This window comes from Rhineura floridana, chromosome 4, assembly GCF_030035675.1.
Source record: "Rhineura floridana isolate rRhiFlo1 chromosome 4, rRhiFlo1.hap2, whole genome shotgun sequence".
NCBI classification, from domain to species: Eukaryota; Metazoa; Chordata; class Lepidosauria; order Squamata; family Rhineuridae; genus Rhineura; species Rhineura floridana.
The window spans coordinates 47,532,082-47,604,170 of NC_084483.1; positions in this window are offsets into that span (position 1 = coordinate 47,532,082).

The following is a 72,089-nucleotide window of genomic DNA, read 5'->3' on the forward strand; positions in this document are numbered from 1 at the left end:
GGATACAGGTCCTGCGACATTGGGAGAAAGTTGACAGAGCAAGGGGCTGCTTCCCGCCTGTTCTTTAAGAAGGGGCTAAACGGGCGCGCAACCTTTTGCTCCTCCTTAACTCCCCCTCAGGTACTGCCCGCCTTCCCCCCCTTCTCTCCTGTCTTTTCAACTGTCTGCGTGTGCGTGGTGAGGGGGGAGGCATCACCTCCTCCTCTTCTGAAGTGTCCGATTCCCCTATGGGTGATAAAGGAGGAGCTGAGGGTAAACCATCTCTCCGCCTTTCTGCTGTGATCAGCCCTCCCTCTTGCTCTGAGCTGCGGAGAAGGGAGGGCCTGGGAATGTCTGGGGGGGATTCTAAAACTTCAAGGCTCTCAGGCTCCCCGTTGCTAGGCGACCCTATCTCTGGCATGTCCTCTGTTTCGGCTTCGCTCCACAGAGGGTAAGTTCCTCCCTCCTCCCTCTGCCAGCCATTTGAATCCTCTTCTGACAACCCCCCAGGAGCCCAGCTCATCCCGACACCATCCCCCTTCTCAAGCTGTGCCCCCCTCCCCCTGTCTGGCTTGGGGCGGTGAGGAAAACATTGATGGAAAAGTTTTACTAACTCTGGAGCATGCACATCATCTGCATTTTCCCATGATCTGTCAGCCACTCCATAGCCCTTCCAGTGAATCAAATACTGCAGCTTGTGGCGTCTGATCCTGGAATCCAAGATTTCCTCAACTTCAAACTCAAGCTGCTCATTTATCAGGAGTGGGGACCCAGGAGGCTCCTCCGGCCGCAGCTCACTGGGAGGGGCAGCTTTCGTCAAGAGGGATCGATGAAACACAGGATGTATTTTAAACGTGTCAGGTAGCTTCAGCCGGTACGCCACGGGATTAATTTGAGTTTCTATTTCAAAAGGACCCACCCTTTTGTCTTGTAATTTTCTACATTTGCCCGGCATCTGGAGGAAACGGGTGGACAGCCATACCTGGTCTCCTGGTTGAAGGGGGGGGGCTCCTTCCTGTGCAGGTCAGCAACTCGCTTGTACTCTGTTTTGGCTTTGTTTAACTGCTGTTTCAGTGTTTGGTGCGCCGCTTGCAATTCTTTTAGGAAGTCCTCAGCTGCCGGTACCAGCATTCCTTCTGAGCTGCTTGGAAAGACTTTAGGATGGAATCCATAATTCGCGAAGAATGGGGTTTGTTGAGTGCTGGAGTGTAGAGAATTGTTGTAGGCGAACTCTGCAAAATGCAAATATGATACCCAGTCAGTCTGTTGATAGGACACATAACTTCTTAAATATCTTTCCAAAACGGCGTTCAAGCGTTCCGTTTGCCCATCTGTCTGGGGGTGATGGGCGGAGGAGAGTTTTAATTCCTTCTGCAACTGTTTCCACATTGCTCTCCAAAATTTGGCTGTGAACTGAGTTCCTCGGTCTGAGAGTACACTGTTTGGCAACCCATGCAGTCGGTAGACTTCTTTGATGAATAACTTGGCCATTTCCTTAGCCTCTAAGGCCCCTGCACAAGGGAGGAAATGTGCCATTTTGGTGAGTAGATCTACCACAACTAAAACGGCTGTCATTCCTTGGGATTTGGGTAGATCAGTTATAAAATCCATGGAGAGATCCTTCCAGGGTTCATGTGGGACAGGTAGCAGTTGTAACAGTCCTGCTGGTTTTCCTGTTTGTGTTTTTGTCCGCAGACAGACAGAACAGGACTTTACATAGCTTTCAATATCCCTATGCATTTTAGGCCACCAGAAGTCCTTGGCCACGTTCTGAATGGTCTTGTAAATCCCAAAGTGTCCCGCTGTGATGGAATCATGGCACTGGCGTAGGATTCTGAGCCTTAATTCTCCTTCTGGCACATATCTGGCTGTTTTGAACCATAATAGTCCATTCCTCCAGTGAAAGGTTACTTCTGAGTCTTGACTTTGTCCCGTCTCCTGCCCATATTTTAGTACGTCTGCATCTTCTTGTTGTGCCTTTTTGAGTTCCTCTTCCCACGAAGACTGGCATGATCCCAACATTAATTTCTCTGGCGGGATCACGTACTGAGGCTGGTCCTCGGATTCACTTTCTTTGTACTGTGGCTGTCTGGATAAGGCATCAGCTCTCTGGTTTCTGGCTTGGGCTTGGTAAGTGATCTTGAAGTTAAACCTGGTGAAGAACTGGGACCATCTTATTTGTCTCTGGTTCAGCTTTCTGGCAGTTTGGAGGCTTTCCAGGTTCTTGTGGTCGGAGCGCACTTCGATCTGATGAGGGGCCCCCTCTAGGTATTGTCTCCAGTTTTCAAAAGAGTCCTTGATGGCCAGCAGCTCCTTCTGCCAAACTGTGTAATTCTTCTCTGCAGGCTTTAACTTCCGAGAGAAGTACACACAGGGGTGCAGCTCCTTTCCTTCTTGGTCTAATTGCAGAAGGACACCCCCCCCGATAGCAAAATCTGAAGCATCTGCTTCCACGATGAAAGGGCGGGTCGGGTCAGCAAAGTGCAGAATGGGCTCGGAAGCGAACCTTCTCTTCAGCTCCTCAAAGGCCTGGGTGGCATTCTCTGTCCATTGAAACTTCTTCTTTCCCCTTAAACAGTCAGTCAGAGGAGCTGTCCATTTGGAAAACCCTGGAATGAACTTTCTGTAATAATTGGCAAACCCCAAAAACCGTTGTACATCCTTTTTGGTGACAGGTTGGCCCCAGTCCAATATACAGCTTACTTTCCCTGGGTCCATCTCCACGCCTTCCGCTGAGATTCGATATCCAAGGAAGTCTAGAGACTTGAGGTCAAATCCACATTTCTCTAATTTAGCATACAGGTGATTTTCTCTCAGTCTCTGCAACACCGTCTTCACATGCTGGTCGTGGTCTTCCTGGTTCTTTGAGAACACCAGGATATCATCTAAGTAACAGATTACATATGTGTCCAACAAGTCTCTAAACACGTCGTTCATGAATTTTTGAAAAATTCCTGGACTTCCACAAAGCCCGAACGGCATGACCAGGTATTCATACTGTCCGTAAGCAGTCAAGAACCCTGTTTTCCATTCATCTCCCTGCTTCATCCTGATCAGATTGTACGCTCCTCTCAAATCCAACTTCGTGAAGATTTTTGCAGAGCGCAGTCGGTCCAACAACTCTGAGATCAGGGGCAGCGGGTAGCTGTTGGGGATGGTGATCTGGTTCAATGCGTGATAGTCGTTACAGGGTCTGAGTCCCCCCCCTTCTTTTTCACAAACAATAGTGGCGCTCCAGCAGGGGATTGTGAGGGGCGTATGAATCCTCGTCTCAGGTTTTTATCCAGGAATTCCTTCAGGGCCTCCCTCTCAATCTCTGTGAGAGAGTAGATTCTCCCTGATGGAATGCTGGCTCCTGGCACTAGATCAATCGCACAGTCGTAAGGGCGGTGGGGGGGTAAAGTCTCTGCCTCCTTTTCATCAAACACATCTTTGAATTCTTCATACTTTGGCGGCAGGGTCACTTGCTCGATCTCTTGCACTGCCCCCGCTAAGGTGTTCTTGATTCCTTCAGGTTGACAGTTCTTCTGGCAATACTGTGAGGTGAACCACACCACCGCCTCCTTCCAACTTATTTTGGGTTCATGCTTTGCTAGCCAGGGCATTCCCAGAATCACCTCAAAGTTCGAGAGATCTGACACGTATAGCGAAATGAACTCTTTGTGCCCAGGGATTTGAAGTTTCACTTCCTCCGTGGCTTGTGTCACCCCTCCTGACTTCAGGGGTCTCCCATCGATAGTCTCCACAGCTAGGGGAGCGTTCAGTTTCCACCGGGAAATTCCATGACGCTTGACTAACTTTACATCAATAAAATTTGTGGAGGCTCCACTGTCAATTAAGGCAGTGGAATTAAACACCACTTCTCTGGAAGTTGTAATCCGAATAGGCAAGACCAACACCCCCTTTGAGGGAGGTTGGATCGTTGGGGGGCCTTTATACAACGCTGCCCCCAGTCCACCGGCCTGCACATGGAGTGGGTGTTCTAGTTTCCCGACGGCTCAGCTTTCCCCCCTTTTAGTCCACAGTCTCTGGCCACGTGGCCCGGCTTTGAACAATAAAAGCATAAACGTTCTCGGCGGTGTCTTTCCTTTTCTTCTTCCGACAGTCTTGGCTTAGCCCCTCCCTGTCCCTCAGCTGCATTACCTGCCATTCCTGCAGAGGGAAGGGTCTTGCTGCGAGATGCCGAGGCTGAGTATCTCGGGACCTCCTGCTTCCTTTCCAGGCGACTTCCTTCCATCCGGTGATCTATCTGTAGGCATAGCCGGATGAGCCCTGGTAGGTCAGCGTGGGGGGAGGTCCTGGCCAACTCATCCAGGATTTCAGCATTTAATCCACTCCGGTACATAAACATCAGGGCGACGTCATTGTAACCAGTTTCCTGGGACAGAATTTTAAAAGTGTTAGTGTACTCGGAAACAGTCCCTTTAGCTTGCTTCAGAGCGCCTAGTTGCCGCGCTACTGTTTCAGCTGTTTGCGGGTCTTGGAACATCTCGGTCATCTCCTGTATAAATCCTCTGTACCTTCTTAAGACAGTATCTTTTCTCATGAGATACGGAGTCACCCATTTTGCAGCTTCTCCCTCCAGGAGGCTAATCACGAAGGCCACTTTAGCCCCATCGTCTGGAAACTCCATGTGCCTGACATCCAGATATAACTCACATTGAGCCACGAAATTTGCCAACTGATCACTTTGTCCCGCGTATTTTGGGGGCAATCCAATGAGAACCTTTACTGCGGCAGCTGGAGGGGCTGTTTGCATCTGGTCTATCGTGGCCTTCAAGGTTTGATTATCCGTCTTCAGCGCCTTGACTGCTGCTAGCAGGGCTTGGACATCCGTCTGCAATTCAGCTACCTTAGTCCTCAAGAGTTTCACTTCTTCCGTCTCAGAAGTGGGGTTCGTCCCCCCCGCTGCTCCCTTTGACATCTTGTCCCAGTCAAGTGAAGAGAGCGTTGAGGGTGATTTAGGTGGCTCTGTCAAGCTGTCAGGCCCAGGATGCGACTCAGGAACCAGACCAGAGGTTGTAGTTAATTCGTGTTTTATTAGAGTAATGTCCAACAAAGACTGCGCTTTCTCATGAAGCAATACAGGGATACAGGTCCTGCGACATTGGGAGAAAGTTGACAGAGCAAGGGGCTGCTTCCCGCCTGTTCTTTAAGAAGGGGCTAAACGGGCGCGCAACCTTTCGCTCCTCCTTAACTCCCCCTCAGGTACTGCCCGCCTTCCCCCCCTTCTCTCCTGTCTTTTCAACCATCTGCGTGTGCGTGGTGAGGGGGGAGGCATCACCTCCTCCTCTTCTGAAGTGTCCGATTCCCCTATGGGTGATAAAGGAGGAGCTGAGGGTAAACCATCTCTCCGCCTTTCTGCTGTGATCAGCCCTCCCTCTTGCTCTGAGCTGCGGAGAAGGGAGGGCCTGGGAATGTCTGGGGGGGATTCTAAAACTTCAAGGCTCTCAGGCTCCCCGTTGCTAGGCGACCCTATCTCTGGCATGTCCTCTGTTTCGGCTTCGCTCCACAGAGGGTAAGTTCCTCCCTCCTCCCTCTGCCAGCCATTTGAATCCTCTTCTGACAACCCCCCAGGAGCCCAGCTCATCCTCCCGACACTAATACAGCCACTAACATTGGCTCTTGTGTAATATTTCTACAAAAGTGTGAAATCTGTCTTTTCAGATGATATAGGGTTGGGTGTTGGCCTTTGACATAGTGCACAAGCAAGGGGGGTAGTGAACGTTATTAACATAGAAAAATGCATTTGTATTTCCACAGAATGCTTTCCCCTCATTTATAATGTACTTCCCCAAATTTTGTCATTCATATTGCAAAGATTTGCTATGACCTCTACACAATTAATGGGATAAAATGAATTCTTAACAAAGACATACATACATATGTGTCAAGACCAGAATGCAGAAGGGAGATCAGTGGGAGATCATAGCAGACATTAATTCTTACACATTGGAAGAAAAGACTGTAGCAGGAGGTATTTGGCACTGAGAGATTCAAACATCCAGGCCCTAAAAGGCAATGTTTTTTAAAGGGAGAAAGCTGTGAAAGGCCAGCTGGTATATCTAGTGAATAAGACTCCCTGTTTCATTTTAGGGTACGATTTAATACTGTTTACTGATAGCCAACGTCAACATGGCATTCAGGCCTGTTTTGCACTTCAGTTTTGTCATGAGGCAATGCATGCATTGACCTCCAAAAATGGATAGGTTCCTCTCTTCCTCCTGTGGCAGCAAGCTAGACTTGAGAATGCTGAGCACACTCACCTAGTTGCTGTACCTGTACTCCTTATAAAGAGGAAGCTATGACCACCATGCTTTCAGTAATTTCAACACACAACTGTCTGGAAATCGATCTGTGTTTTTTGTTTTGTTTTGCTTAGTTTTGTTTTTAGGGTGTGTGTGGTCTTCTCTAAAGTGTGTCATTCAGACAGATCTCCTGAACATGGTAACTGTTCTACTCTTACTGATACAGTTCAGGCATTACTTCTACAAAAGATAAAAGAGAAAATGAAAAATGAGCTATACCAGTGATTCCAACCAGCTAACAATATTTATAGCGAAATATACTACCACCATTTCCTCCTCCCTCCACAAAATCGCACACCTACTATCTCTAGGTTTTGTCTTATTTTGTTTTGTTTGTACACTACAAGTCAGCCTGGGAAAACACCAACTACGAGCCTTTGACGCGCTGGTAGATCAAAATTTGCTCGTGTTACTAGATTAACAGCGCAATCCAAACCCAAGATCTGCTGGGATGGACAAGTTTGGCATATGTGGATCTTTGGCTGTCCCAGCTGAGCCAAAGTTGAGCCAGGGCTCAGCTGGAGTAGCTCCCTCATCTCAGCTCAGCTGGGGATGCACCAGTGTAACTCCCTCAAATTGGTTCAGCTGGGGCTCAGCCAGAGGAACTTACACTACCAAAAAGAGTGGTGTAAGTCAAGTTCTGTTTTAAAGGCTTCTTTTCCCTTTGCCAAGCTTGGGCTGTCTCAGTAGGCAGTAGCCCAGCTCCTGAACAGAGTTTGGAACAGGATCAACTCATATCGGTGTTACGTTTTGCTGGCTCCCTATACTTAGGATGGCTCTGTATGTTTTTCAGATCATTTTCAGTCTCTTCCTGAAACTGCAGTTCAGTAGCTTGTCCAAGGAAAGATAAGCAAGATTTGTCTTCTGAGAAACAACTGTAGAAATCATTGGAATTTAAACAAAGAAGTATTAATTTGTCAAAGTACAAAGATACATAGCTAAGGTAATAAAAACAAGTTAAAATGAATTCTATTTACTACATTCTTACTCTTAGATGTGCTTTGCTAAACAAGCACAATTAAGTAGTTTCTAAACAATGTAACTCATTTTTTAAAAAAATCTAAACAACCATCAGCACCATGGCCAGTCCTCATTTTGAACTTTCCAGCATTTCAGCTAAAGTACAGCTGTGTAAAAACATTGAAAATGTCTTTTGTGGCCATTTGTTGGGTAGATGGGGGTGAGATAAAATCATCTGAAAAATCATGGGATGTGTGAATAAAGTTATCTGAAATTTTTGGGAGAGGGTTTCAGTTTATTTCAGTAGCTTGTCAAATTTATGGAAATATCTACTATATCAAATGTTGGAAGTCCCCTAAAATATTTTGACTTACAGCCAGTTCTAGACTTTTTGTTCTGATGTGCTCAAAATTCTAACTTCCCATGCAAACTGACTACAGCCAGTCAGAAAGAGTATCTTGGACTTTCTCCACTTTCCAACTGAGGTTATAATTAATATGCAAAGGCTACAACATTGGAAGAGGGATCTGATTGTGGGCACAGCTGGGGATGGAAATATTATTTACTTGTTTTACTTAAATCTTATTTCATAATCTATTCTGGAAATGAGGGTATTTATATTTCTGATGTGAAGACTTGATTATAGAGAAAATCTGCACACTATGATTGTGAATTTAGGTTTGCCCACAGGTAAGAGGCAGTTGGCTTGGTGCACACCAGTTATTTTTCATTCATGACTTTTCTTTGTCTCTGGAGGATGCTATATAACAACAACAGTTGTATAATATAGAGCATCTCTTGATCAAATATGTTGTGCTGTGTGTAGTTGTGTTGCTTAATTTCATTTAAAAGCAGCACCACAGCAGCAGAGAGTAACAGCAGATGTTGAAATGCGAGTGTGCCAGCGTGTGCGTGCGTTGGCCTAAGAAAGCAGGCTTTTACCCTGCAACAGCATCACTGAGACTGGAGACTTAGTAAAATAAGAAAAGCTATTTTATTTAGCGAAATGCATAGTAGATAGAAAACGCATACCTAGTTCTAACTAACTAGCTAAGTTGGAGGCATAACTCCGAGGTGTAGGAGTCAGCCCCATGCTCGGAGAGAGAGCAAAGACAAAGGGATGTCTCCTCTCTCCTGGACAGCCGGAGGACAAAGGAATGGAAAGGGCAGAAGGAGGAGGGGCAGGTAAGCATCACAGTCTAGCGACAGAAGGAAGTCAGAACAGAGCATCACAGGTAAAAGGTAAACAAAGCCTATCCATCTGGAGGACCCTAGCCCTATCTTCCCTTTGGAGCTTAAACAAAAGAACAAAACAGGAGTTGCTCTTGCCCCACTTCCAACAAAATAGATTGTGCTGTTTACAATACATCACAAGGTGTTTGAGATTTTTTCCTCCATAGGGTTGGAAGTCCTTGTGTACGTCTACTCCACCTGCATTTACTCCATAACTCTTGGATACTCTGTCAGGTCTGCTACTGCCACTAGCAAAATGCCACTTTGACTTATGCCATATGTCATTCCCCTCCTTCTGGATGTTTCCCTGACAGTTTTCTTTCATTTGGCCCATGCATCCTTCTAATGTCATGCTGGTCAACATTTATAAAACAGCAGGGACTAAGTAGGAGTAAGCAGGAAAAGGAATATCAGGTCATCACAAAGGGTCCACTGTCATATTCCTAGAAGAAATCCGAGAGTAGCCAAGTCGAAAATATATCCATCTTCATTATATGTTTAGAAGAATAACATTAGCCCCCACTCTCTCTTTTGGTGTGCAGTCAGTGCTTGATCACTATCTATACGATACTCACATTTTGAATCACACAAGAAGCAATGTGTTGTATTGAGTGCTGTGTGAGCAGTGCTCCACTTGCACCACAGGACTTCACCTTTCTCTCCTCTCCCAGTATTCACAAAGTCTGCTCCAGAGGATTCTCCAACCCTTTGGAGTAGATTTTGAGAGTGTACAGGGGGCTGCTGGGAAGAGAAGAGGAGAGAGAATTTCAATTGTACAAGAAAAAGTCTGTTGTGTGAACAAAAGTGTTGGATATAACCCAATGTAAATATGCTTGATTGCTGGCATTCAAATGTGTGACGCTGACAATGGAATCTCAGGTGGAATACAAAGCCTACATTCGAGGCAAAATATTCCCCATGGCCTCACAGTACCTTGCTTGTTATACCTAAACTGGCAACCCTCTACAGGTGTTTTTGTATTCTTCCACAATTTGGTGCAACCCTAAACCCTAGCGGAATGCACCTTTGGATAGACATGTTTGGGTCAGGAAACTGACATTTAAAATGCTACACAGAAACAATAGAACAACAACACTTACATAAAATGTATGCAAAGATTGTTAAGACCTTAAGAAAAATAAAGATAGGTAATAATAAACTTTTTATATAAAAAGTGAATTAAAATTTAAATTATATACAAAAAACCCTACCCTGTTGCTTTAGAAGCATCCTTGATGTATATTAGGGTTGCCACATTCATGGCCTGATACAGAAGACCTCTTGGTTGCCAGGCCCAGCCTCCAAGAGGTCTTCTGATTCTTTAAAAGTTGTGCAGGTGGAAGGGAGAATGTCATCTTGTGGTTTTTCCCATTACAGTGTTGCAAGAAAACCTGCACTTGGCTCAATTTTCCCTTCTCTTAAAGATACAGAATCATTCTCAGGCCCTGAGCCTGGCAACTCTAGTGTTCATTGTGTGATCTAACCAACATATTTGGAAGTTCATTCCTCAAATATTTATTTTCAGTTGTTCACTCCAATAACATGCTCCAATCTGATGGGTTCACATACACCTCTTTTGTTCACAGTTGAATTTCATCACAGGTTTGGGAATCTTAAGCCTTCATAAACAACCTTCACGCTAAGAAGCAGATGCAACACTGAGAAATATCCACAAATGCTCATGTGTTCAATCATAGATATTTGCATCAGGTTATCTGACTGAATAAATATAAAATAAGGGTTGGATCCAGTCATGGAATGGCAAGCCTGGATCCAACTCATAATTCTGATCATGTTTAATTTTCTAGCTTTAAAAGATCAGTTATGAAATAAACATACCAGCTACAATCCAATCCTGTGAATTGTAGCTTTTTGCTTTTTGTACTCAACAGCAGGACTATGCCTGAATGTTTACTATGTTATTACCTCCTGGGTTAATAGAAAGATAAGTATATAACAAACATTTCATCTACAGTAGGGGAAACATAGTTGAAGTATGAAAATGTAGCATGGCTGGTCTTTAAGACAGAATGAAAAGTCATACCATCTTATTTGATAGATTATGTAAAATCTATAGTGGGGGAGAGAAAATCTAACAAAGAGGACTCTGAACTTCTACTGGTACGCTGCTAAAATTTCAAAGGCAGAGTCTTGCCTGATGTTGAACTTAAACCTTTTCCATGTCATAAATTTGCAATGTTTGTAATATTTAGTGACCAGAATAAGCAACCCTTCATCCATTTCCATAGACAGCACTCCTGTAATTGCACATTTACCTGACCATCTGAGTTTTGGATTCTCAAACATGCATCATGATGAGATCCATGTTTACTTGGAGGTAAGTACCACTGGATCCCATGGAACTTACTTCCAGGTAAGAGTGCACAGGGTTGCAACCTTAATCTTATAGCGAATGAGATTCTTTCAGTCTTCTCTCATAGATCATGGTAATAGTTAATTTTTAATCATCCTGACAACTCCCTTTTCTACCATAATTAACTATCCCGTATTTATGTCCCATATAACAATACAATTAAGTACAATACTGCATTTGGAACCATGTTGGTGACTAACAGAGCAATCCTAACTATAGGAAGCCAGCATAATTTAGGCTGACATAATTTACACGGATGTAAATTAGCCCTATTCCAAACTCCATTCAGGAGCCTCTGGGAGGAGCTACAGCCAGCTGAGCCAGCAAGTAAGTGTGGGCCCAGGATTTGAGGATTGGGCCCTAGGTCACATAACCATGCTGATCAGAGTTTTGGAAAAGGTGTAAGTCTCTCCTTGCCCCATCACACCCCTCCCCTGGAATGCCTTTTTGCTGGTACGTACTTGGTATAAGTACTACCTGCTTCATTTCTGCTGAGCCCCAGCAGAGCCCTGTCTGAGTCAAGGTAAAAGGCTTATGCAGCATATCTCTGGTTCAGCCAGAGTGAGGGTCTTATGCTAGCTTAGCCCCGCTCAGCCAAGAAAGCCAAGATTTATCAAATCCAAACTCTCATCCTAGTGGACCATGGGTTTGGATTAGGGTTGCCAGGCTCAGGGCCTGAGAATGATTCTGTATCTTTAAGAGAAGGGAAAATTCAGCCAAGTGCAGGTTTTCTTGCAACATTGTAATGGGAAAAATGCAAGGTGGGATTCTCCCTTCCCCCTGCACAACTTTTAAAGATACTGAAGACCTCTTGGACGCTGGGCCTGGCAACCAAGAGGCCTTCTCTATCTTTAAAAATTGTATAGGGGAAAGGGAGAATTTCACCTTGTGGTTTTTCCCATTACAGTGTTGCAAGAAAACCTGCACTTGGCTGAATTTTCTCTTCTCTTAAATGTACAGAATCATTCTCAGGCCCTGAGCCTGGCAACCCTAGTTTGGATTGTTCTGTAATACTGTAAATGTAGTGCTACATGTTTACTCAGAAATGTCCACCTGTGTTCAGCAAAACTTACTCCCAGGTATTAATAAGATTATAGCCTAAAAGAAAGAAACTAAAATTCCTGACCTATCTTGCTGAATACATCCCATAATAGAATAGCAAAGAAGAAGAAGTTGTTGTTTCAGGCAAGAAGCACTTTGTGCAGGAGGAACCTCTACAAAAGTAAAAAATAATCTATTACATTATTTTATGTATGCCCCTTTTAAATCGGTGGAGCTAGTTTTTGTTGCACATTATTAATAATGTATTATCATAAAAAGAAATTGCACATAACAAAAGTGCTGCTAGTAAAGTGTTCTGTCTTTGATTAGACTGGGACAATGGATTGCTTGGTTTGGATCTTTTTTGTGCTTTATTTGCAATTAGTAAATATGGTGAGCATTCCACACATAGGCTAGTCTTATGGATTTCTGAAGGTGTGAAAATAATGATGTGATTAGGACTACAGAATAACTGTGAAACAGTATCATTTCAAAGGGTAACGTTCTTTCACTGATGTATTACTCTGGTTTACAAAGGGCAGCAATCTACAGGAGAATTGTTAAGTGACAGTTGACAGGATAATTAAATTCTCCACAGGTATATATATATTTTCTGCCATGCCTTTGTCATAGGCCACCACAATTTTCTATAGACAGCCATCAAATAAATACGGTGTTTCTGGTCCAACAGACTATGTGTAGAACAGTTAGGACTTTCTTTCCCTCACACACTGGACTCCCTTTTCAAATGCCAAAATTCAGTTGCTAAACTGGGTGGGTGGGGAAAAGAGGGGGATCAAATCCAGCCCATTACTGAATTAGTGGAGTTTCAGCTATGTAAAAAAAGAAAAGGCTAACATCACAATCCAAACTCAAGATCTGTGGGGATGAGCAAATTTGAAGCAGATGCATCTTGTTCTTGAGCTCAGCCAGGGATACACCGCTGTAATCCCCTCATCCTGTCTCAGCTGGAGCTATGCTAGCTCAACCAATGGAACTTAAGATAGTGAAACTTACACTGGGATAAGTTCCTAAAAAGGGACATTCCGGGTGTGTTGCAGGGGTGTGATGAGGCAAGGGCAGACTTATACTTGTTTCAAACCTCTTTCAGCTCAGTCATGTGACCTGGCAACATGCCTGCAAGAAAGGTGGTGCAACTTAAACTCTATTTTAAAGGCTTGTTTTCTCCCTTACTGTTGGAAGTGGGGCAAGAGCAACTCCTGTTTGGGTTCTTTTGTTTGTGTTCCAGAAGGAAGATAGAATTAGGGTCCTCCAGCTGGCTAGGCTTGCTTAACTTCTTTCTGTTGTGAACTGATATGCTCAGGGAGGCTGACCTGCCCCTCCTTCCTTTGTCTTCTACCTCCGAGGAGAGATCTTTGTCTTTGCCTCTCTCTCCTGCAGTGGCGTCACTAGGGTTGGTGTCACCCGGTGCGGTAAATCATGGTGTCACCCCCATGGACATCCTCCCGTACCAGACCATAGAGAATCTTTAGTAATGTTTTTTGTACTAATGTTACTCGTAAATTGTAATTCCCGTATATCACTGAATGTAATAGCACACACACACAGAGCCAGCTGTGGGATCGTCACACAAACAACCTAGAACAATTTTTCCCTTTCACAAGGACATGCAAAAGATTGAACCCAGGACCTTCTGCATGCAAAGCACATGCTCAGCCTACCACTGAGATATAGGGTAGAAAAGCACTCACTGTTCTGCTGGCCTGGGGATAATTCTGAGGGCCAGTGGGAACCACAGATGTGATAGGAGGCAGGGAGAAGTGAGTGGGCAAAGAGTGCAGGTGCAATGCCAAGGTGCCATCTCAAAACTGATGCCAGTCCTAGTGGGTAAGCCCCATTCAACAGGGTGGGATTTACTTCTGAGTAAACATGCACAGGATTGCAAGGTGGGGGGAGCAGCAAATCCCCCCTCCCTCAACCTCAGCTTAGCCCTTCCCTACTTTAAAGTTGACAATGAGGACACTGAACTTGTCAAGGATTATCAATACCTTGGCACAGTCATTAACCAAAATGGAGACAATAGTCAAGAAATTATTACATTTATACCCCACCTTTCCTCCAAGGAGCTCAAGATGCACAATAACCCTATGAGGTATGGTAAGCTGAGATGTGATGACTGGCCCCAACTTCATGCTAAATGTAGATTTGAACCCAGGTCTCCCATGTTCTTGTTCAACACTCCCAGTGTCCTTTTCTGTGACACTATACATTTGTGCTTGCATCAACTGTGAGAAAGGAAATTGAAGTAAAGGAAAGTGTTCAGATTTAAACCAGATCTTAGAGCCTGAGTCAGATCTATGAAGAATGCAAAATATGCACTGACTAAATAATAATAAATAATATCAAAGGATAGTCCTGTTTCCAATGTGATGCTGATCAGGTTTACATTTTGGCATTAGCCACAGACTTGGACTTACAAAATCTGAACAGAGTGGTTTACAACAGATGCTACTGGAGATCGCTGATTTAGAGGGTCATCATAAGGCGTAATAGACTTGTTAAGTACACTAGTTTTTCTTCTTTGTGAATAATATTATGTATACTTTGGCCCTAGGAGTTTGTCCCGAAAGTGATGCTGAGCTTACACATATTTTTTTTAAAAGGCCCTATCTGCACTATATGTATTAAGGTTATACCATTTTAAACAATCATGGCTTTCCCAAAGAATCCTGGGAAGTGTAGTTTGTTAAGGATGCTCAGAGTTGTTAGGAGGCCTCTATTCTCCTCATAGAGCTACAGTTTTTAGAGAGGTTTAATAGTCAATTCCTTTTCCCAGGGAACTTTGGGAATCATAGCTCTCTGAAGTGTATAGTTGTTGTTGTTATGTGCCTTCAAGTCGATTACGACTTATGGTGACCCTATGAATCAGCGACCTCCAAGAGCATCTGTCATGAACCACCCTGTTCATCTTGTAAGTTCAGGTCTGTGGCTTTCTTTATGGAATCAATCCTCTCTTGTTTGGCCTTCCTCTTTTTCTATTCCCTTCTGTTTTTCCCAGCATTATTATCTTTTCTAATGAATCGTGTCTTCTCATGATGTGTTCAAAGAATGATGACCTCAGTTTCAACATTTTAGTTTCTAGTGATAGTTCTGGTTTGAAGTGTATAGGGGTCTCCTAACAACTCTCAGCCCCCTTAACAAATTACAGCCCGCAGGATTCTTTGGGGAAAATTATGACTGTTTAAAGTGACATAATACTGCTTTAAATATATAACGCAGAGGGGGTCTTCAGGTTCATTCCCTGGCATTGCAAGTCAAAAGGATCCACTAGCAGATGATTAAAGACCTGCAGCCAATCAGAGTAAACTAGATGGACAAGTAGCCTGACCTGGTACAAGATACCTTTCTATGCCTATCTTGGCTGTTTTATACTTATAAAGAGATACGCAGTTGCCTTCTAGTTTAAAGAAATCCAGAAGTACTTGAGATGCATTGAAGGTTTAAGTATCATTTTTTTTTATTTTTTTCAATTAATTTTTATTCTAATTTTCAAAACCAAAATAATACAAAAAGAAAACAACACAAATCAATAACTAATACAATACAAAAAAAATACATATATATAAAAATATTGACTTCCGATTTGTCATAGTTCAGCTATAAATCTATAATATATAACAAACCTATCTCTTAATAGATTATAAAATCACCTTCCTCCAGCGGTTATCTTAGTTGGTTTCAAATCTCATTAACATCATATCATTTTAATATTCCACAAAAAGTCAAAGAGAAGTTTCCAATCCTTGAGATATATATCAATCAATTTTTTTTCTAAATAAACATGCCAATTAATCCAGCTCATCAAATCTACTAAATCCAGTAATTTCAAAACACTATAATTCAACTATAAATCTATAATATGTAACAGACCTATCTCTTAATAGATTATAAAATCACCTTCCTCCAACAGTTATCTTAGTTGGTTTCAAATCTCATTAACATTCTATCATTTTAATCTTCCACAAAAAGTCAAAGAGAAGTTTCCAATCCTTGAGATATATGTCAATCATTTTTTTTTCTAAATAAACATGCCAATTAATCCAACTCATCAAATCTACTAAGTCCAGTGATTTTAAATCGCTCTTCTGTCATTATCCATATTGGGTCCATCTTCCATCTTCCATCTTTACGCACCCAAAAATCTTGCTGTCATAGTCATATAATAAAAGTCTGATAGGAATTTCCTCCATCACAGATATTTTCTTGCCATCAAATCCAAACGTATCACTGACGTATTGTTGCAAAGCCGCATCTCTGTTCCTCTTTTCCACGTGATACACTAGTACATCTCTTGAAGGTTTTTCCATTGACACAAGACAGGGATTAATTCTGTTAACTTTCTCCATTTCAAGTTCCATCAGATCCTTCCAGTCCAAGAATTTTTTTGAACCGATAATATCTTTATCTCCAATCTCTTCAATTCCTTCAGGGACAGCGCTGAATTCCAAACTGTAATATTTGTCTCCAGGATCCATCACAGCCAGGAAATCCAAATCTTTTTTCATGTCCATAATTAAGCCAATCTCCATAGTTTGAACCTTGCCTTTAATTTCTCTTTCATCTTTTTTTTGTTTTCCAGATCTATCTTTATTCTCCTTTCTCATAGAATCCTGAGTTTCTTTCAGCTCCTGTCTCATTTCGTAAAATTCAATTCTCCACGCTTGTCTATTATTTCTCAGTTCTTGTTTTATTGAGTTAATCCCATTCATTATTTTCTGAAACATGTCTAGAGATAAAGTCCCTTCTTGTACATCCATGGTCTTCTTAATTGTCATTCTTAAAGCCAAAGGAACAAAACTCCTTCAATTTTCAATGTCCCAAACAAAGAGCAGCTTATTTCTTTAACCAGTTACAAAGGAGTTAATTTTTCCAACAAACTTACGTCACACGCTAGACAGCCCTTATCTCTTATCTGCCTGAAAGTGTAAGAACAGCTTTAGTTCACAGCGTCGAAATAGCTAGTAGCAGAGAGAATGAGCAGATTCGTCAAAAAAAAAGTAGATCAGAAAAAATAATCTCAGCCATAGATCAAAAAGATTTCTTATCTCCTCCCATCAGAAGTCTCTCGCCCGTTGTAATCTTTAGAATGCCATTTTCCATGTCAGCTTTTTGCAATAAAAAAAAGATAAGCTATTTATATTTTCTTCCCCCTTAGTTCCGTGAATAAAAAAAGGAAAGTCTTACCTCACCTAGGTTATCTCAATTGCTGTTACTTTGACAAATCTCTTTAGCTGAATAGATAAGAAAATGATGAATGTAGACAGGAGGATGTTTGCCTGTTAATCCGTATAAAAAAAAACGGGTCACTTATCCAGCTGAGCTAGCATAAAAATCCTCGCTCTGTCTGAGCTGCTGGAAGACAGACAATTCTGATGAATTCCAGACTCCAACAATCAAAACAAAGCTATGTAGGAAATCTCACGTTTCTTCTTTAACCGGAAGAAATTGTTCCCAGTCAGAAAAGAGCCTTCTGACTGAATTTAAACTGGAAAAGTTTCATCCAAGACGGGAGCCCGTCTCAGAGGCTGCACAGGCGTAGGGATCCTCCTGGGAAGTCAATCGAAGGTTTAAGTATCAGTAGAGATATGGAAGCCTGAATTCCGTGATGTTTGGGTCCAGTCTGACTCATGGAACTCTGTACTAACTCTTCTGCTGCATTATTTGATCATTCTTTCCATGCATATGTGTTCTTGGAAATGCCAAAGCAAGGTATACAGAAAGGGGTGCACGTGTAGGACACCTATACACAGGAGTTAATGTATTTCCACAACATCTAATGCTTAGAATTCAAGAATGCTTTGCTAATTCATTCTGAATCATTAAAAAAACCTGGAGAGTGAAGAAGTCTTATGTTCTTAAGTCCTTGTGTTGCCAGTGCCCAGAGCCCCGCGTTCCCACTCCTCCTCACCCATCTCTCCCTCAGCTCAGCAGCGGCGGCGGCAGCAGCGTCTCTGCCTGGGGGGCCCCATCACGGCTGCTCCCGCCCAGCAGCGCCCACAGCATGAGGGGTGAAGCGGGGCATCCTTTCCGGAGCAGGTGAACCGGCTCCGGGGCTAAGGAAGAGCCGGCCTGGCCTGGCCTGGCCTCCACTGCCACCGCCTCTTCGCAGCTCCTGCTGAGGCTGCCAGGCCGCTCGGGCGCTGTCTCCTAGCAACCGCGCCTGGCCCCGCCTGCTCCCAAGACGGCGCCCAAGTGGCCTGGCAGCCTCAGCAGGAGGCACGAAGAGGCGGTGGCAGTGGAGGCCAGGCCAGGCCAGCTGCTCCTTAGCCCCAGTCTCCCCCCGGGCCCCTGGAGCTGGAGCGCCGAGCTAAGCGGCTGCGTTGGGGAGGAATCGGCTGCTCGGCTGACCCACTTCCCGGTGCCTGGGGGGGACAGCTCTGGGTGTCACCCCTCTCATGGTGTCACCCGGGTGTGGGCCGCACCACCCGCACCCCCGTAGTTATGCCCCTGCTCTCCTGAGCCATGAGGGCAGTACTCAAGTCTGGGCACTGTGCCTCCAACTTAGTTAGTTAGAACTAGGTATGCCTATCCTATCTACTATGTATTTCTATCAATAAAGTAGCTTTTCCTTTTTTACTAAGTCTTAAGTCTCAGTGATCTAAATGCAGGGTAAAAGCCTGCTTCTAAGGTAAATACACACACTGGTGCAAACGCAGCTCAGACCGCTCAGTATCTCTGCATATATGTATTTTCATAACACTTACAGACTCAGGTCAGCTCAGCCAGCAGTAGCCCCACTCTTGAACAGGTTTTGGAATAGGAATAACTTCGGCTGGCTTAATTTAAGGCAGTGTAAGTCCCACCCACTTCCTATACTTAGCATTGCTCTGTAAGTGCATGAAGCCCCAGCTGCTGGATAAGGGCAGGGAACTGGTTGTGCGGTACTTATTTGCATTCATGTGTGAACTGTGGCATCAGAGTATTTTTGACCTTTCTTTATATGTCATAGTTGTTTAACCTTCTTTCCATCTTTATGGAACTCACCAAAATTATGAAGAAATTCTAAAGCTCACTACAGATGAGAAAGAAAACCAGAAGCCTCTTTTGCAGGGGAAGGCAGCTTTTGGGAAATTTGAGGACAGGGGTTTGGTTGGTTGGTTTTGAGCAGCACTATGCAGTGTGCATTATAGATGTGCAGCACAGGGATTGGATGGAAGGAGGAGAAGGGAAGGATTCTAGCCATCAGTGGTTGTTAATGCACTGGCTTTTCTAATATTGGGTTCACATCACACATGGGAAAAGCCATAAGCCCAAAAGCTGGAGAGGAGGCATAGGAGGCCATATGTAACATTGAGATAGTTGGCTGACAAATAAGTCACTTTGTGAACACACCCTGAAAGAAGATGACAGAATCACAATATTGGTGGAAAGGTTATAGTTATTTAAATAGAACAATTAGAAGATCTGCAAAATAATGAGCCAATTAGATACGCCCAGGTAGGTGGATTTAAATCAAAGTGTATGCAGAAAGCATCCCTAAACACTCCAGGAGATGTAAGTAGTCACATGGTTAACTTTCCAGCCAAGGATTGGTAGAAAAATTCTTCCTCCTTGTTAAGTGAGTCTTGGGTATGTGAACCCAACATGCACACCCGGTCCCCACTGTCCAGCATTCACCAAGGTGTGCATGCCAGGCCCTAAAGGCACCTTCAAGAACCCCCAAGCCTCAGGCTATAGATGATGATGACTCAAGAGTGCCCCCTAACCCAATGGCTGTCAAATAGGGTCTTGCTCCCACACTGAATGCCAAACAGATCAAAGTAGTCCAAATCAACAAGGATTCCCTACGGTGTGGACAAAAAAAAGGGAGTCTGAAGTGCCAGTCAGTGGCTCCCCCCAAAATTCCTGTTCAGCTTAGAAAAGGCAACTAGCCAAAGCCCACACTGTAAAGGATGGGAGGAACAGCGCTGCAGTGCGAAAGGAGGAAGATGAGGGGCGAAGCAGCCCTAAATACTGGTCCAGATTGCTCCCTCCAGTTGGTCACTCCTGTCCACATGGTCTGCTGACCCCCTCCCTCTTGGAGAAAACAAGATAGAGGGAGCGAGGCAAGTTTGCTCTCAGAGGAAGCTGGAACATCATTATCTGTTGTGAAACAGCAAATTGCTTTCAGGATTTTACAGTCAGTTGGCTATAGTGTGACTGCTGTTGGGGAAATCCTGTAATATTTCCATTACTATAATAGCTATAATGTCACTGCCATGCATAGGTAAATAGAGGGAAACTGCTTGGTCTTGAGGATGTTTGGCTTTGGACTTCACTAGGACTATCAATATTATCACATTGTATGGAACAGTCAACCAACTCTGTTGAGCCCAGGTCTGCATATAGGCTTTCAGCAGGTGCATAAATCATTTTAGGCCACCAATTGGTCATATCTTTGCTAGTTCATTGACCGTGGGTCTGGGGAGAAATCCATCCCTACTGCCAAAATGCATTTACACACAAACACACACCAAACACAAGCTGAAGGAAAGGGACATAAGATATTTTATTTGGTCTCACAAGCTTTGGATCTGCATACTTTTCAGTACTTTCTTTGCAACATCTATGGCAATTTCAAGACTTTATTTAAAGAAGTAAAATGTTAACACAAGACAAACAGAGGCTAAAGAGTGAAGAAAAGAAGTGCTTGAGGTTTGTTTTTTAAATCTAGATAAAAAAAATCAAGGCAAAGATCAAAAAGAACAAGTAGGATATTGTCATCTCCTATTTCTGCATAACACCAATGTGTAAGTAGATGCCCAGCTACATAGGAGGATTAAATAAGCTACAGAAGCATTTTGGTTGTCATTTCGGGTTTTCTGAGTTTGCTCCAGCATTTTATTTCCCAACACTCAGAAGGTGGGAGTTAGGTTGGAAGTCAACATAATTTATCTTGCTCAGGTTTGTACTGGAGAATTCTGTGTTGTGAAGCATGCAGCCCTTTCTAGTCACAGTTCGCATTGTCATCAGGATAATAATTTAATTTCCTTAAAGAGCAGTCCCTTGGACCCATCTCTTTCAATCTGGCTCCCCCACTGAACATTGTATCTGACAGATAGAGAGCTGAGATATCAGCTACAATATCCTCATCCTAGCTACTGGCTCAAAACACTTCCTTTGCAAACCTCTTGTATTCCCCAGAAGAAACATTATATGGTAACTCTAACTGGCACATCAGAAGGATCACATGAGAGAGCATTTATGCAGTTACATTTTAAAAAATATTTTCAAAAGGGCTTGGGTCAAAGGCAGATGAAACGTGGCAAAAGATGCAGAGGTTTTGCCTTCATTTTTGAGTGCTGTGAACAGCGCTTCTGTTCCTGTGTGTTTATTCAGATGTATAGCCCACTGACTTCAATAAGTCTAGCTCTGAAGTGTGTGTACATAAGTCTGCCATATTGATATGCACAAACTAGGATTCTTCTCACCTTAACGTGGTGAGGGGGGTTGAGAGTGTTGAAGCAGCTGAGAGCAATGCTGTCAGGAGGCTATACCGAGGCTAGACTCCTAGCAGGGGAACGCAAGGCAGAATGGTCAAAGCTGAGACATCAGACTAAGATGCATCCAAACTCAGAGGAAGGCAATTGTACATCACCTCTGAATACTTCTTACCATGAAAACCCTACTAGGGTCACCATAAGTCATGATCAACTTGAAGGCACATAACACACACAAGGATTCTTCTAGATTTGCTTCTGTTTCAGTGACTGAAATGAGGAAAATGGGGGAGGGGACCTCAGTGGTAGAGCATCTGCTTTGTATGCAGAAGTCCCCAGGTTCAACCCCGAGCATCTCCAGTTAGGAAGGGAATGTCCCCCATCTGGAAACCTGGAAAGCCACTGCCCCTCAGGGTAGACAGTACTCAGCTACATGGTCTGACTGTGTATACGTCAGCTTTCTAGAGAAAATACTGGAATGACTTTTGGGACAATTCTGCATTTCAGGTTTGAATATGAGTTTGAAACCCTCCTAAAGTGATAAGAAAATGTACACTAAAACACAACACTGTGTCTCCCTTGAGCACTAAGACACGGTAATGACAGCAAGCAGGGCTTAGTTTTCATTCTTCCTGTATACCACCTTTGAGGACTGCTGTGTTCTATGGGTATCTGTTGCTCCTACACATGCATAGGCCTGGCTTTTGCTCATCCAGGGCCTGAAAGAGGATTTGCTTCCTTTGGTCATCAGCATGTTCTGCCTGTCATGCTTGTCTCTTTCATTTCATGTCTTGCTATAGGTCCCTCCCATACCTGCATCCTGTGGTTTAGCGGAAGGAACTGACTGAGATGTAAGGCCCAGGAAAAAACTGGAAAAATTTGATTTAAAAAGCATTTTTTCCTCTTTTTTCCTCTAAGCCTTTTTTGTTTTCAAAAAATTGGAAAACTGACAATTTTGGGATTATGAAATATTTTATTTTAGAACAACGCATAAAATGTTTAAGACAAGGTGTTCACACATTTCCTCCCCTAAAATGATTTTAAAAATCAAGTAACAGAAAGACATTTATCTAAGACTATGTACAGTATCAGTTCATTATAATTTTGGTACACTAAGGACAAGCAAGTCCTGAGCTGTGTGCTTAGAGTCCAACTCTCAAATGTTCATTTCTGCCTCTAGGCACTGCCACGGACACAAGAGAAGAAAGGAGGAGTCAGTGCCTTCTTTGCTAGTGGGCTTCCTTTTGTTGGGAAAGTTGGTAGATCTGTGTCTGTCCCCTTGACTAGGCCCAAAGAACTGGGAGGGGAGAAAGTACAGAGCAGCATAAAAAAGCAGAAACTAACAGTTAATAGAGAAAATGAGACTGATTAAATTTCACGTAGTATTCATTGAGTCTTGGCTTCCCTGCCTTCTCTTTTTCTCTGCCCTTTCTATGGAAATGAATAGTTTATGTTTGCTTGATACTGTGGAGGACTGGAGGAGACATAATAATTTTCAGAATACATAATAATTTTCTTTGTTTTACTTTTCAAAATATGTTTTTGGATGCTTTATTGCTTGTATGTTTACCACCATAGGTTCTTTTAAGAGAAAGGGGGAGATATAAATTTAAGAAATGAATAAGTAAATAAATAAATAAATATGATGTTAATGGTTTCTTCTGTTTTTATCGTTTTTTGCCTGTTCCTCATAAACTTGCAGAACCAAAGAGATGCTAAGTTCCTTACAGTTCAGTAGCCTGTAGCTCAATTTGTAGCATTTTTTAAAAAAGTAAAAAGTAAATTCAATTTGTAATTATTGTCTGAATAAACTGTACTTTTAATATACCAACGTGACAACTTTGTAGAAAAACCAAGTTATATATAGTACATTTTACATTCCTAAAGTAACAAAATGACTTTTAATCTGTAAAGAGTGCTAAAAAAAAAAAGTGACATGTTTTTCCATTTTCCTGAAATTTTTTTATTGTTTTTTCTCTCTCATGTCAGGTAAAAGTAGAGGTCTTAGGAAGTACGTTGATACTGATGCCTCCTGATGGAGGTTAGTCAACATGGATGGCCCTGGTCAGCCAGCTTGCTTGATCTAAGCTAGCCCTTCTGGCCCCATTGGCCATTTCATGACATGACTATGGGTGGGTGGCAGGGGGTGGGATGATACCCAGATGTGGACTCCTGTCTTCCTTACTTCCACACTGGTTCATACATGGGCAGAAGCACATCATGACAGGCAACCAGAGGTGCTTTGCCAGATGGGGGAGTCCTCTCACAGAACACTCTCGGCCAGCAAAAGAAAGTACAGGGGCCCTACATGATGCTGACAACTATATGGAGGGCCTAAGTCTTCCACTGGTCCATATCCAGCAAACCCTGCCCCACACCAGGAAAGACTGCTGCCAGGCATCACCTGCTCCAGGTGGTAGCCAACCACCTTCAGTGGTGGAGTTGACAAGGTTGATCTTCCTAGCTGCACTACCCATGGAGGAACCATTGCCATGAGCGAGAATCCTTTCCACCCTACTCCTTATTATTGTAAATGTCTCCTTCCCCACCAGGAATGCTTGTTCCCTCTATCCCTCTGCTAGTGGTGCTGCCAATGGCCTTGGCCCACTTGGCAGTGAACACAGGGCAGAGCTTTCTCCATAGTGGCACCGCAATTATGGAACACCCTCTCATTGGAAGTACAATTGGCCCCTTCAGTATGATTTTTTAAGGTGCCCTTTGAAGATACATTTATTTACTCAGGCCTTTGGATGAAGTTGAAGTATAATGGCTGCATATGTTGTTCTCCACAGTTGGAAATGTAACATTAAAATAAATTAAACTACAATGTTTAAGATTTATTGTATTTTTATTGTATGGTTTTATATTATGCTGTACACCACTCTGTGATCTTTGGATGATGGGAAGTCTAGAAATAAGCTAATAACAATAACAACACCCTCACTCCCCTTCCATCAACCACACTTGTTAATCCCCCCTTTTTGAAGGAAAGTGTTTTTGTTTTCTACTAACTTCTGAGTCTGTGGTTCCTTCTTCAGGGCAGTGGCTTGCGTGTAGTTGGGATCTCATTCCTCTGGCTTGGTGGATGTGACATAGGCTTCCTGTGCAGGTTAGGCGACCCTTCCTCATGTAGGGGTGGGACCCATATTGGTGAGCACTCCCACTGCCCCCGCTGCCTGCCAGGCATGTGCTGGTGTGTGATACCCTGGTGAGAAGGGGCACATCAAAGGAGGCATGTTCCATATCTTCCATGGATGCACACCTGAGTAAGGGATAAAAGAAAGCACCAGCTCTGGTTGGCTGTAAATAAGACTTTATTTCACATATGTTGCTTCACATGTTTGCTTTCCCCCTTGTCACCTCATGTGCAGAGACCAGAGGCTGCCTTAGACATATGTTCCCCTCTTCTGCTGTTTACACATTGTATGTCCAAAGCTTGATTGTTCATGGAGTGGGGGGAGAGACAAGGCACAGAATCACAAGTTAGTTCTACATTACAGCAACTGTTCCCCTTTCCCTTGATGTGTGGGATGTTTTGTCCTGAACTCCCAATGACAAAGTTGAAGTGGGTGTTACCTATCACAAGTATCACTTGTGCAGGGTGTAGGAGACACTTTTTCCCAGTGCTCGGGAGGGGGCAAAGAGCAATATCATTCAGACCAGATACATCTTGGCTGGCAGAACAACTGAACTGGCAGAGTATTCTGCTAGCATATTTGGGCAGTTCTGCTGATGTATTTTTCATGCCAACAGCATAGCTCAATTCCACTGGTATAGTGGAGCTCAAGCACACATCTTTTAACATGTAGATATTTTGCTTGGGGCTCATCAGCTTTACCATGGTAGACAGGTGCTCTCATTATCCAAACAGACTCAGCAGAGATTTTTCAAAGATTATCTGGCAAAAGATTAAACAAATCTACTTTTCCATATGCAAATACAGTTAAAATATAAGCAGCAGACAGGAGGTTTTTTTTAATATTTATGAATTTTGGGCATTGAAATCTAATATGATTGTCCTTGTAGTCCATATTAAAAAGTATTTAGATGAACATTCTTAGGAAACTATTTGTGTCTCTTTGATCTAATGATTAATCCTTGTGATGTATAATTCTGGTTTAGTTTTTAAAAATCAGTATTTGTATATGGCTATAGACAAGCTATTGAAGAGTTCTATTGAATAAATTACCTTCATATCACCTATACCATAGAAGTATGAAAAAAATTAGAAAAAGGTGCTTAATGCCTGTGTTACATAATGCATTGGTGAATGTTGCTGAATATTTATTTATTTAAAATATTGTCCCCAAGACTATAAGATTCCCAGTGCAAGTTTCTAGAAGGGGAACAAAAAGCCCAACAGAGTATCATCCATACCCTCACTGCTCTTCAGAGTGCCAACCCAAAGGGACAAACCCCTTTGATGGTGATGCTCTGATGAGGGCCCACCCACAGCAAGCCCTTAAAAAAATCCAGCATAGTGAAAATCACACGTGTTTAATGACAGAACATTAATATTCCTAGTGTGTTCGTGTGTCAATCTACAGCTTCAAATAGGAATTGGTAAAGAGATAAAAATGTAATGATTAATTTTGCTGTAAGTGTTTCTAGAACGTAATGCCAATTGTACAGTGCATCTTGTGGTAAAACCCCACAGTTAATCTGATTTTTTTTCTTATTGCTGTTGGTATATTTCTGTTTTGCACATTGTCTATATTTGGAAGCTTGCCTAAGAAGTGGGTTAGTTTAGAGGTAGAAGTCTGTAGATATTAAGTTCATTGTGTTATTTCAATAGCTGTCTGGCAGTCGTAAGGATGAAGTCATGAAAACAGCTGGATAGAATTACCCAGAAGACTCCTTCAAGATAGCATTCTGAATGCTCATATAAAATAAATACTGGTCTTCACTGTGTTGGGCCAGGTACTAGGTATAAGGAAAAGCAATCATTTTAGTGAGAGGGAGACAGCCACAGACATGGACACAAACATCCAAAAGCAACTGATTGCCTTGAACATGACTCCAGTGTTAAAAGGTTTTTGCTGGCTCCCAGTTTGTTTCTGAGCTCAATTCAAAGAGCTGGATTTGACTCTTTCAAAGCCCTAAATGGCCTCAGGCTAGGATCTCTGCAGACTGCCTGAACCAGCCTGCCAACTGAAATGTTTAGCAGGGGCTCTTTTCCATCCATCCTCATCTACTGAAGACAGGCAGGTGATTACTGGAGAGAGAGAGAGAGAGAGAGAGAGAGAGAGAGAGAAGTTTTTCTAGTCTAATACTTAAACATTGAATGTTCATCAGGTCCCCTCATTTCTATATTTTAGGCACCTTGCAAAATCCATCTTGTTTTTTGACCCTTTAATTCTTCTGGCTTTGTTTTCCTCTTATATTCAGGACATACCATTATTCCCTGGCACAGAGCATGGTTCGCATTCAGAAGGTCCCAGGTTCACTCCCCGGCTTCTCCAGGAAGGGCTGAAAAAGGTTCCTGTCTGAAATCCTGGACAGCTGCTGCCAGACACTGTAGACCAGGGTAAGGAACTTTTTTCAACCCGGAGGCCACATTCCCTCATGAACAGCCTTCCAAGGAGCTGTATGGGAGAGGCTAGAAGCAAACGTGGGTGCAGCAATTCATGCAACTCTTACCTTTCTCCAGTAGGCTACATTCCAGCCTACTGGCATTTTCCAGCCATGCAAAAGTCAGAAGTCTCTACGCACACATCTCCCCATCCAGACAAGCAAGAGGCGTTACCACAGTTTGAGGTAACATTCAGGTCCAGGCAAAAGCTCTCAAAGAGGGCACAGGGCAAGGGCAGTGAGGGACATGGCCTGAGGAGAGTTTAAAGGGCTGGATGAAGACATCCAGAGGAGCACATTCAGCCCCTGGGCTGGTCTCCATCCCAAACTCAATGGATTAATGCTCTGGCATGGGGTAAGGCAGCTGCCTACTGCTTTTCTCTGGCCTGCTTGCATTTTTTGTCTTATTTTATCTCCTGCTTTTAGCTGTTTTTATCCCTGTTTGTTTTATACCTACTCTTGTTAGCTGCCTCAAGACTGTGGCAATAAGGCAGGATATAAATTTACAAAATTGTGTGTGTGTGTGTTTGAACTGATTAAAGTACCCCTTTTCATTATTGCTTCTCAAGGAACCAAACTGGACACAGGAAATCTCCAAAACTGTAACCTGTTCCTGTTATTTGTCAATATCTCAAACCCATCTTTAACTGTTTTTGGGGAGGGTGATGTATTTTCTTGCTTTTACTGTTTTCTTTGAACATCTTACAACAATCCACAGCTAAGATCCACCAGTATGAAAATTTGGATTTGGCAGTTCGTGGGCTTTCCTGGCTACACCAGTGTAATTCCCTCATCCCAACTGAGGCAGGGCTCAGTGGGAATAAGTGTCCCCAAAGGGGTGTTCCAGGGGGTTTAGTGGGGGCAGGACAGGGCAAGGAGAGAATTACATCTTTCCCAAGTCCATTTCAGCTCAGTCATATGACCTAGCATCCCAGCAGAATTTAGCCAGCAAAGGGTGCTGTAAGTCAAAGTCCTCCTGAATGGAGTTTGGAATAGGGGTAACATATACCAGTAACTTATGCTGGCTTTTTATAGTAAAGATTGCTCTTTTAGTCCATAGTCACAACCCAATTTACCTAGGAGCAGGGACGGATTAAGCTGAGGAGGGCCCCTAGGCTGATTGGTATTTGGGGGGCCCTTCTCCTCTTAGGCAATATTTTTCTCAAACCCCTTACAATGAACCCTGCCTATACATACAGTATGCACGCCACAAACCACGAAGATTAAAAACAGCGATCAATACTAAATATCCGCGCAGCACACAGGCACAACAAGCTTATGGAAAATAAAATGTTTAATGGACTGTTTTTATTTGGCTGGTGTGCATTATGTCTTTTAAGCCATCCTTTTAGAACGTTATGAATGCGATTACAAAGTGCAAACATTTTCTTTTTGTACATAATGAAAAATCTATATTATAATTTTTTTTAGTTTATGCACGGGCCCCTAAGAGGTCCGGGCCCCTAGGCTTCAGCCTACTAAGCCTAATGGATAATCCGGCCCTGCCTAGGAGTAAGCCTCATTGAATTCAGTAGGACTTACTTCTGAATAAGGAAGTAAGGAAGGAAGGTCTGGATATAAACTTAATAAATAATAACAGGAATACTAAATAATAATATGGTTAGGACTGCACTATTGATGTAAGCTGGCACAATCTTATTCATGTTTACTTGGAGGAAAGTCTCACTATCGTTAGTGACCATGAGGAACCATGTGAACCACAAGGAACAATGAGGAAGGGCTGTAGCCCGGTGGTAAAGTATCTGCTTTACATACAGGAAGTTTCAGGTTCAGGCCCTGGCATCTCCCATTGGGACTAGGAATGTCCTTCATCTGACATTCTGGAGAGCCACTGCCATTCAATGAGTACAGTACTGAGTAGGGTTGCCGGGTTCCTGACCTGAGACTGACCCGAGACTGACCCTGTATCTTTAGGAGAAGAGAAAGTCAGCCAAGTGCAGGTGTTCTTGTAACACAGTAATGGGAAAAACCACAAGGTGGAATTCTCCCTTCCCCCTGCACAACTTTTAAAGATACAGAAGACCTCTTGGTTGCCAGCACTTGGCTGACTTTCTCTTCTCCTAAAGATACAGGGTCAGTCTCAGGCCAAGAACCTGGCAACCCTAGTACTGAGCTAGATAGACCAATGGTCTGACTCAATATAAGGCAGTTTCCTATGTTCTTAAGTATGTTTAGGATAGTATACGTACGTTTGGTTTCAGAGTATCACATTGGTTTCTTTAGGTTTTTTTTCACTCTTCTCTCAGTTCTTAAAAAGAGAGAGAGAGTATTATGAATCAAAGGGCACACTGAGAACCAACTGAAGAAGAGAACTCATTGATGACTGTAGATCACATTTGCATGAGTCAATGGAAGGCTAAGGAAATAAATCTACAGGAGTCCAACTTGGTATGGCATCCACATGGGTTGTGTTGGAAATAAAGGCACATTAAACTATGACTTAGAAATTTAACAACAAAAAATTACTAAGCAACTCAGATTTTGGCCTACATTCAACAGTGACCTGAAAATCGCTAGTAAGATAAAGAACAGCTGTGCCTTCATAAAATAAATTTCAAACAAGGGAAAACAGACCGTTGATCAGGTTAGTGAGAAAATTAGCATCTTTATTTTTTTTTGTTCTCCCTGTTGTCTCTTGTAATGCATGTTCATCACTTGTAATGCATGTTCATCACTTGTAATGCATGTTTTGTACCAAGAGCACAACTGAAGAGATTCAGTTTGTAGAACAGGATGCAGTTAAGAGACAAGTTACTATTCTTCATCCTGAGATTCCAGTGTGGGCTAATATAAAGAACTTTTGCAACAGTGCAAATCACTGCATTATTCTTATTTTAATCATCTCAGGATTATCCATAGATCCTCAGGTTTTATTTATTTTATGTTCAATTTATGTACCACTTAACATCTTAATTTCTAAGCAGTGTAGAGTCAGATTAAAAAGAAACAATGAAGATAAAATCAGTTAAAACTAACCATAAAAAATCAGAAAATGGACTTAAAATGCCTGCTGAAACAAAAAGGTTTCACCAGTGCTGGAAGTTCATGGAGATGGCCTGTATGATCTCAGTTGCAAGGGCTTGGGCCCACAATATTGAACACGTGGCTCCTGGTAAATATCGACTATGTGTCTAAGCCCTGGGGGGAACCTTCTAATCCAGGGCCACTTAACATCTTGTTTTATTGCAGAAAGGAGATCCTGTAGCATCTTTCAGCAGCCCCAGACATTATGGCAAGGGGTCAGGGAAGATGGGAGTTCTAGTTGACAGTGCTGGGCAGACACTGGCACAAGTCTCAGTGGTGGGGGAGATCACATGGAGAGACATGCCTGAAGGGGGTTTTATTTGAGGGCCAAACCGTATGTTAGATTAAATGCATGATCCACATGTAATGGGGAAGGGCTGTAGTTCAGTTAGTAGAGCATCTGCTTTGCATGCAGTAGGTCCCAGGTTCAATCCCTGACCCCTCCAGGCAGGACTGGGAGACAACCCTGTCTGAAATCCTGGAGAACGGCTGCCAGTCAGTGTAGACAATATTGAGCTAGATGGACCAGTGGTCTGACTCGGTACACTAACATATTTCTTTTAAAATGAAATTTTTGGGGAGAAATCAGGATTGGAATCATAGAATACAGAACAAGAGAAAGTTAACCTTCCACACACACCCCTGCCATAGTTCTGACAAAAGTTGTTGCTGGCAGCTGCTTTTTACTCTGGGATTGATGCTCTACTGGTGCAACAGCAGCAACCTCTCTCTTGTAGAAAATACCAACTTCAGGAGGGGATTTTTTTCAGGAAAATGGCATATAGGAAAAGGTTTAAGCCCTATACAACATGTTTCCAAACCTGACTGAACGCCATCCCACCCCAGAGCTGCAATTAAAACAAAAGCACCAGATATATTACATGAATTTATTTAATGTAATATGTAGCTTGGCCTTCAGTTGCCTATATTAATTAACACAAGCAGAATGTCTTTGTCCTGAGACAGATGCAGTGTTCATTAACCTGACAATGCTTGCAACAATGAATAAACAGAGTCTAAAATTCACAGATGGGTAAGTTGCTAATCGTGAAGACTCAGGGTTAGGGTTGCCAGGTTCATGGCCTGAGACTGATCCTGTATCTTTAGGAGAAGAAAAAGTCAGCCAAGTACAGGTGTTCTTGCAACACTATAATGGGAAAAACCACAAGGTGGAATTCTCCCTTCTCTCTGCACAACTTTTAAAGACACAAAAGACCTCTTGGAGGCTGGGCCTGGCAACCAAGAGGTCTTCTGTATCTTTAAAAGTTGTGAAGGGGGAAGGGATAATTCCACCTTGTGGTTTTTCTCATTACAGTGTTGCAAGAACACCTGCACTTGGCTGACTTTCTCTTTTCCTAAAGATACAGGATCAGTCTCAGGCCATGAACCTGGCAACCCTACTCAGGATAGAGACACACACACATTCCTGCAGGTTCCATGGCATCTCCACCTCTCTTTTCTGAAAATGGGAACACACAATGCTTGTCAAATGCAGCCCCTTTTTACAGTAAAACCTGGTGGGATCAGCATGAGTGGGTGTTTTCTTTTTTAAAAAATTGCTTCAAAGAGATTTCACAAGTAATTGGCAGATCAACTAGTTCCCCATCCAGGTGTGGCCAATGGAAATGCTGTGCTATGGGCAACTAGCGCGCTCACAGCCTCACTCAGGATCCAAATTCCTGCTGTCTCCATTTATCTTTTCCCCTCCCCACCCCAAACAGCAGCCCTGTAATCTGGTGAAAAAGCTACTGCTCATTTCCAAAGAAAGTTCGTCTTAATCAAGGCATCAAATCATTGCTTTTTCAAAGACCTTTGGTGACTTCTCCAATGCAGAAAGTTCTTACAAACTTTTAACTGTGAGTTCTATTGTTAATGCTGAGTAATTCCTAAAGCAAAGTGGTATCTTCTAGCCTGCAAAACTAAATATGAAGAACATATAATGGTTTTACTTTAGAAAGTGTTAAACTGCTTGTTTCTTTCCAAGTGTGAAATAAAATAGTCTAATATGCATACTAATACAATCTTGCTCGGCTTGGTTGAAAGGGCCTTTCTCTAAATACACACTGTTCCTAATATTCATTTTTCCACTCACTAAATCATTCCTTTCATGAGCAATGATTACAATAAAACCTCTAAGCCTGTGCAGAATGCATAAAAGCTTTCTAGTGGCCAAAACTTGAAATATCCTTTCAGTTAAACAGTTTTGGGGAAAGTTTTCTCATCTAATAAGTTGATTGACTGACTCATTGATTTTTTTCTCCAAGCAACTTACCTGTCTTTTATGCTCGTGGCAACCCTATAAGATACGGTGTGAGATAATGACTGACTAAGGGTCACCCAATGAGCTTTATAGCTAAGTGAGGATTTGGACCAGAGTCTCCTCAATCATGGCACTTTCACCACTATACCACATAGGCTTTTTCTTGGGCTGTGTGCACACCATACATTTCAAGCACATGGCTTACCCCAAAGAATCCTGGGAACTGTGGGTTTCCCATCACAGAGCTACAGTCCCCAGCACACTTAATAAGCTATTGTTCCCAGAATTCTTTGGAGGAAATACTGTGCTTTAATTGTATGGTGTGTATGCAATCTTGTTGTGTAGGTAGATAGACAAAAGCACAGTTATCAGCCACTATGGTGGCAAATATGGGTGTCCCAGGGTTGTGTAACATCAGTGACCCTGGGTCTCATCATAACTCCAGTTTCAAGGCTCCGCTTTCTCTGCCCTTCTTTTCTTTATGCCTTTATTTCCACTCACTGCCCTGTTTTTCAGCTCACTGCTTACTTTGCTCTCTTCCTGCAGCAATCCTGTGTCAGTCAGACCTCAGTACTCCTTATTTTCCTTAAAATTTTGTTCCTTCTTCCTACTCAGCCTTTCTGTTTAGCTCCTGACTTGGTGAAGGTCTCCTGCCCATCATTCTTCTCACTTTGCATACATCCTGTTGAGAGATTCATCCCCACAGTTATTGAAACATTTATGAATATTCTATACCATCGCAGCAGCTTACCTATCACTGCCAGAAGGTTCACCACAATCATAAAATTATTTAGCTGTAAACTTGAGGTATGTTGTATTCAAATTGGCAAAGATGTCCTGATATGATATTCAACAGTATGCACAACTTGCAGAGAAATATAGTATTTGGTTGCAATAGTAGTCCATATGACTACCATCTCTAATGCAACTCACTAGTGCACCAAACACAAACGTCTCTCCTCTGCTTAATCTAAAGCCACGTTACAGATCTCAAACAAAGGGTAAGGAGGACATCCACACTCTGCCTGAAAGAATGGACAGATGCTCTAAAGTCTTTACAAGCAGCGAGGATATTATTTCTTGATGCATAATTGCACAGTGCATTCTTGCTCTTAATGTAAAACCACTGTGACCAGCTAGGTTTCTCACCTCTCAAACAAAGAGCGAGAACATAAGGACAGCCTGCTTGATCAGGCCAATGACCCATCTAGTCCAGCATCCTGTTCTCACAGTGGCCAACCAGATTCCTATGGGAAGTCTGAAAGAAGGACATGAGTGCAACAGCACTGTACCCACTTGTGATTCCCAGCAACTGGCATTCAGAGGCATACTGCTTCCAACAGTGGAGGTAAGATATAGCCATTGTGACTAGTAGCCACTAATAGGCTCAGCCTCCATGAATCTGACAAATTCTCTTTTAAATCCATCCAAGTTGGTGGTCATCACTACATTTTGTAGGACCGAATTCCATAAGAATATTCAACAGAAAGCACAAGGGGGCAGGAAGGATCCAGAACAACTGAGCTTCACAGGTTCAGTGCTTTTTCTTTACCTAAGAGGGACTGCAGTTAAAAAAAATTAACAAGAACATGTCAAATGCAGTACTAGGCCATATCAGCAGGTCCATTAATCTGGCAAAGAGTCAATGTCAGGGTTAAAAGGTAAACAAAACCCTTAAACTATAATTTTCCTGGCACTTCTGTGTATTGAAGCAAGTCCATAAGATGCATTTTGTGCTGTTATGAAATATCTGAGGGATGAAATGCAACAAATCATTTGAAAAAGCCAGACAAATTATTTAAAGATTTGCTTACTTTGTGAATATAATAATAAAAACAATAATGGTGATAACAATAATCACCACCACCACCACACGAAAAGGCTCAATGATTCAACAGAGTGGAATGAATGTAAAACTCCATTTGTAGGTGAAGGAATAGATCAACATAGGTGATCTAATCAGCCCTCGCCCAGCTATGCTTGCTGGTTGGGGTTCCAGCCATAGTGCTTCAGCTTCCAGCCATGGTGCTTCCTCTGCACTAGAAATGGAGAACCTGAGGCACTTCAGATGTTTCTGGACACCTGACTCCCATCACCCTCAGTGAACATGGCCAATGGTCAGGGAGAGTGGGAGTTATAGTTCAGCAACATCTGGAGGGCCACAATAATGAATGTTCAGACCTAAGACTAAGGTTCCAGGCTCATCTGGGCCCTGATTTGTGGCCTGGTGGGGAGGAGAAGCAAAAGGACTCTGCTATTTGGTGCAGCAGCACAGGTAGGCTCTTGAGGAGGTGGGGCCCATGAGCAGACTAGAGCAAAGAATGGCCTGCTCACCTCCAGTGCTGATTACTTAAGGCTCGCTGGCTCCGTCTTTCAGCCACTTTGGGCAAAAACTTCCCCACCCACCTCCTCCCATAATTCAGGTCGCTCTAGTTGCGATGTTGTCCTTCTGTTTTGCTTACTCTTGCTGTGGACACACATCAGTCACTGATTGCCAGGACTGACCACAGGATGACTGGCTTTTTTACTTTTTTGTTTTTTGCCTTCCTCATAGTAAGAGTCCCTTTATTCTCTTTGGTCCTGTTTATCATACTGTTATAGCTCCTTGGGCAGAAACTGGCATTGGGAAGCAGGGGATGGGCTCCCGGCTTCCATTGTCAGGGATCCCTTTGAGGGATGTGGAAGCTTCACCTCAAATTTCTGCAACCCTAGCTTTGGGGGAGGCAAGCAAGTGTAAGGCACTCCAAGTTGGCTCACCCCCCAGCTATTGGTCCATGAGGAGGGGTCCATCTTTAATGCACAAACTTCCTCTGGTGGTCTCCCAGCTCTGGTTGGGTGGCAGGTAGGACAAGCATATCTCATAGCAGGTGAACTGCATGATCAGATCCTTACTCTATGCCAAGCCAAACCTCTTGAGCCACTGATAATCAGTAAAGAGTAGTGACCTTGTTTCACCCACCCAAGTCTCAGGTCTGGTTATTTCTTCACATTCCATCCCCTTCCTCCTAAGTCCACAAGGAATTTGCCACAGAATGCCCAAACTGTTCCTCGATCTTTCCAGAATGTTATAAGATCCTGGAGAATTTTATTTTAACAGAGTTTTTGCCTAAATTTCCCAATAAAGATCAATGTTGTGGGCAAAATGCATTTGTGTGGGTGAAAGCATTTAGATTGATTGGAAGAAGTAGGGTGATGATTCAGTTTAGGGCCAACCCTTTACGGTTTCGGCCCAGTATATCTGAAGGACTGCCTCCAGAGTCACCGAGTGTGCCGCCTGACAAGATCAGCCTCGCAAGAACTTCTCTCGGTCCCACCGGTGAAAACAGCTAGGCTGGTGCGGACCAGAGAGAGGGCTTTTTCAATTGTGGCCCCCACCCTCTGGAACTCTCTCCCTCTTGATCTCCGACATGCTCCCTCCTTGTCAAGCTTTCGCCATGGCCTAAAGACCTGGCTTTTCAGGCAGGCATACAAGATTGAGATAGATTAATTCTACGCTATATGAACTGAAGGATGGTTTTTAGCTTAATTTGATTGTTTCTAGTGTATATATGTACCGTTTTATTCTGTTGTATGTCGCCTAGAGTGTCCCTAACCCGGACAGATAGGTGACTGAAAAATAAAATTTATTATTATTATTATTAAGTTGAAGTGTTTCCCTGCCCTATTTTTCAGACCACTTTTAAGGCTGCAATATTGGAAGGCTAATTCAGCCATTTTCATATTGGAAGCAGACAATCTGGGGTTTTTTATGGGGGATGGATGAAATTCACTGAAGTTCCTTACAGCTGTAAATGGCTAGAAACCACCATTTTATTTTTCCTAGAATGCCCCATACTGAAGAGCATTGGGTGAGGGGATGGCAGATCACAAAAATAGTGATTCCTACTGGTGGGCCCCATTTATTTTCCCAGAATGCCCTTTAGCAGGAAATTAGCAGATGAGAGAGATTTTACTGAATGATGACAAACCAAATTGAAATTCAGAAGGTGATTGGGCCTGGTAGTCACAAAGAAATGTCCAGAACTGGAGGTGGAGGGACTTTGTTTCCAAAGTCTCCATTTCCAAAATACTTCCCGATCTCTGTGTTTTATATTTGTGAACCTCATTTTCATTCTTTCCTTCTCCATCGCCTGCCGTAATATCTATAGCATGGAAAAGAATATATGTATAAAAGAATGTCTATATCACATTTAATTGTAACATAGAATACAAAGGTATTTGTTCCCTAACTATTTCATGACATAGCTGGTAACATAGTTTTGGCTTCATAAACAAACTGTAGTTTGAAATAACTCAATTGCATAAGATGGGGAGACTGGAATATCTTTCTGAATCATTAACGGCATCATGTGATAACAATAGAATTATCCAAAACAGCATAGATGGGAAAACTTAACATTCAAATTATTGCAAATAGCTAGGAGAATATTTCTGATTATTCTTGCTTTTCCATTGTTTTGGGAAACAATGTAAGGTTTTTAGAATACCATGAGCAAAATAATTTCTTAGATCAAATTATCAATAATAATTGCAAAACTAGTCTTGTCTGAGGCTGCTGGTGGGATACAGCAAATCACACAGCATTAAAAGAGAGATTGCAGGGTTAACACTGGCATTCTCACATGAGAAAAGTACTTAGAGACTGCAAAATAACTGAAATAAATTCAGACAATTTATTAAGTCTTTAGAATAGGCCATCTACATAAATAATAATAAAAAACTGATTAGCTTTTTCTGGCTCTAGCCTCAGCCATTTCGTGTTTTATCTTTGTGGATAAAACAGTCAGTACTACATACAAGAAGGATCTTGGGATTGTTGTTGATCAAAGCTGAATATGAGCCAACAGGGTGATGTGGCTGCAAAAATGGCAAATAATATTTTAGGCTGCATTAACAGAAGTGTAGTTTCCAAATCATGAGAAATATTGGTTTCCCTTTGTTCGGCACTGGTTAGCCTCATCTTAAGTACTGCATCCAGTTCTGGACACCACACTCTAAGAAGGATGCAGACAAACTGGAACAGGTTCAGAGGAAGGCAACAAGGATGATGAGGCGACTGTAAACCAAGCCCTATGAGGAGAGACTGAAAGAACTGGACATGTTTAGCCTGGAGAAGAGAAGACTGAGGGGAGATATGATAGCACTCTTCAAGTACATGAAAGGTTGCCACACAGAGGAGGGCCAGGATCACTTCTTAATCATCCCAGAGTGCAGGAGACGGAATAATGGACTCGGGTTTCAGGAAGCCAGATTTTGGCTGAACATTGGAAAAAACTTCCTGACTGTTAGAGCAGTACAACAATGGAACCAATTACCTGGGGAGGTGGTGGGCTCTCCAACAACGGAGGCATTCAAGAGGCAGCTGGACAGGTACCTGTGCTTTAATTTGGATTCCTGCGTTGAGCAGGGAGTTGGACTCGATGGCCTTATAGGCCCCTTCCAACTCTATAATTCCATGATTCTATGTAGGCTTTTAGTATGTGTGTTTTGAATTCAAGGCATAAAAATAGTATAGAGAAAAAAATGTGAATGATAGCTTTCAACACCAGTATAGTAATCAACGGAAAGGGAAATTGTAGAAATGGTAGCCCAAATGCATTTTAGCTGTTGTGTGAAACTTCTATAAGCGTCTCATGATCCACTAATTCCCATTTGGTCCTAATGAGTGGTTATAAAAACCGTACTATGAAGGACAGTCTTGCTGCTCAGTGGGGATAGGGAGGAAGGGCATAGTGGTGTTCCATACGTTTCTGGCTACCTGATTTGTATTTAAACCCACGCACTGCAGCGTGACATGTATTTATATTAATTATACACAAGTGGCAATTGCACTTCAGGGTCATTCTACTGACAGTTGTTCTATACACTCTAGAGACCAGAGGCCTAACATTTACTTGGATTGTTAACAGAGTCTGTAGATCTTATCAGCAGGTAGCAGTACTAGCTCCCGCTATTTCTGAGATCTCAAATCTCCTTTTTTATTAAGGTCCCCATTTCTTCTCCTGCTGCCAGCTGAATGCCAGGCCTGATGGATCCATCTCTTGCCCCTGTAGAGGAGGAACCAGGCTGGCAGCTCAGGTAGGGGTGGAAAGAATTATCAATTTAGCTTTTCTCTCAGTTTCTCATTTTTCCAATCTTAAATTTAGCTCTCTAAATTGAAAAATCCTTATGAGAATTCTCCAGTAGTGTGAAATTCTCCTAATAAACACATTTTTGCAGGCAGTTTTGACTAACGTACACATTTTGCAAGCAATTTCTAAGCATATAATGCATTTCTGTATGTTATTTTCACTCATATAATTGCTTTTATGCACACTTTCACCTTATATATGCATTTTTGTAAACATTGTTTGGCTGGAGAACTACATTGCAAAATTCAATTAAGTGCAAATTTTGAAGGATGGCTGTGTTTCGGTTCTCATATTGTTTTGGAATGTGTGAATTTGATAGTTTGGGCTTGAAATTTGAACTGAATTCAATTTCTCACTCATCCCTACTCTCAGGTAAATATGCATATACTTGGAGCAATAGCTAGTTGCATTTAGTTTCCAATGAAATCAAGGGAAATTAACTTACATCATATAATTTTTTTAACATTGATTACAATGGGACTAACTTGCAATCAGTTTAGTCTGAATCCAACCTAACTCAGTGAATCCTAACTTGCCTGGGGGTAAGCCTTATTGAACATTGTGGAACTTAACTCTGAATAAATACTAAGGGTATGCACAAATCCATTCAGACCCCGATTCATTACTTTGGAAAGCAGCCCATATCAGTCCAAGGTGCTTAGATTCAGCTCAAGAACTGTCCAAATCTGCTTCTTTCATCAGCCCTTCAATCCTGGGAAATAAATTACAGCTATACCTTTCTTTCCCCCTTTGACAGAAGCAGATACAATTTGCAGACATAGTAGCCCGTCCAGAGTGGATAAAGCCTGTCGAATCAACAGTAAATAGGTTTAGGGACTTTTGTGCTAGACACTTTTTAAAAAATAAGGAGACATATATATCTGGTTTTGACCTATAAAGCCTTAAATGGCTTGGGACCACAATGGAACACCTCACCCGATACGAACCCACCCGTACACTACGTTCAAGATCAAAGGCCGTCCTCCGGGTGCCTACTCCAAGAGAAGCTCGGAGGGTGGCAACAGGGAGAGGGCCTTCTCAGTGGTGGCCCCCAAATTATGGAATGATTTTTGTGACGAGGTGCACCTGGCGCCAACACTGTTATCTTTTTGGTGCCAGGTCAAGACTTTCCTCTTCTCCCAGGCATTTTAGCATGTGTTTTAAATTGTTTTTATATTGTTTTAAATTTTAAAATTGTGTTTTAAATTGTTTTTAAAATATGTGTTTTAAATTGTATATTTGTTTTAATGTTTTTGATTGCTGTAAACCGCCCAGAGAGCTTCGGCTATGGGGCGGTATACAAGTGCAATAAATAAATAAATAAATATTTTAAAATGTTGGGGCAGAAGTGGATGAATTTGCAGGCAAGGTCACTCCTTCTAAGTGCATGAATTCTGCCAAGTTTCAGAAGAATAGCTAAAGCGGTTTATCTGCAAGGGCATCTTTTCAGTTTTTGGGTGGGTATAAATGAATCCCTTAATCTCCAGTAGTGTTTTTGGGAGGGAGGACAATTAGTCTGCAAATTGCAGACAGGTGAAAAATGCTGTTGAGTAAGCAATCTGCATAATTGAAGGCAAATAGGTCCAAGTACTTTTGTGATAGGCATCTTTAAAGTTTATTTTGGATTGGAAATAACTAAAAAGGATTCACTTTCAGGGTAAAAACATTTCCTCTGATTGCAGGTTTGATTTGTCAGTCCCAACAGAACTCCACCTCTGCCATCTCCTATTCTGGTGATTATCTGAAGCTTTTTTTAAAAAAAAAAAAAACTGAATTAAAAGAAGCTCCTCAAGGGTCTGTGCCATGATTTGTACTGCCTTGTAGAGATCCTACTTTATCACTGACAAGCTGTAAGTTCCTCCAAGGCATCCTACTTTGCTTCATGATTTGGGATTCATCAGAATCCAATGAACACCCCTATTAAGTACTAGTGGTGTGCACCAGCCACAACATTTGACTAGTATCAGTATCTGTAGCTTTGGTAGGTGGCCTTATCTGTTTTGGAGCTGCTGTATAATTTTCCAAGTCGAATCATCATTCGGGACTCAGTTAGATCTGTTAAAAACAAAACTCTTGTTTCCAACATTCACTCTAGTGGTGACTACATCAAAACTGCTATACCATTGCCCCACACACATAGAAATGAATGCATTTGCAGCCACAGCACCCTTCGCAGAGAGAATTAAGCCTGCCAAATTATAGGCAGATGCATCTAGGGATTTTCATGCAGGGCATCTTTAACATTTGATTTTATAAACAGAATAGAGGAGATGAAGCCTGCCAGATCCCAGAAAGATAGCTGCAGTGGTTCTGCAAGGGTAGACTTTACCATTTTGAAATGAGTGCAGTAGGAATCATGGGGGAGGGGTGTGGGAAAAGGACTATGGATCCCAAGGAAAGACTGAGATGGGGCAAAATGTCACATCTCCCCCAGCAAGGATCCTGTTATCCCAAATAGTCACTGATGGTGGGGGGGGGCTTCTACCCCCCCACCATGGATTTTGGTAGATACTGCCTCTTCTCTAGGGGGGAGAGAGAGAAAGAGAGAGAGAGGGAGATCTCCATTAAGCCGAGTAAGGGAAGAAGGCTGTGGAAAAAGAGCATAACTTCCCAGGAACGGATGGGTTGGGAAAAATATCATTTGGATTTTGGGGATAAAATGGAGGTCTCTCCATTGACTTGCATAGGGAAAAGCATAGACTGACATGAAAAACACCATTTTAAATATTTACTGCCTGAAATCACTGTGATTTGAGCACCCTAGGAAAATAATTCACTGTGATTAAAAACTTGACCTGTCCGTCAAGACAAACTATACCCCCACAGTTCCATCCCTTTCCCTCTTGAGGTCTGAGTGTTTCCACAATCAAGCTTGGTTTCATTTCTTTCAAAAGAAAGGGTGAGGAGAAAGGTCATGCATTTACCTTTTTGGAAAAACCAAGGCAACAGATCTCCTTGATGTATCTCAGCACACCTTGTTAATGGTGTGATCCAACTCAGGAATATGAGAGTCTATCCTAAATCACTCCAGTTCATCTCATTTATTGAGGTACACAGAAAGAGATGATGCACACCTCTATGTATATGTAGAGAAGGCTTAGATTAGAATGTATGGTGTGATACATTGTGAAAAATGCACAAATTTGAGGTTGGTAAAAAAATGGTGCATTGGTAGTGATAGACAAGTACTTCAGAAGTAAACACAGTAGCTAGAACAGAAAAAGAACTATGTGTTCAGTCATGCTTCTAATTAGAGCTGATGGAACAAGTGTTAGGTTAGCATAAACATCCATGATGACTCCAAAAGAATGGAAATAACTGCCTACTGCCAACTTCCTGAGAAATACATATTTGGCAGACTTTGTTCTCAACAGCAGAGAAACAACTTGTTACAAAAATGTCAAAGGAAACTTTTGACACCTATGAACTGTAGCGCACTGCGTGTGTAGGTGAGAGGTGGTATGGATCCAAGAGCCGTTTAGAACAGGAATAAGACAGGCCAGGCAAGTTTCATGTAAGAGTCTTTACTAGGCAAAGACATTAGAGACATCTTCCTCCATTGACAATTCTTCCCCCACACCCGAGATCCTGCCAGTTCCCAGCTTATCACACACTCAGCTAGCCACACTGACCTTGATTGTCTGGAACTCTGTTCTCACAGTTTAACCCTTCTGCTTCAGGTTTCTCTCTCTCTGCTAAAAACCTTGTCTGTGAGTCTCACAACCTGCGTCACTGACCAACAGCCCCCACCTGAGACTTGCAGACTTCAAAACATCATGTTACAATTATTACATTTCTACAACATTAACCTTCATTACAAATACATTTCAGTACATAGATTCTTACAGTTTCTATTTACAGTTTCAGTTCAGTTCAGTTTCTCTTTATTCTTTATTTACACAAGTTTCACAGATTCATGTTTGCTTTTATTTGATGATACATTACATTTCATTCTTCAACACAATACTTCCACATTAGATCCATTGTTTCTTTATCTATAGGTCCCTCTTTTTCCCATTCCTCTGGAATTTCATCTGTTTCATTATTCTGTTGTGTAACATTAAATGCAAATCTCTGAGGAGGTTGACCTTTCGTTTTTCTCTCTGATCTCCTGACATTATCTATTTCCATTTCTTCCTCACTTTCAACTTTAGTTGGACCAGCACTTGTACTTGGCATTTCTGTATCATGTGTTGTTATGTCTTCACTTCTCAGCCTTTTAACAGTACGTTTGCCACTCTGAATCAAATCTGTTAATGCAGGTTTTAATGGAATTTGCTGCCCGAAAGGAACATCTGCAGCTTCCTGTTTGTTTTCACTCTCTAAGATTACTGTTTGGCTGTGTCTCCAAGGTTTATCTATCACTTTTATGTTTCTGCTTAACACTACTTGTTGTTTCTCAGGTAACCAAACTCTGTAATATGAATTCTGAAATCCCAAAATGCGTCCTGCTTGTGCTTTTGACTGTTTTGCAACATGTACCCAGCATTTTGCCCCAAAACGTTCTATGTGTTTCACCCTGGGTTTTCTTCCAGTCAGTTTCTCATAGGGAGACATGCCTATTGTTCTGTGCATTAGGTGGTTCTGAATATAAATAGTGTACAGTATACATTCACCCCAATAAGTGTTATTCATATCAGCATCTGCTAGCATTGCTCTCAATGAATCCTGCAATGACCTGTTCCTCCTCTCTGCCGTGCCGTTGGAGGATGGGCTGCAGGGAGCAGTGAGACTATGAATTATTCCCTTCTTTTCCAAATATGTTTGAAATGAATTACTGGTAAATTCTCCTCCTCTATCTGATCTGATATTTTTGATAACAGCCCCATGTTGTGTCTCTGTTTTCTGTATGAATGCCTTTAATTTCTCTTCTGCATCACTTTTCTTTTTCAATAAGAACACATGTGTAAATCTGGAAAAATCATCCACAATCACTAAATAAAACCTTGCTCCACCTTTTGAGCACTGAAAAGGACCAGCTAAATCCACATGTATAAGCTGATAGGGTTCTGAAGTCGTGCTTTCACAGCTCTTATTTACTGGCTTCACAGTCATTTTTGTTTTATAACATACCTCACACTCATCCACATGCTCACAGTGTGTTAACTTCAAATCTTGACTATATTTTGGGGTGTTTTGTATCTTTTGAAAATGTCCGTGTGCTAATTTTCTGTGCCATTCATGGACACAATTCTCATGTTTCTCTTTATTTACTGCTATCCAAGCACACATGTCTTTATCAATCTTGCATTCAACTATAAACATGTTGTTCTGTAATTTCCCTTGCATGCATATTTCACCATCTTTTCTTACAAAACATCTATCCCCTTCAAATGTAACTTTATTTGAGCCAATTTTCTCACTGATAGAATGTTATATTTTAAACCAGAAATCAATAATACATCTGTTAAAATTCCCAAATTACCCATCTTCAGCGTTCCTCTTGCTGTCGCGATCTGAGTTGATCCATCAGCCAGATAAAGCTTCTCCTGCGTCGGCTTTGAAGTGTAAAATAAACTAGAGTCTGTGATTAGGCAATTAGACGCTCCACTGTCAAGAAGCCACTTAGAGTTAATCAGTTTATTGTTCTCTTTAGAAACAAAGTTCACGCTTGCCCTCTGACTTTCAAAGTCTCTGTAATTCCTCTTCTTTAAACAATGTCTCTGTATATGCCCACGTGACCCGCAAAAATAACATGTTTTAGTCTCTTCCCTGCTTCTTTGATTTCGTTGTACAGACACAGTCTCAGCCTCTTTTAAGTCCATTTTCTTGTTTTCTTGTCTCCTACACCACTCTTGTTGAAGTTTCTGTTCCACAAAGTCCAAAGATAGAGTCCCGTCTGGTTGACTTTCAAGACCAGCAACCAGCACGTCCCATTTTTGATCAAATGAAGATAACAGGAGATAAACCATCTGCAAGTCATTATGATGTATGCCTCGATCTTGCAGCTCTGCTTTTAATCTACGGAATTCAGCCAAATGCTCTTCCATCGTCACATCATCAGTAAAACGCATCTGATAAAGCTTCCGTGCCAAACACAGCCTGCTTCCCGCAGTTTGTTGCACGTGTGCAGCTCTTAACTTTTCCCACATCTGATTAGCAGTCGGCTCATTACTCACCAGCAACAGTTGTGAATCTGATAGCCCCAGAGTAATAAAAGCCTTCGCTTTCTCGTCTTTCTTCAGCCACGCTGCTGAAGGAGCTGCCGGAGGGGTTTTTTCCACGACATCATTTAAATCCTCTTTAATCAGAACAGCTCTCATTCTCCACCTCCAGCTGGAGTAATTTGCAGCATTCAGTCTCTCCATCGGCATCCCGGAAGACAGATTTACAGCCATTGTGCTCACTCTTACTTGCCTCTCACTTGCGTTTTGTTTCTCTCTGCAACAACGCCACTTCACCAGTTCTCGAACCCGCTACAACGCCTCATAACCTGGGCCCATAACCCCTGTAGCGCACTGCGTGTGTAGGTGAGACGTGGTATGGATCCAAGAGCCGTTTAGAACAGGAATAAGACAGGCCAGGCAAGTTTCATGTAAGAGTCTTTACTAGGCAAAGACATTAGAGACATCGTCCTCCATTGACAATTCTTCCCCCACACCCGAGATCCTGCCAGTTCCCAGCTTATCACACACTCAGCTAGCCACACTGACCTTGATTGTCTGGAACTCTGTTCTCACAGTTTAACCCTTCTGCTTCAGGTTTCTCTCTCTCTGCTAAAAACCTTGTCTGTGAGTCTCACAACCTGCGTCACTGACCAACCTGAGAGGCTTTAGAGCAGGAGTGGGAACCTGTGGCCCTTCAGATGTTGTGGAGCCCCATTTGCATCAGGCCCAGCCAGAATAGCCAATGGTCAGAGATGATGGGAGCAGTAGTCCAGGAACATCTGAAGGACAGCAGGTTCTTCATCCCCTCTGAAGTGATTCAGCTTTATAGCGTTTGGAAATGGAACCCTCTAATTCCAGCTCCTCTCTATCAGTCTTATGTGTAATACCATACTGAATGCTGACAAATCTTGAGAATGTATGTGTAACTGTTTCATAGAACAGTAATGCTACATTTTACCTAGGTTTACCTTTGTATTTCTGAGTGTAGAGAACTTTGAAATCAAGACATATAGGGAAGTAGGCAACCTAAATGAGGATTAGGAATATGAGAAATAAATTAATTTTCTACTTTGGATGCAAAGATGCTCTTGTACTCATGACAATCAGACTTCTGTATATACTGTAGCAGTCCTCCAGAAAATCCTGCATCAAGGAAACCCAGTTTTTATAATGCGTTAAAATAACATGCACTATTTATACTACTTTGAAGATGAAAACTTCACTGAATGTTGAAGTGTTCTCCACATACTTAAGGGGGTGCGTAGCTTGTAGAGATTTGTGGGCAGCAAAATGAGTATACAGGCATACCCCGCTTTAACGTACGCAATGGGACCGGAGAGTGTACTTTAAGTGAAAATGTACTTACAGTGAAGCAATTATCTTCACTTGTACTACATGCAATCACCACTAGATGGCAGCGGCGTCAGGCCAATAAAGTGTCCGTTATTGCGAAGCGCGCGAACGTTAAGCGGGGTATGGGGACGTATGGAGCATGTACTTTCTAGCGAGGCTACTTTAAGTGAAGCTACTTTAAGCGGGGTATGCCTGTATATGTGTGTCATAGCCCAAGAATCTAGAAATGACTCAGATACAGATGCAGAAGCTGAGGGACCCATGGTGCTGATGGAGAAGCCCCATGACCCAAATGTCAAGAAAATTGTTTCTTTGCTTAGGTTTCTTGCTAAGAAAATGATTTCCCTATTTCAGGCCCCTTGGGTAAAAGTTGTTGGGTTTTTTTGAGAAGCTGCTTCTCAGTAATTTGAAAGTGGTCTCATAGAGAAGACACTTGCATTATCTAGTACCACTGTGCTCCAATGCCAGTCATGAGGTCTGCTAATTGGAAATGTTATTTCAGCTGTGGAACACAGTCCCCCAAAGTGCTGGAAAGTTTCATCCTAAAAGCCTTCTGATTGGCTAAAGAGATTCAACCTAGTTGCTATGCTTTTTACTGTAACGTTAGCCTCATCCTTTGTTCTGGTGCCCCACATTTTGGTCTAATATCTGTGCATCATCCCTCTGTATTGTGTGTTTTGTTCTTGGTGGGGTAAAATGCTCTTTTGGTATTTATCTAGAGCTAGCACAAGTTAGCTTTCTCATTTTACTCTGGTTTGTAATTCCCAACTATATTTCTTACCTGTATTTCCTAACTATTTTTTTTAATGATTCTTCATTCTCCTTCTATGCTGCTATTTTTATTTATTCTTAATAAATCTATTTCAATTATTTCTTGTGTGTTCCTTTGGGTAAATCCTTGGTACTAATTCCAGCTCCTAACCATCTTAGTTAATGCTACCAAATAATTCTGTGAGCTTGAGGCTCCAAAAACAGGGAGTCTGATTTTTAGCTCTTGCTTCATGAAATGTTAAGGGAGTCTCCTGGCCCAACCTAGTTGGACTTAAGGAGTGGTGGCAGCATACTACCTTGTAGGGTTGCTTTTAGACCCTGGTCAGTTTACAAATACTGGAAACCACAAGAACTGGTTCCCAGGTTTTGGGGACTGGTCTTGACACCAAGCACTACCACTGAACTGGAGGTCTCCAAGCCCAGGACACCAGAGACTCCTGCAACCAAGATATCTGAGACCCCTGAGCCCAGACCAGAGACTGTAGCTTCTGAGCCCAGGTCCAGCAAAGGGCCAGTATACTCACCTCCAGGAGCCTCACACTCGATGGAATCAGTGCACCAACACAGGCAACATGTCTGGAACAAGACTAGTAGAGATGATGGAGGCTCCAGGCCAAAGGGATATTCTGCTAAGTCTCCACGCGTCTCAGTAAGGCAGTGGAGCCCAAGAAGTGTAACCGGCTCAGGGAGCATAAAGGAACTCTGTTGAGAAAAAGCTCTTGTCAGAACTAGTGATGAGCTCCATTTCTGTAAGAATTGGATTTGCCATTGAATTAATTATTATTTCTGATAGTCTCTATCTTTGTGGCGAGAATGTTGAAGTAGCAACTCTCCACACCTGGTTTACAATTCATTCTTTTTTTCCAATTTGTTTTTTTTTAAAAAATTGCTTGAATCATCAATAGTGTGACTGATACTTTTATCAATCTACTTTCTATGTGAGCTCTTCAAATGTGTATTCCATTTCACTGAATCTATGAAGTGTTGATTGTAACTGACAGACTGAAAGCAGCAGGGGGGAACGCGGTGTTGATTGTAAGCAGCAGGGGTGGAAGACACTGACTTGATATCTGCCTTAATCTGTCAGCTTTGCAGTGCATTTGAACAGGAATGTAAACAGGCTACCATTACAGAGCTCAGAATAAAGATTGATACCAGTGACGACTTGTGAATAAATAGTGATTATAATATCAATACTTTTCTGCAAATCAATACACACTCACACACCGAGAGAGAATTTCCTAGGATATCTGAAAAATGAAAAGATCTTGGAGGAAAAAGGAATCAGATTGTTAATGACCACCAGGGGGCCACGCTTAAAAACAAAATATAAAAAAGAAGAGGATTTCATCCCTTGTCAGAACATGTCTGTTCTCTTGGTTCTGACTTGGGTCTTGAAATACCTGCTACCAGCTGGTAATCTTCAAGCTTCCTACCCTTGATGCTCTCTGTCTGTTTCCTCCCTGTCCTCTCCTTCTGCCAAAGACTGGTTGCCATTTTTGTATTCTCTTGACCTGTTCATGTGCTCTGCATTACCAGGGCAGGATGGGTCAAGGCATTCACCAAATATTCTTGGTGGGACATAAAATTCCCTAACATTTTTTCTCAGAAAAGTCTTTTCTGAAATTTTTGGCTCTTTTAATGTTGGATGAAACTATTTTTTTTTCATGGTGTGTCTCCTATACCAAGGATGCATCATTCAGATTCATGTAAAAAGATGACACCTGCTGCCCAACTTACAAATTTCAAGTTGCAAAGAAGTCTCAGGTTCCACTTTCAGTGCACCGGAATGTGTATGCATTTACCTCTGGTTGTATGACCTAGTCCCTGTTTGTTGATGCAAGGAATATTTCCTTGCAGCCCAAGTCTCCGTTCAATCTATAGATGATCAGTATCCTAGTTCTCACCCCCTTACGTGCTGTCCCTATACGTTCTTAATGCACACTCAATTTTACTTCAGTTTTCCACCCTTGTTTGGCACTCTGTGGATGCCTGTAGCCACCCACATTGGTAAACTGTTACAAATATATTTCTTCTGTTTGTGTTGTTTGTTGTGTTGATTATAAAACATTTAACTAATTTTCACTGTTTTAATCCTTTGATATAATTGATATTACGTACATCAAAACATTTGCAGAATCTAGTGTTGTTGTTATGTGCCTTCAAGTCGACTACGACTTATGGCAACCCTATGAATCAGCGACCTCCAATAGCATGTGTCGTGAACCACTCTGTTCAGATCTTGTAAGTTCAAATCTGTGGCTTCCTTTATGGAATCAATCCATCTCTTCTTTGGCCTTCCTCTCTTTCTACTCCCTTCTGTATTTCCCACCATTATTGTCTTTTCTAGTGAATCATGTCTTCTTGTGATGTGTCCAAATTATGATAACCTCAATTTCATCATTTTAGCTTCTAGTGACAGTTCTGGTTTAATTTGTTCTAACACCTAAATATTTGTCTTTTTTGCAGTCCATGGTATTTGCAAAGCTCTCCTCCAGCACCACATTTCAAATGAGTTGATTTTTCTCTTATCCGCTTTTTTCACTGTCCAACTTTCACATCCATACATAGAGATCTGAAATACCATGGTCTGAATGATCCTGACTTACTGTTCAGTGATACATCTTTGCATTTGAGGACCTTTTCTAGTTCTCCCACAGCTGCCCTCCCCAGTCCTAGCCTTCTTCTGGTTTCTTGACTGTTGTCTCCATTTTGGTTAATCCTTGACAAGTTCAATGTCCTCATTGTCAACATTAAAGTTACATAAATCTTCTGTTGTCATTACTTTAGTCTTTTTGACATTCAGCTGTAGTCCTACTTTTGTGCTTTCCTATTTAACTTTCATCAGCATTCGTTTTAAATCATTACTGGTTTCTGCTAGTAGTATAGTATCATCTGCATATCTTAAATTATTGATATTTCTCCTCCAATTTTCACACCTCCTTCATCTTGGTCCAATCCTGCTTTTCGTATATGTTCTGCGTATAGATTAAATAAATAGGGTGATAAAATACACCTATCTCACACCCTTTCTGATTGGGAACCAATCCATATTCTGTCCTTACAGTAGCCTCTTGTCCAGAGTATAGGCTGCACATCAGGACAATCAGATGCTGTGGCACCCCCATTTCTTCTAAAGCATTCGATAGTTTTTCATCATCTACACAGTCAAAGGCTTTGCTGTAATCTATAAAGCACAGGGTGATTTTCTTCTGAAATTCCTTGGTCCTTTCCATAATCCAATATATGTTTGCAATATGATCTCTGGTGCCTCTTCCCTTTCTAAATCCAGCTTGGACGTCTGGCATTTCTCACTCCATATATGGTAAGAGCCTTTGTTGTAGAATCTTGAGCATTACTTTACTTGCATGGGATATTACGGCAATAGTTCGATAATTACTGCATTCCCTGGGATCCCCTTTCTTTGGAATTGGGATGTATATTGAACGCTTCCAGTCTGTGGGCCATTGTTTAGCTTTCCATATTTCTTGACAGATTTTTGTCAAAATATGGACAGATTCAGTCTCAGTAGCTTGTAGCAACTCTATTGGTATGCCATCTGTTCCTGGTGATTTGTTTCTTCCAGGTATTTTAAGAGCTGCTTTCACCTCACATTTTAGAATCTCTGGTTCTAAATCATACGGTTCCTCCATGAATGAGTTTGTCATTGTGGCATCTCTTTTATAGAGTTCTTCAGTGTATTGCTTCCATCTTCCTTTTATTTCATCTCGGTCTGTCAGTGTGTTCCCCTATTGATTATGCAACATCCCTACTGTTGGTTTAAATTTCCTTTTCATTTCTTTAAACTTTTGGAATAGAGCTCTTGTTCTTCCCTTTTTGTTGTCCTCTTCTATTTCTAGAAAATAACTATTGTAATCGTTCTCTTTGTCCCTACATACTAGTCGCTGTATTGTTGCATTCAGGGTTCTGTCTGTGTTTCTATCTCCTCTTGTTTTTGCTTTCCTTCTCTCTTTAACCATTTTAAGAGTTTCTTCAGTCATCCATTGAGGTCTTTCTCTCTTTTTAACTAGAGGTATTGTCTTTTTGCATTCTTCCCTGATAATGTCTCTGACTTCACTCCATAGTTCTTCTGGTTCTCTGTCAACTAAGTTTAAAGCCTTAAACCTGTTCTTTATCTGATCTTTATATTCTTCTAGGCTAGGATGTTATTTAAATTGTATTTTGGCATTATGATTGCTTTGTTGTTCTTCTTTAGCTTTACTCTGATTTTCGATACGACCAGTTCATGATCTCTACCGCAGTCTGCTCTTAGTCTTGTTTTTGCAGAAAGTATGGAACTTCTCCATCTTCTGCTACCAATTATATAATCAATTTTATTCCTATATTGACCATTTGGTGATGTCCATGTGTACAGTCGTCTTTTCGGTTGCTCAAAAAATGTGTTCGCAAGAAACAAATTATTGGCTTCACAGAATTCAATAAGTCTTTCTCCTGCTTCATTTCTGTCTCCTAAACTCCATTTCCCCATAATTCCTAGTTCTTCTCTGTTCCCTGCTTTTGCATTCCAGTCCCCCATGTGTTTTGGTGTGTGATCAATTTCTTCCTGTACTTTTGCATAAAATCTCTCCAATTCTTCTTCTTCTGCATTTGCTGTTGGAGCATAGACTTGGATGATGGTTATGTTAATAGGTTTCCCATTTAATCTCATTGATATCACTTGCTCAGACCTTGCATTGTAGCTCCTAATTACTTTTGCTACATCATTTCTCACTATTAAAGCAACCCCATTTCTTCTTAATTTCTCATTTCCTGCATAATATATTTTGTAGTTGCCTGGTTGAAAATGTCCCATTCCTGTCCATTTTAATTCACTCACACTAATTATTCACTCACACTAATTATTGTAATGTTGATGCATTCCATTTCTTGCTTGACAATTTCTAACTTTCCCTGGTTCATGCTTCTCACGTTCCATGTTTCTATTGTATGCATCGTACAACTCCGGACTCTCCTTTTGCATCTGTGCGCATCAGCCTCTGGGCTTCCTTTTGGCTTTGACCCAGCTCCATCAGTCACAGTGGTACTTGTACTTGTCCTTTGTTCTTCCCCAGTAGCCCGGTGAGTGCATTCTGACCCAGGGGTCTCATCTTCCAGCACTATGTATTGTATCCGTGTATAAAAACATAATTTGCAAGAACTAATGTTTTTTACTTTTAATGAAAATTCCTAAATTTAATTTATACATTATAGCTGTCTTGGGTTACTTTGGGAGGAAGTATGGGGTATAAATTTTGTTGTTAGTAGTAGTATTAGTAGTCACAGTTGCCCTTCACACTCATGCCAGCAGTGTCTTGCAATCCCATGCTGCATTAACATGCCAGTAGGAGCAGGACTAATTGTATGGATTTTAAACATGGAATTGGTGTTCTCTATTCCAATGGGTTGCTGATTCTGTTGGAAAGAGCCCTTTAGCCATGTGTTTACGATATGTACATCATACACATCATGGCATCACATTACACCGATGCTACGCTACTGAGTAGGTGTGTACACCGCACCACAGTTAAAAGCTAAAATAGATAATGTAGTCTACAATGCCTGAGAAGGGATTTTAGAGTGGTAGAAGTACACATCCTGTTCATGCTGTTTAGCAACAGTCAACACCAATCTGACATTCAATGCATTAGGGTGGCTAAGTATATTCATTAACAATGTAAGCCGACCACATGGTTTAATGAGCATTTGTATCGGTATAATCCCATCCTCTTTCAAAACATATAATTACAACTTTTGCTTGTACAGTGACGGGTAAATTGTCATCTGACCATTAATGGCTAGCTCACCTCCTTTCACTCTGATTTCCATTAGCACAACCAAACTGAGGTTCAGCAGGCAACCTTTCAATGATCCTAAACAAACATCCTCCTGCCTCAGGTTGCATTTTTGTAAGAAAGAATCTCTGAGAAAGGACTCTGTTGAAGATTATCTTAACCACAAATGTGCGTTTCAGTCAATATTGCTGTCTTGATGCTTACTTCCCTTTAGTCTCTTCAGTTCATTTTAATTGTTAAAATGTAGCTGTTTACTATTTCAAACTACACTGCAAAGGCTAATTGCACTGTGCAGATTAACAGAACTATAGAAATGATTAACACTAATAATATTCTTCTAGGGTGCATGATCTTACAGGGTTTAAAATGAAGTTGCATTGTTTACCTTTGGACATTAGTAAAGGCAAATGGAGATTCTACACACGCACACACACCATATACGATTATGTTAGGAAAGGAAGCAAAGGATTTGGAACAGAAACATTTAATTCACCTGAAATTATATCTGTTCATAAGTTTAGGCCATGTTAACTAACTCACAGGCTATCAAAAATGTTAGGGTGCTTGTATATATCTTAGACACCTGAAATTTGCCTCAAATATAACTTCTGATTACTGGGGACGGACTCTCAAAAATTGATATTTTAACATCTCTTCATTAAAGGGGAGGCATTAAGACAGCAACTGTTTATGACTAGCCTTATTTAACTCAATGATACGTACTTCTGAGCAGACAGTAGAAATTGGCTAAACCTTGAAGGCTTAAACCGATTGTGTCAGCAGCAAATGTTTTCTAGTAGTAATGCACAGGTACATGGTTTTACACAGTGTGTACACTGTATATCCATACATTATTATCCACAGCAGCTCTAAGCTGATACTAATATAAGGCATTTGGGATACATCATAAGCAATCTTACTTGGCAATAAATGAATTTAAGTAAATAAAATGACCAAGGTGTTTGTCTGAAGGAGGTGAGGCAAGTCCATCACAATGGGTAGCTGATGATCAGCAGTGTAGTGACAAATTCAGAGGTGCAGAGTCCCTTCATGATAAGTCATGCCATGCGCCGTCATAGCCATGTCCCCTCACTCACTTGCTGTCCCTTGTCATCTCCACACTCAGCAGTCCTTCTTACATGCATCTTCTCCCAGAACAACAGATGTCCAGAGGAGCAAATCATCATGCAAGGGGAGTGTGTTAGAGTGTGTTAGGTACTGAGAACAGTCTTCTCGGTGGCTGGCTCACCTCCTTTCACTCAGATTGGCACCAATCCATAGGAAAGGGCAAGGAACCATGTAAGAAGATTCTTCTCAGTGGCTTTCATGCTAATTGGCTCATAGGATGCTGGAAACATAGGGACCCTTCTGGGATCCTGCTCCCAAAAAAGTAACTGAGACCCTAGACCACTACACCCCTGCTGATGACTCATTCTCCAGGTAAAGACATTATTCTGGATTTCCCAGGCAGATAATCCTTCAGCAAAGTCTGAAGCAAGGCTAAGCAGAACAGAATCCAGGAAGCTACAGCAGAGGTTAAGAGGCTTCTGAACTAGGAAAAAGGTTTTATTTGTTTGCACATTCTGCCTTCAGCCAGTAAGATACATCCTGCTGAAATTTCCTCTTCTACACAATGATTAAAAGGTGCAGGGGGTAGTGCTTTTTTTGTGACATTACTCACTGGTACAGAGTACAGTCACCTTTTTTTTTGCTGCCCATGGTGGCCATTTTGTGCTGGTACCCACAATACTTTTAACAAGATACAAGTACTGGTACCTTGTTTTTTTTTACCAAAAAAGCACTGGAAGGGCCCTGTCCTCTTTTTCACCTGTACATCCTACCTCAACCAGAAGGACAGTTGAGTTCATGGCATTGTAGCATGCTTGTAGCTATTTGTTGTGAGTGTGTGGGAGCTAGTACCGGTGAGCTGTGAACTCCTCTGACATGTGAAAGCATTCTTATTACCATCCTTCCCCCTCCAAATAAAAAAATCACCACATGATAGCTTCACTATCTAATATCTGCCTGAGTGCATTCTCCTCAGTGCCTACAGTTTGGATTGCATTTCAGATCTGATGCCTGGTTCTTACTTAAACTTTTCAACATCATACAGATAATACAAAAGATTAACTATGTGTTTGGGGGATAGTGCTAACTTTTCAAAATCATATTCACATTTGGAAGCAAGCCACACTGAACTCCACAGGAGTAACTTTTGAGTAAACATGCATAAACTCAGCGGCGTCGCTAGTGGGAGTGCAGACCTCCAGCGCGCGCCCTCCCAGGGGCATGGACAGGGGTGGGTGGTCTCTCTCTCGCGCGCGTGCGCTCGCTCGCTCACACATGCACTCACCACACGCTCCAGGCTGATGGTGGAAGGCCTGTCCAGGCTTCACCGCTTCGAGCGGGTGCCTGCTTTCGGTGCTCACTGGACCGGGTGCTGGGGACCCTTGGCAAGCTCCCAAATCTTGTGCTGAGTGCGTGCGTGCGAGGCCAGCCACCCCATCCATGCCCCTGGGAGGGCGCGTGCCAGAGGGTCACCCAGCCGGAGAAGCAGGCCTGGGAACGCCGGAACGCCTCCCTTGTCCCGCCGATGCTGCTCCCGGTCTCGCCCACCTGCCTGCGTGCCTCCGAGGAGGAGTTAGCTGCTCCGACTGACCCGGAGCGCTTCTTGGCTCCTTTGCCGGACAATGGCGCGGGGCGGCTCTGGGTGTCACCCCCCTCATGGTGTCACCCAGGTGTGATCCGCACCCCGGTAGTGACGCCCCTGCATAAACTCAACCTGAAAAGCTACACTCCTAGACATGCTTTCTTGGAGGAAGATCTCACTGAACTCAGTAGAAGGTATGAGTAAGCATGTGTCAGGATGCAGTTGCTGATCAGTTTACCTAAGCTGGGTGTGACGCCCTTCCCTGGCTCTCCCTGTCAGGTTCCTACCTGCTCGTGGTTACTGCCTGTCTCTAGGCACCACCAGGGACTCCACCAGTCCGGACTGTCCTTTTATATGGTTTCTCTCCCTGCTCTAGCACAGATCTCAACAGATCCCCCTGCTAGGCAGCACCACCAGTCACGTCCTATAACCAGTAGTCCCAGAGACTCGGCCTGAGTCTCTCTATCTGGTTACCTCTGTGACTGAGTGCTAAAGCTGTCCCAATCCCTTTGATTTACTCAGACTGCTTATAATTCTGGTTTGCTCTGAATACTTGTGGTGTTATATTCTTCCCTTCACCCGCTGCCACCATTTGTCACTCTTCAGCCTTGGTTATTTACCTCACCCTCCCTTCTGGTCTGTGAAACCCCAGCCAAGGATCAGGCCTCTGGTAAACCAAATTAAGTATTTATTAAATAACACAGATAACAAGATTAACAAGATTTCTTCATAAGGCACATAAGCATATGGTTTTATCTAATACTAATCTGAACTCCACCCTCTCCTCACATCCACCAACTCTCCACACAATCTCCTCTCAAAATCCACCAAAACAACCCTCTCAAGTCCACCAACGTCCACCTCACGTCCACACCACATCCACCCAGATTTACCTGACATTCTTCCTTTTATACTGTCAGCCATTTTAAACATCCAGCCAATCATCCAGCATTCTACTGCCCATTCACTCCCCCTCCTCTTTCACTCCTCTTACCATGTATCTTCTAAACAAACAGCACTTACCCTATTTACACTAATACAGGATCATCACATTCCCCCCCCCTTAAAACAACGGCAGAGTATTATTCCTGTTCCAGGATTTATACGTCGCGTTAACAATATAAACAAGTCTCTAGGGGGAAAATGTCTTTCTTTGTTCCTCCGTCTGGTCACATCACTGCAGTCCCAGCCACTTGCCTGGAAAGTCCATCGGCCAGTACATTGTCCTTGCCTTTTATGAACTGGAAGTCCACTTGATAGTCCTGTAGGGCCCAGGACCACCTCTGCAGCATAGTGTTATGGTTTTTCATAGTCTGCAACCATAACAAGGCCCGATGATCCGTTGTTACCGTGAATCTTCGTCCCCACACGTATGGGCGCAACTTGTTCAGTCCCCACACGACCGCTAGGCACTCCTTTTGGACCGATGAATAGTTTTTCTCCCTCGGCGTCAGCTTGCGACTCAGATACGCCACTGGATGTCTGGTGCCTTCTCTGTCCTGCAGCAAGACGACTCCCAGCGCCAGGTCCGACGCTCCTGTAGCCACGATGAATGGTTGCTCATAGTCTGGTGCTATTAATAAGGGTCCTTTGCACAAGGCTTGCTTCAGCAGATCAAAAGCCTTCTGACATTCATCCGTCCATACCACACACTCAGAACACTTCTTCTTTGTTGATTCATGCAAGGGGGTTGCTATTTCCCCAAAATTTCTCACAAACTTCCTATAAAAACCAGCCACACCTAGAAATGCCCTAACTTGTTTTTTGGTTAAGGGGATCGGCCACGATTGTATTGCCTCCACCTTGCTCCATAAGGGGGTGATTTTCCCACTCCCCACCTTATGTCCTAAATAGATTACTTCCTTTAGCCCAAACTGGCATTTCTTAGCTTTTATTGTGAGGCCTGCTTTTCTTAAGGCCTCTAATACTGTTGTCAGGTGTTGGACATGCTCAGGCACCGATTTGCTAAAAATGGCCACGTCATCGATATAGGCCACTGCAAAATCTGACATGCCTCGCAACACAGTATTGATTAGCCTCTGAAATGAACTTGGTGAGTTCCTTAGTCCCATGGGTAAGGTCACAAACTCATATAACCCATCTGGTGTACTGAAGGCAGTTTTGGCTCTGGATTGCTCATCTAGTTCCATTTGCCAAAATCCTTTACAGAGGTCTAACATAGAGATAATGGTTGCTGCCCCCAATAACTCTAACATTGCGTCTACCCTAGGCATAGGATACGCATCTGGGACCGTGATTTTATTGATTAGCCAATAATCAATGCAAAACCTTGTCGTTCCATCTTTTTTCAGAACCAGGACAATACTTGAGGCCCAGGGACTGATGGATTCCCTGATCACTCCTAATTCCAGCATATCTTCCACCTCCTTTTTGATCTCACTCAAAACTTTCCTGTTCACACGGTATGGCATATATCTAATTGGGGCATGATCTCCAGTATCAATGGAATGTATAACCATACTGGTTCGGCCAGGTTATTACTAAAGAGATTCCTATAAGTTTTCAAAACTCTCAGAATCTCTTCTTTTACTTCCTCCTGCACCTCTTCTGACCATTCCACTTGATCTACCCCTCCTTTGTCTTTGCTTTCCTGTACAAAATCCGGAAGTTCAGGCCCACTTCCCTCAGGGAATAAGGTAACTTGCAACACCTGTGCATCCCTGGTATGGTAAGGCTTTAACATATTTACATGAACCACTTTGCTTTTGTTTAATAGGTCTGTGGTGATTACATACATCACTGTGTCAAGCCTTTCTCTGATGGTATATGGTCCTTCCCAGTTAGCCTGTAATTTGTCATGTTTCCTGGGTATGAACGCCATAACCATATCTCCCACATCATACACACGTTCCCTGGCTGTTCTGTCATACCAGTAACGTTGCTTCTGCTGTGCTTGACTCAAATTCTTTTTCACCACCTCCATCATTGATGTTAATTTATTGCGGAATTCCAATACAAAATCTACTACAGATGTTTTGTACTCTCCCAGGGTTCCTTCCCATGAATTTTTTAATAGTTCCAAAGGTCCCCTCACTTTTCTAGTGAACATGAGTTCAAAGGGTGAGAAGCCTGTTGACTCTTGAGGGACTTCTCGGTATGCAAATAAGAAGCATCCCAAACGTTCATCCCAGTCTTGTGGGTGATCTTGTACATAGCTTCTTATCATGCCCTTCAAAACTCCATTGAATCTCTCTGTTAGCCCATTAGTGGCGGGATGGTAAGTAGTGGTCTTTAGATGTTTTAGACCACAACATTTCCACATACATTGCATCACTTCTCCCATGAATACACTGCCTTGATCCGTCAGCACTTCATGAGGGAAACCCAGCCTCATAAAGATTTTTAATAAAGCCTCTGCCACTACAGGGGCTTCCACGGATCTTAGTGCTTCTGTGTCTGGGTACCTGGTGGCAAAATCCACCACCACCACTAGATATTTCTTGCCATGCCTTGTGGGTTTGGAAAAAGGGCCCACCAAATCTATCCCCACTCTATAAAAGGGTTGTCCAATTATAGGAAGGGGCTTTAAGGGTGCCTTAGTGTTTACTCCACTTTTTCCCACCTTTTGGCATATACCACAATATAGACAATGTTGTTTTACATCTTTGGAGATGTTTGGCCAATAATAGTGTGCAGCCAATCTCCTCTTGGTCTTTTTTATTCCCAGATGTCCTGCACATGGGACATCGTGGGCTACCTCTAGCAATCTGGTTCTGTATTTGCTAGGTACTATCAATTGCTTCACTGGTTCACATTCATCCTTTCTCTCAGCAGGCATCCACAGTCTACATAAAATCCCATTCTCACACACAACTTGATTCCTCAGTTTGTCAGTGAAAGGAATCTGTTGGGTCAGGGCTTGCTCCTTTATTTGATTCAAACTGGTATCCTTATTCAGTTCTTCTCTGAAATGCTCTGTCTCTTCCCCAGAGACCAGCTGATACAGTTTGTCTCCTTCAGCAGGCCTGCCAAGGGTTGCTATGGGGACCTGAGGCTCGGAAACAGATTCCACCCTGTTTCCTTCAACCCCCCTTAACATGGCTTCTTTTTCTCTGCCAAGTTGCTGTCTGGTCACCACATATATTTTCCCTTGGGCTCCCATAACATCTCTTCCCAATATCACTGGTTCTTGTTGTTGGGCATTGATGCCTACTTTATATCTGCCCTCTCGGCCTCTCCACGCCATTTTCACCAGGGCCACAGGCAAGCTTTCTGGTTGACCCCTCACTCCTTGGATATTCACCGTTTCCTGAGGTAATATTTCTTCAGATTTTATTAAATCTGGCCTCAGTAACGTCTGAGCGGCACCAGTGTCAAGCAATGCCCAATAATTTGCCCCTTGTACACTCACTTCCTCTCTCAGACTTGAATCAAGGTCTGTTACTTCTGTCCAGTTTATCTGGCAAAACTGAACCTTTTTCGCTGTTTCTAAAGCCTTGGGCTCTGTTTTCACTGCCCTTGTCTGAACAGGATTACTAATGGGGTTGGCAACCTCACATTGAAAACGTAGGTGCCCCGGTCTACCACATTTGTAGCATAATTTCTCCTCTGTTTTAGGGTACACAGATCCACTCTGGGGTGTCCTGTGCCCTTCAGATTTTAATGGAGGACTCACTCGCTGTGGCACCACATCCTTTCTGCCAGCATTATATGGTCTGGGTTTAAACTCTCTTGATGTTTTCCCCACCCAGCCAGTTCTATTGGAGGCAAAGTGATTCGCCATCTCTGCGGCCTCCTGCACCGATGTAGGGGAACGGTCTTTGACCAGGAGCCTTATTTCTGGTGGTAACTGATGGTATAATTGATCCAGTATCATGAGGTTTTTCACCTCCTCCACAGACTGAGCTTTTGCACTTGTCAGCCATTTCCCAAATATGTCCATCAGTTTTGCCCCCAGCTCCACAAAAGACCTCCCTGTCTGTATCTGGCAGTTTCTGAAAAGCTTTCTAAAATAATCAGGCCCCAGTCTGAACCTTTTAAACACTGCTTCTTTGAATTCAGCATATGTTACTGGCCTGTCTGAGGGGAAATATTGGTATACCTCTGCCAATTCCCCTTTGATCAGGTTTGATAAATACTGCATGTATTTATCTTCAGGTAGCCCCCACAACTGAGCTGCCTTTTCAAAGGTTGTGAGATAAATTTGAGGATCTTGACCAGGCTCATAGACAGCAAAGTCCTTTGGAGTAATTTTTATTTTTGCTCCATCTCTGTCTTTCCTTGTCTCATCAGAATGAAACTTCTCTCTTTCAAATTTTAACTTTTCTGCCTGTAATTCCGCATCCACTCTCATTCTCTCAGTTTCCATCCGCAATCTCTGTTTCCAACTCTCGCTGTTTATCTTTCCCATCAGCTTCCATCCTCAATCTCTCAGCTTCCAACTCCCTCTGCTTGTCTTTTTCCTCAGCCTCCCATCTTAACTTCTCTCTCAAGTACTCTATATAAGCGGGATTGCTTAAATATCCTTCTGGGGTCTCTTCCCTGACAGGTTGTTTTTGCTGGGCAGTTGCAAATCCTATAAGTGCTACCCTCAATTCATCTACCCCTTTACCCTTATGAGGTAAATTGAATGTTATGCACTTCTCCACCAGCTCCTCTCTTTTCATTTTTATATATTCAGCCATGGTGTTTAAGTTCACTCACTCTTTGCCACACACTCTTTGCCAGTCACTCTCACAAGTAATCTTGTTTTGTTATTTCTGTTTGCCACACCACTGTTAGGGATTCTTTAGTATCCGTACCACTGCTACAGCCAACACCTGTGACGTAGTCTCCTTTGTCACCACGTGTCTTTGGAACTCTCTTTGGTTCATATCCCACCGCTAACACCACATGTGACGCCCTTCCCTGGCTCTCCCTGTCAGGTTCCTACCTGCTTGTGGTTACTGCCTGTCTCTAGGCACCACCAGGGACTCCACCAGTCCGGACTGTCCTTTTATATGGTTTCTCTCCCCGCTCTAGCACAGATCTCAACAGATCCCACTGCTAGGCAGCACCACCAGTCACGTCCTATAACCAGTAGTCCCAGAGACTCGGCCTGAGTCTCTCTATCTGGTTACCTCTGTGACTGAGTGCTAAAGCTGTCCCAATCCCTTTGATTTACTCAGACTGCTTATAATTCTGGTTTGCTCTGAATACTTGTGGTGTTATATTCTTCCCTTCACCCGCTGCCACCATTTGTCACTCTTCAGCCTTGGTTATTTACCTCACCCTCCCTTCTGGTCTGTGAAACCCCAGCCAAGGATCAGGCCTCTGGTAAACCAAATTAAGTATTTATTAAATAACACAGATAACAAGATTAACAAGATTTCTTCATAAGGCACATAAGCATATGGTTTTATCTAATACTAATCTGAACTCCACCCTCTCCTCACATCCACCAACTCTCCACACAATCTCCTCTCAAAATCCACCAAAACAACCCTCTCAAGTCCACCAACGTCCACCTCACGTCCACACCACATCCACCCAGATTTACCTGACATTCTTCCTTTTATACTGTCAGCCATTTTAAACATCCAGCCAATCATCCAGCATTCTACTGCCCATTCACTCCCCCTCCTCTTTCACTCCTCTTACCATGTATCTTCTAAACAAACAGCACTTACCCTATTTACACTAATACAGGATCATCACACTGGGCTCTGAAGAACCCTGGGCAGGAAAGGATTATATGGCAGCACGTATAACTTCCAGGTGTGGAAGCAGAAGTGTAAGAGACTGAGCCATATCTGAGACCATGGAACAAGTAGCTGCCACTTGGGATCACAAAGAGCTCATGTTTGTGGAACTAAAAATATCTGGGTATGGCATTTTCTTGTAAAAAGAACTTGTGCAAGTTGTGTGTGTCGGGAGGTGGGGGAGCTGAGGGGAATGAAAGAGTAAATGGAAAAAGAACTTTGGGTCCTGGTCCTTCTCAGTAGATTGTGGATGAAATTAATAACATCAGAAGAGATGCCCATCTAGTCCAGCATTCTGCTTCCACAGTAGCCAACCAGATGCCTATCTTCATGTGTTACCATCCTGATTTGTCAGAGAATTTTTAAAAATGTTTTCAGTTTCATCCAGTTGCAGCATGGTGTCTCCTGTCTAATATACTTCAGGGAAAATCCTGTTTATTAACCACACAGAAGGGGTTGCAAAATGAGATATCATTATCTTTGTTTCTTGCTCAGACTGGTCTACAGCTGCCGCCAGTTGGAAATTAGAGATCTCTAATAAAAATTCTGATGGGGCACACAAACATGAAAAGAAATTTGTCTGAGTGCATTTTAATCTAGAGTTCCAAGTATAAAGCAAAAAATTACTTGATTAATTTTTACAGCAATAAAATGTACTACTGGTTAAGGGATTCATCTCACTAAACCATATCATGTGTCTGACAGATAATGTTGGAATCTTATCCCTATGCCTAAACCTTTGGGTCTTAATTTCCCATAAATTAGAATTAGTGATGATACTGGATTAGCGAACATTTTTTTGTAAATGCATTTTCATGTTTTTCTCCATTTAAATGCAGTTATTAAGATAATCAAAGCAATTCTACAAGGCATTGGAGACATGTATTATAAGAGCAAGGGAAATGTGTCATTTTCCCTCTACCAAATTAACTATGAATATTTCATGCAAACATTCTGCTTCCATTTAACCATGGTGGCTGCTTTCTCCATATCCCTTTCCATGAGTATAGTGTACATGGTAGGGAAAGTTAAAATGATAAAATCCAAAAGGATCCATCTCTCCAACCAACAATGTATAAGGAAATGGCATATGATGTATCTGCCTCATTCCCACTGTAATATGTACATGCAGATTTGATAGCAAGATTTCAGGTCAGGCTTAACTAATTAATTATCCACATGGTAGGTAAGAAGCTTGTATGCAAAAACTAGACTGCTTAGAGGGAAAAGGATACAATCTGATAATATTCATTCAGCAGCAGCAATTAAAAAGATGAGAGGGTCAGCTGATAAACAATCTGGTTCAAAAGTTACAGATTAATACAAGGGGGAAATAAGGAACTACACATAAAGACAACTAAGACAGTCTTGTAAATCCACAAATGTTACTAGCCTGGGGAAAAAATTACTAGCTAGTTGGAAGCTAGCAGGGAACGGACAGAGAGCATGAAACAGTCTGCTGCATGGGTGGGTACTAGGGTTGCCAGGTCAGAAGCATCCTAAACCCTGAGATTTCAGGGGTGGGCCCTAGTGATGTCATTAAGCATGATACATTAAGCACTAACCACAGCTGCTTGGAGCCCACAACTTAATTTTTTTTCTCTGATTGGAAATTAAGATAGAAATCTTAGCTAAATGAGGGTGTTTCCAGGTCTAGCTGAAGTGATGGGATCATTCCTTCTCACCTGCTTAGACATCCTGGGCAAGGAACATTTAATCTAGTCTACTTGCTTCTGGCAAGAATGGTTCAAGTGCCCTCAGGCCAGGCCAGTCACCAGAAGGCCATTGTAGGAAGAAGGGAGCGTAGTGTTGTGGAGATGTTAGATGGGAGCACTCAGGACTAAACATGGATGCCCCTGAAGGATGCAATTATAAACACTTACTAAGGGACTACGCACCATAGAACTCAACAGGACTTACTTCTGAGTAGATATTGTTAGGATTGTGCTGTTGGTAAGGCTTGACTAGGGATCCTCTGCAACAATATTCATATCAACACAAGATTGGCAACCCCCTGCCTGGAATGCCCTGCCCCTACCTTTTAACATGGCTGCTCCAAACTTCTTTACAGTCTTGACTCTTCACTGAAGAGAGAGATTTGAAAAATGAATAAGAGTTAAGAAGATTCTCTACTCTTTCCTGCCTACTCTGTGAGCTGCTATAAACGAACTTTGAGTCCCAACCAAATTCCAATGAGTAATAATTGACAGAGAGAAAACACACATGGTTTGGTCTACCTTCACAGGCAATAGATTGGGAACAACAGCAATTGAAGCCACACTTCACAGTATGTGAATTCTCTTTTACCACTATTGGGCAAGAAATAAACCTTCATGCAAATAACAAGGTGCATCATCAGTGGATTTAAGGGGGTTGAGCTGGCCAGATGGAATCACTGTTGTTGCTTCTATGGATGTAAAGAAGTAAGGTCAGAGGTAAATGAAATCCAAATAGAAAAAGAAGACAGTGATGATTTCCTAAATGCAATACCATACCAGCCACAACAAGATTCCTATGAGTAAGACAGAAAACTCAGCATCCCACAACTAATCAGGGTTCCTAACCAAATCTACAAAAATCCTGGCTGTCAGTCATCCAAGGTCACAGAAATCCCCATGCAGAACAACCTGACCCGGGGGTTGCAGTTAGTGCAGAATGCTGCAGCACAATTGCTGACATGAGTGAGACTCTATCAGCACACAATACCTCTGCTCTGAAATCTGCACTGGTTGCCAATTTGCTACCATGTTCTGCTCTTGTAAGAAGCCAATCCTTTAGTGTGGCAGTACCTACGCTTTGGAACTCTCTGCCTATTTACATTAGGCAGGGGCTTCATTGTACTCATTTTGGCACCTGCTAAAAACATTTTTGTTTAGGAAAGTCTACCTAGGCATGTAGAAGCTATTGTGTTTTTTTATCTCTTTTTAACTCATGGGTGGTTTTACACTTTTTAAAACTTGTTCAAAAATTAATTGAAAGAAAATGAATAATATTCCATTTTTGCAAGTAATTTAAAAAAATGCATACACACTTTTATTATAATTAAAATTGTTCACTGTGTATGCCCCCAAGATCCTGCTGTTATCTTCTGTTGCAGTGCAATCCTATGCATGTTTACTCAGAAGCAAGTCCCAATCCTGCACAATCCTACTGAATTCCTGATGTGAGACAAGCAGGAAAAAGAAACTGTTCTCAGGACTTGAAATGGGGTTGAGATATTGCCTGGGGGTCAACAAATCTTGTCAATCACAACCCTGAATTCACTTATTGACTAAAAACCTGAAAGAGCACGGATTACAGCAGCCGGTACTAACAGAAGTTGCAGGGGGTGGGGGCAGCTAACATTTTGGTTTTTCTCTTTTGAACCACCTAGAAACATTCATATTTCTTTTGGAATGAAAGCAAAGAGTCCGGAGATTAAAGTGACTTACCTGGAGACCTGGAGAGACCCCCCAAAACCAGAGACTTTGGGCAAAAACCAGAGAGCTGACAACCCTAGTGGGTACCCTCCTCTGGCAGCCCACTTAAGAGTTGTATCCATCCATGTCTTTCCAGTGATGGAAGGCTGTTTGATCCAGCAGAGGCTTTCATGAAAGGCAGAAGAAGTGCCTCCCATGCTGTTCCAAAGGATTCCCCAACTCTTTGCAACAGGTTAGGAAGGGCCTGCAAAAGGAAGGATGAATCAGCAAAAATCACCTCTGCCTCTTTCTTCTAATGGAAACCTCTCTTGGATCAAACAGCCTTTCCTCCTCGGGGAGACATGGTTGGATACAACCCCTGCTTTCTGTCCTGAGCACAGAGCAGGCTGGTATAATTTACACTGGAATAAGTTGCCCCTATCCAAACTCTGTTCAGGAGCCTCTGGAAAGGGCTACAGCCAGCTGAGCTAGCAAGTGAGGGTGGGCCTGAGGTTTGAGGATTGGGGCTTAGGTCACATGACTGAGCCAAACAGGGCCTGGAATAGGTGTAAGTCTCTCCTTGCCCCATCCTACTCCTGCCATGCACTCAGAACACCCCTTTTTCTCAGATTCACACTGGCTTATGTTATGCCAGCTGAGCCCTGACTGAGCTTATCTCTGACTCAGATGGGATGAAGGACTTGCACCAGAATCAGCCCAGCTGTGCCTGGATTCATTGGGGAAGGACCAAGATCTGCCAAATCCAAACTTGTTCACCCTGGCAGATCTTGGGTTTGGATTGTGCTGATGGAGTTTTATTTGGATGTCACCTATTGTTGTTTCTTTTATTGTATTTTACCATTTCATGCTGTAAACCTTGAAGAGAACCATGTTACTGGTTGACTTTATATAACTATAAATATTGTATTGTTGTAGTATAGAAATGATTGCTGCCCAAGCTCCTTTGAAAGAAGGACGGGATATAAATTTAAATAATAATAGTAGTAAACAGGGCAACCAAGCAAATAATAAGATAAAATAATTTAAATAATAAATTGTTGTTGTTATGTGCCTTCAATATTTTAATTCACTATTGATTTGCCTCTGTTCTCTTTTGGATTTATTCACATGGCCCTCATCATTTTTGATACTTTTAAGCAGTTGCATGATATTCAACAATTCTACAAATATAGCTATTCCCTGTATAGAGATGCTAGAGGACTGCTTCATCTGCTGGGTTTCTGCTTCTGATGCAGCTGCTTAAAAACAAAACAAAAGACATAGGAGACATGTCAGAAGCAAAACATAGTATCTCTTGTTTCCTGGCAAAACCTATCCAGACAGTATCAACACTCCCTTCTTCAACCCACCACCATCAATTCACAATGACTGCTGGAACTTGACAACGAAATAATTAGTGAAGAAAGAAATGCATCTCCCTAGGAAATTAAAGAAAGTTCCTCAGTTCTTTAGAGGTAGCTGACACTGGGGTAATAATAACCTAAATATGCACTGGTGGAAAATATGCAAGGTACTGTACTTTCTATTTTATAATTAAATGCACCATACATAGCTATCTAAGACTGTAGGCTTATTACAGGATTGCTTTTTTCTCACTGGAAAAGGCTCTCCATTTTCTGAGGGTGCACAAGAAAATTATTGTTCCTATTACAAAACACTGGATTAGTGACTGTTCCCCCCTCTGCATGCAAAGGATTATTTTTTTCTTGTGTACCTGTACAATGAATAAGCCAAAAAGATATAGCAGAGTCAGCAGAACAAAGTATGCCCTGCAGGTTTCGCTTGTACTTTTGACATTTACACAGTATTTCACACTAGTATTTATTCTATTTTCCCCTCTCTCTTTTTTAAAAAAAACCTTGGAACAACTTGACATGTGATCTCAATGCTGACAGATAAAAACACTGCAGGTCAGTTTCATACATAACAGAGGACATCAGTTTGAAATAAAGGTTTTAAATATTTCAATAATACATTGATTTTTTTTAACTTGGAGAGCACATCATGTACACTCAAACACACACACACACCTCAAGGAGTAAGGTTCAGATTGTATTTTCAGATATTTCAGGCAGCCTGGCCTTATATGTAGATGTCTACTTAAATGAAAGTCCCATTGAGTTAAAGAGTGCTTCCTCCAAGTTAAGTGCATAGGATTCCAACTTGAATCACTTTCACTATATCTGACAGTGTGTGTGTGTGTCTATGTGTTGTACTGTGTATGTATGTGAGTATCTCCATCTCTATGTCAGCCATAGTCTAATGCAGGCATGGGCAGGTTTCAGTCTTGTGCAATCTACTTTGTTTTTTACTAGAACCCTGAGATCCACCAACCAGAGCCAAGGCCAAAAGCTGAACTGAGCTGAGCTGAGCTTCAATCTAGGCAAGATGGAAGTGATGTTGGTTGGAAAACCCATGGATCTGGAAGGAGGATTACAACTGGTGTTCAGTGGGGTAGCACTTCTTCTAAAAGAACAAGTCCACAGTCTAGAAGTGCTCCTGAATTCAGCACTGACTGTGGATGTGCAGGTGGTATCGATAGCTAGGAGTGCATTCTATCAGGTTTGGTTAGTACATCAACTGCAGCATTATCTGGAGAGGGCAGACTTAGCCACAGTGATCCATGCTCTGGTTACATCTAGACCATATTATTGTAATGCTCTTGCATGGGGCTGCTTTTAAAGGTGATCCAGAAACTTCAGTTGGTTCAAAAGGTGGGTTCAATTGTAATATATAAGTTCACATGAGATCTGGTTTCAAGTGTATACCCATAGACAGACGCACACACACTTGAAGCTTGTGCACATCCTGGCTGCCAACCAGAGAAGCAGACTCAGGACTCAAAGACTGGGTTTTTAATTAGCTTTTTTCCAGAAGTCAGCATCAGGCATTCTAGGCATGATTCAGGATACAGAACAGGAGCAGACTACACATCTCTCATAACCAGGCTAGGCGTCTCTCAGGATACAGACTAGGCAAAATGGAAGCAACAGCAACTACAAACTAAGTATGTGGAGACAATGGCAGACTGTTGTTGCAACACCTTAATCTCATCCACCCATCTAATATATATGAGAGGTGAGCAGTCACTTACTTGTCCAAGCATTTTCTAGTACTTTCGGGCTTTCATTGCAAGGCAGAGGCTCCTTCAAGGAGCTGAGAGCAATTTCTGAAGCTGGCTTTTTTCTAAACTGCATGACAATGGCAAAAGCATACATTAAGGCTCTGACAGGCTGCTTTCATTTTCCTCTCTCTGGAAGACCCCAGGTTGTTCATTAAGTGTTATCTTTTCAACAGCTAGGTCTGTGCTGGGTGCCAGTGAAGGAACCTCATCAATTGTGAGAGACAGGGAGGGGCACTGGGCTACATTAACTTCACTAAATTCAGAGTTGCCAGAGGCTTTGAGAAGTGTCTCACCAGACTCAGAGCTACCAGAGATTTCTGGAAACATTTCCCCTGTGTTTTCCCCAACCCCCTCCATGACATCTGTAACCCATTCTTCGTCCTCCCAGTCTTTCCAAAGGTTTTCCTTGGGGCCCAAGACAAATAATAATAATAATAATAAATTTAATTTTTGTGTCGCCTATCTGGCCGAAGCCACTCTAGGCGACGTACATATTAAAATTCAGTAAAATACAATATAATTACAGAATAAAATACAATGCAGTCAACAATAATGCAGGCATGAAACTATGTAGGGCAATCAGTAAACAATTTTCACAGAAACGATAAACAATCACAAAAAAATTAGCCCACCCCGGAGATCCCAAAGGCCTGTCCAAAGAGCCAAGTTTTTAAGGCTCGGCAAAATGTATCCAGGGGAGGGGCATGGCGAAGATCAAGCAGGAGGGAGTTCCAGAGAGTGGGGGCCGCCACTGAAAATGCCCTCTCTCTAGTCCCCACCAACCTAGCTGTTTTCGTTGGTGGGACTGAGAGAAGGCCCTGCGTGGCTGATCTAGTCGGGCGGCTTAATTTGTGGTACTGGAGGTGCTCCTTCAGGTAAACTGGGCCGAGACCGTATAGGGATTTAAAGGTTAACACCAATACCTTGAATTGGGCCCGGAAAACAACTGGAAGCCAGTGTAGATGAAATAACACTGGTGTGATGTGATCATGGCGGCAGCTGTTTGTAAGCAACCGAGCCGCCGCATTCTGCACCAGTTGTAGTTTCTGGACTGTTTTCAAGGGTAACCCCACATAGAGCGCATTGCAGTAGTCTAATCGAGAGGTGACCAGGGCATGTACTACCAGTGGGAGCTGATGAATAGGGAGGTAGGGTTGCAGCCTCCGTATGAGGTGTAGTTGATACCAAGCTGCCCGGCTCACTGCCGAAATCTGAGCCTCCATGGACAGCTTGGAATCAAGAACAACCCCGAGGCTGCGGACCTGATCCTTCAGGGGTAAACTCACCCCATTAAGCCTCAGGTCAACAATACCCAACCTTCCCCTGTCACCCACAAGCAGCACCTCGGTCTTATCAGGATTGAGCTTCAGCCTGTTCTTTCCCATCCACCCACTCACGGATTCCAGGCACTTGGACAAGGTCTCCATAGCCAACTCCGGTGAGGATTTAAAAGAGAGATACAGCTGCGTGTCATCAGCATATTGGTGACACCGCAGCCCAAAACTCCTGATGATAGGTCCCAGCGGTTTTATATAGATGTTAAATAGCATGGGAGAGAGGATAGAACCCTGTGGCACTCCACAAGTGAGGGGCCAAGGGTCTGAAACCTCATCTCCCAATGCTACCTGTTGATGCCTGTCAGAGAGAAAGGAACGGAACCACTGTAAAACAGTGCCTCCTATTCCCAATCCTTCCAGGTGATCTAACAGGATACCGTGGTCAACGGTATCAAAAGCCGCTGAGAGATCCAGGAAGACAAGAAAGGTGAATTCCCCCCTGTCTAATGCCCTCCTCATATCATCCACCAGAGCGACCAAGGTTGTTTCAGTACTATGTCGAGTCCTGAAACCCGATTGGTATGGATCCAAATAATCCATTTCATCCAAGTGTGCTGACAACTGGCTAGCCACCACTCGCAATGAGGAGCGGTTTCCTTCTATGCTGCCCATACAGCACCTGATTCAACAAGCATGGAAGCTTTGTCCATTGACAATTTCTGACACCAACAGCAGAGGGCTACCTTTATGCATGAATTCCCAATTGGCAGAATCACCTCCAAGAGGAAGTGTGAGTAGCCCAGCTTTTTGGAACCTACTTATCACCCCAGCATTTTCTTGTGGAGAATAAAATTCATCCCAACCAGTAAAATTAATCCCACACAGTTAACCTTGCTTGCTTTAGACCAGCTGATCTCCTAGCAGACAAAGTAGAGGAATGAAATAACTACATAGATATCTGGAATGGTGTACAGGTAAAATTCTAGCTTCCATAAAAATAATGGTATACACAAGAGGAAGTGTGCAACAAGCAATGTTGCATGCACCCCAATCACTGAGCAGCGAGAGACTTCCAGGGATTCCAGCTCTTACCCTGGGTTTGGAATGAAAGAGACTGGAGACTATGGTGTCTTCATGATATATGCTTTATTTACATATATATACACAGCTTGAGCATAAGATGGAAGGGTTCTTAGCATTAACACCCCAACAGATCTTGCTTCCCCATTAGGTTTCTAGAGGACTTCCCAAAGCCTTGGGTTAGAGTTCAGCACACTGAGCAGTCAAGCTTTCTATGTCTTTCCAGCTCCCAGCTTCACATCAACTCTGACACAAAAATTTACCTCCTGCCCCAACCAGGTGAAGTGGGAGGGCTACCCTGGTTCCTATGGCAACACATCTTCTCTTGGCCAAGTCTTTAGACGTGTAGATCAGGTCCATCAAGCAAACAAAGATACTGGCTTGACCAGAACTATTAACTTATGAAAGGAACTGGTTTGATCAGTTCAGCAGATCTCTCTGATACAAACTGCATCTCTGCAGATAACAAAATCACAGTCTGAAGGGGACTCACAGACTTAATCCAAACCAATTTTCTCCAATCCTATAACAGTATTATAAGGGGTCTGCTATTTCCTTTCATTTGTTGCAGGGTTACAGGTAGAATGGTCCTTCTCTCAAGAATAGGTTTCCTTCACTATAAATTGAAACTGAATATCAAAATTGATGATTCAGTTTACAGTAATTATATTTAAATGTTCTGGGATGTGTTAATTATTTTGATACTTGCAGTATCTGGTGGAAGAATTATGCTCTGGTAACTTAGTCATCCTTCCTCCTGAGCCATCATTTGAAACTGAGCTAGATTCTTTCTGAGTCTGCTCAGACAGCTGGATCAAGGGATTATCTCAGCATTATTTAACTGGGGGAAAGAGATCAAGTTACAGGTGATAAGCTATCTGGTGTCAATGAAATATAGATTGACATGTTTCCTCAACATTTCAAGGTGTGTGTGTGTGGGGGGCTACTGCCCCTGTGTGCTTTGCACACCAACCCCACCACCTAACCCCAGGAATGGCAACCGCTGGTACCACTACCCCCTCACCACCCCAATGCTGCAAGGCATGGCTGCATGGCTTTTGCTGCCTTCTCACTTACCTGAGATGCTGGATAGCCTCACAGCCACTCACACTGATTGACTGGTTGGTGGGTCAGTCAGTCACCCACCCACCCACCTCCCTTGCTTGCTCTGGACCTTGCCAGCCTAGCACCATCACTCCTCATCATGCTTTACTTTGCAGCGCTCCCTGTCTGTGGCAAAAGGACCATTTTACATTTTTATGCATATAGGAAGATTTCCCTGTACGTGGTTGTGCTCCACATCATGCTTTCAGGCACAGATGTGGTGCCCTTCATACATTATAGCAATGATGCAAAAGCCATGAATTATGGCTTCATCCCTTATTACTCTGTACTTATTAAAATCCCAGTATAATGTGGGTTGTTGCCTGGCTGAAAACTGGTAATTGCATTACTGTTTTGTGATTGGCCTTG